The sequence below is a fragment of the Cervus canadensis genome, chromosome 21, assembly GCF_019320065.1.
Source record: "Cervus canadensis isolate Bull #8, Minnesota chromosome 21, ASM1932006v1, whole genome shotgun sequence".
In the NCBI taxonomy this organism is placed as follows: domain Eukaryota; kingdom Metazoa; phylum Chordata; class Mammalia; order Artiodactyla; family Cervidae; genus Cervus; species Cervus canadensis.
Genome location: NC_057406.1, coordinates 18182406 through 18254267, shown reverse-complemented (window position 1 = coordinate 18254267; position 71862 = coordinate 18182406). Strand labels below are relative to the sequence as shown.

General features: G+C 39.6%; 1 protein-coding gene and 1 long non-coding RNA gene across 8 annotated transcripts; both read right to left on the bottom strand.

Annotated features, from left to right (window-relative positions):
- Positions 1-12861: 12861 nt before the first annotated feature.
- Positions 12862-18006, bottom strand: LOC122423374. Its single transcript, XR_006264135.1, has 2 exons — positions 15077-18006; positions 12862-13019 (listed from the first exon to the last, which is right to left on the bottom strand). It is a non-coding gene; the product is annotated as an uncharacterized LOC122423374 (long non-coding RNA).
- A 608-nt stretch (positions 18007-18614) lies between these two features.
- Positions 18615-58017, bottom strand: RIMKLB (ribosomal modification protein rimK like family member B). 7 transcript variants are annotated; one of them, XM_043440358.1, is made up of 7 exons: positions 57896-57923; positions 57134-57216; positions 42251-42481; positions 29661-29891; positions 27184-27270; positions 25950-26153; positions 18615-22548 (listed from the first exon to the last, which is right to left on the bottom strand). In XM_043440358.1, exons 3-7 carry the CDS (start codon positions 42423-42425, stop codon positions 22085-22087), a joined length of 1161 nt encoding a protein of 386 aa, XP_043296293.1. In that variant the 5' UTR covers positions 42426-42481; positions 57134-57216; positions 57896-57923; the 3' UTR covers positions 18615-22084. The 7 variants fall into 7 exon arrangements, with proteins under 7 accessions (XP_043296293.1, XP_043296292.1, XP_043296297.1 ...); XM_043440357.1 differs by lacking the exon at positions 57896-57923 and adding an exon at positions 57434-57499; XM_043440362.1 differs by lacking the exon at positions 57134-57216 and having other exon boundaries at positions 57896-58017.
- Between the last annotated feature and the right edge of the window lie 13845 nt (positions 58018-71862).

Genomic DNA, 71862 nt, shown 5'->3' with positions numbered 1-71862 from the left:
CACTATTTTATTACTGCGGTTATATATTAATAATATGTGAGCCCCAGGGAAGAACAGGCTGTAACTTCAGGCCACTTAGAACAGTGTCTGGCTGTGGGAGGCATTTAATAAATATGAAAGAGTGAAAAAAAAAAATGAGAGCAAAAAAAGGCCTAATGAAGGTAATTTCAGCAAAAATCATACAGTAAGACCCTCCAAAAATTTGTCCTTCCATAAAAGCGACCAAAAAGGCCTGGCACAAACGGTAAGAATGTATCCAAGGAACATTTAGTTAAGAAAAAAAGCCAAACCTGGTAACAGCAATGAGACTTGCAGCATTTTATCTTAGTTCAGTTCAGTTCAGTTCAGTCACTCAGTCATGTCTGACTCTTTGTGACCCCATGAATCACAGCACGCCAGGCCTCCCTGTCCATCACCAACTCCCGGAGTTTACTCAAACTCATGTCCATCGAGTCGGTGATGCCATCCAGCCATCTTATCCTCTGTCATCCCCTTCTCCTCCTGTCCCCAATCCCTCCCAGCATCAGGGTCTGTTCCATTAAGTCAACTCTTCGCATGAGGTGGCCAAATTATTGGAGTTTCAGCTTCAGCATCAGTCCTTCCAATGAACACCCAGAACTGATCTCCTTTAGGATGGACCCCATCCCCAACTCCCCAGTTCTATGGCAGCCTTAAAAATAAAGCCTGCTTTTCTAATACTTGCGTGACTGCGTGCTAAATCGCTTCACTCTTTGCAACCCTATGGACTTTAGCCCGCCAGGCTCATCTGACCGTGGGATTCTCCAGGCAAGAATACTGGAATGGGTTGTCATGCCCTCCTCCAGGGTATCTTCCTGACCCAGGGATGGATCGGCGTCTCTGTTTCCTGCCTTGGCAGGAGGGTTCTTTACCACTAGCGCCACCTGGGGGGCGGGGAGCAGAAAAGATCTTATTCCCAAAGAAATGCCATTATTTGATCTATTTGCTGGGGTTCCCTGGAAGACCACTGGCAAGGCTCTTCATTTAACTGCACAGAAACTTGCCCAGAGCTAACCACCTTGGGGACCGAGGGAAGAGCTTTTGCTGAATGTTTTAAAATCGCAGCTGCCTCAGATGTTGCTACACACAATAGACTAACCGCAAAGCTTCAAAAGAAAAGCTGAGGAATGAGGTATGCACAGGGACTTTGAAAAAGCCTGACATTGAAAAATTCCTTGGAATTGTTTTTAAAAACCACAGAACAAATAACAAGTCTAAGAAGCACGAAAATGATAAACCCTGAGGAGGCAGGAGAATCTACTTTGCAGAGCTGCCCCGTATTATTATTTGAGATGTTTAGTTTTCAACAAAAAATTTATGAGAAATAAGAAAGTATCACACAGGGGGAAAAATCAATAGAAATGGTCACTGAGGAAGTCCAGATGTTGTACTTACTAAGTAAAAACTTTGCATTAGTTATTTTGTTTTTAATTGGAGAATAATTGCTTTACAATGCTCTGTTGGTTTCTACCCTACAACAGTGTAGATCGGCTATTAAGTAAGTATACATATGTCCCCTCCCTCATAAGCCTCCCTCCCACACTCCCAATTATTTTAAATGTGATCAAAGCACATCTAAAGAACTAAAGAAAGTATGGGAATGATGTCTCATCAAATAGAGAATATCTATAAAGAGAAAGTTTGGGGAACTTCTCTGACTGTCCAGTAGTTAAGACTCTGTGGATTCCGATGCAGGGAGCATGGGTTTGATCCCTGGTTGGAGAACTAAGATCCCATATGGTGCAACGTGCAGCCACAAAGAAAAAAAGAGAGAAGAGAGAGAAAGTTTTTAAAGGATCTAAATAGAGATTTTGATGTTGAAAAACATATATTCTGTCCTGGGAAGTGTTTTTATATGGGCTTTTTTTTTTTTTGCTAAATTGCTTCAGTAGTGTCCAGGTCTTTGCAATACTATGGACTGTAGCCCTCCAGACTCTTCTGGAGAATCCATGGGATTCTCCAGGCAAGAAAACTGGAGTGGGTTGCCACGCCCTCCTCCAGGGGGTCTTCCTGACCCAGGGATCAAACCTACATCTCTCGTGTCTCCTGCATTGGCAGGCGGGTTCTTTACCACTAGTGCAACCTGGGAAGCCCTTATGTGTAGTAGAAAAAATGTGTTATGCTACCGTTGGGTGTTGAAGTAGTCCATGTATGTCTGTTAGATGTAAAGTTGGTCAAGTCTATTTCCTTGTTGATTCTCCTTGCACTTGGTCTAACCATTATTGAAAGTGGGGTATTAAATTCTACAGTCATTATTGTTGAATTGTCTATTTCTTCCTGCAATGTTGTCCATTTTTACTTTTCAGACCTGTTTTAGGTGCATATGTTTATAATTGTTACTTCTTTTTCATAGATTGATCTTTTCTCATTACGTCTTTTTTTGGTCTCTAGAAAGGATTTTTGTCTTCAAGACTGCATTGTCTGATATCAGCATAGTTATTCTAGCTCTCTTTTGGTTACTGTTTCATAGCATAGCCTTTTCTGTTCCTTTACTTCCAATCTACTTGCACCTTTGAATAATGACAATATAATTGGATCACATTTTTCATTTTATACATCCATATGCCAATTTCAGCTTTTTGATAATTTAATCTACTTTCATTGAATGTATTAAAGGATCAGTTAGAATTTATGTCTGCCAGTTTGCCATTTGTTTATTATGTCTTCTTGTTCCTCAGTTCCCTCCATTACTGCATTCTTTTTTGTTATAGCTTTCTAGTGGCCACTTAAATGTCCTTGTTCCTTTACTATGTAATTTTATTTTTTTGGCCACAGGATCTTACTTCCCCAACCAGGGATGGAACCCAGGCCCTTGGCAGTGAAAGCTGAGATTTCTAACTCCTGGACCACCAGGGAATGCTCTACATATTTTTAAATTGTGTGTTTAGTGGTTGCTCTGTGTATAATCATTAACATCTTAATTGGTTGCAATCTGACATGGATTAATACAAATTCCATTTCAATAGTTTATAGAAACTTTTCTCTTACGTAGCTCCACTCCCTCCTTTGTCCTGCATATTGCCACCCTGCTTATTTAACTTCTATGCAGGGTACATCATGCGAAATGCCAGGCTGGACAAAGCACAAGCTGGAATCAAGATTGCCGGGAAAGATATCAATAACCTCAGATATGCAGATGACACCACCCTTATGGCAGAAAGGGAAGAAGAACTAAAGAGCCTCTTGATGAAAGTGAAAGAGGAGAGTGAAAAAGGTGGCTGAAAATTCAACATGCAGAAAACTAAGATCATGGCATCTGGTCCCATCACTTCATGGCAAATAGATGGGGAAACAGTGGAAACAGTGTCAGACTATTTTTTGGGGCTCCAAAATCACTGCAAATGGTGACTGCAGCCATAAAATTAAAAGACGCTTGCTCCTTGGAAGAAAAGTTATGACCAACCTAGATAGCATATTAAAAAGCAGAGACATTACTTTGCCAACAAAGGTCTGTCTAGTCGAAGCTACAGTTTTTCCAGTAGTCATGTATGGATGTGAGAGTTGGACTATAAAGAAAGCTGAGTGCTGAAGAAATGATGCTTTTGAACTGTGGTGTTGGAGAAGACTCTTGAGAGTCCCTTGGACTGCAAGGAGATCCAACCAGTCTATCCTAAAAGAAATCAGTCCTGAATATTCATTGGAAGGACTGATGCTGAAGCTGAAACTCCAATACCTTGGCCACCTGATAGGAAGAACTGACTCATTTGAAAAGACCCTGATGCTGGGAAAGACTGAAGGCAGGAGAAGGGGACGACGGAGGATGAGATGGTTGGATGGCATCACTGACTCGACGGACATGAGTTTGAGTAAGTTCCAGGAGTTGATGATGGACAGGGAAGCCTGGCGTGCTGCAGTCCATGGAGTCAGAGTCGGACACAACTGAGCAACTGAACTCCTACCTTTATGCTTAAATGACCTGTCCTCGAGTTTGTTGATTCTTATCTCTGCTCAAAGCTCCTTTAGTGCTTGCTTCATTTCAGCTATTATATTTTCCAAGGGCAGAGTTGCCCTTTGGCTCCTTCTATTTTATTTTTTGGCCAGGTCACAGGGTATGCTGGATCCTAATTTCCTGATGAGGATCTAACCTGTGCCCCCTGGAGTGGAAGCTCAGGGTCCCAACCACTGGACCACCAGCGAGGTAACCTGGCTCCTTTTATAATATGTACTTATTTATTAATATTCTCTATTTGATGAGATACTGTTCTCAAACCTTAGTTCCTTAGACAAAGTTTTCATTTAGTTCTTGGAACATATTTCAAAATAGCTAATTTAATGTGTCTTAATATTTTCTTTGAAACTGGAATGTATCAAATATTATAATGTAGCAACTCTGGCAATCAGATTCTCCCCTCTTCCCAGTTCACTGTTGTTGTTGGTTCCCTGACCAGCAGTTGAACCCACGACCACAGCAGTGAAAGTGCCCAGTCCTAACCACAGGACCACCAGGGAAGTCCCTTTTTCTTGTCTTTTTTTCTTCTTCAGATCTTTCTTGAACACGTGTACAGCCTAACTCATGCATATGGCCTCCTAGATTCCAGGATATATAGAAGCTTTCAAAGCCCCTATGGTTAATTCACTCTTCAGCTTGTCCTTTTAAGCTTTTTGGTTAATCTATTGTTTGCCCCAGCCATGATCAAAGTTTGCTTTTTTAAAAACATTATTTATTTTACATAGCAGCCAGGTCTTAGCTCCAGCATGCTCGGATCCCCTGCATTGGGAGCACAGTGTCTTAGCCACTGGACCACGAGGAAAATACCTGCTTTTTTTCTTTTTTAATATATTTTCATTTCACTGCAGTACAGTTGATTTTCAATGTTGTATTAGTTTCAGGGGTACAGCAAAGTGATTCAGTTATATATATACACACATATTCATGTTTTGAAGAGATTCTTTTCTCATATAGGTTATCACAGAATACTGAGTAGAGTTCCCTGTGCTATACAGTAGGTCCTGTTGGTAAGGCTTATTGGTGAGCTTTGTTAAGTGTGGTCGAATGGCTTTTAAACCATGGCAATTTTTTCCCCACTGCTGAGGCAATACACTTCCGAGTTCCCTACTTTGGGTCCCATGATATATTTGAGTTTTCCATTCTGGTTGGTGGGAATAATAAACTGTTCAAGTCCTTTTGTGATCCTGGGAGACTGTTCCTACTAATAATTTTAAGTGCTTCTTTTGTTGCCCTTGTAGGGACTTCTCTGGCCATCCAGTGGTTAAGACTTAGCATTTCCAGTGCAAGGGGCTGGGTTTGATTCCTGGTCAGGGAACTAAGATCCCACATGCCACATAGCCAAAAAAAAAAAAAAAAAACACCTAAAAATATGTTAGATCATATTACTTTTCTGCTCAAAACCGTTCAATGCTTCTCAGTTTCTCACAACATAAGACAATGTCTCTACCATTTTCTTAAGGCCTGTTAATCTAGCCATTAATTACCTTTTTCCTACCATTTCTCTGTGCTCCGTCCATACTGGCCTCATTGCTGTTCCTCAAACATTCCAGGCACACTTCCAGCTTAATAACATTTACCGTTTACTATCTGTTTCCCCTACTGTAATATAAAGCAAATGAAGATGAGGATTTCTTTCATTTTTTTTGCTGATTTAACCCAAACATCTAAAATAGTGTGTGGCACATAGTAGATCCCATAAATATTTGTGGAATGAGACTCTAAACCTAATCACAGAGCATTCAGGGTATTAGGAAGGTTACAGAACAGACACTCAGCCACAAGAGACAAAACAGAGATCTGGTTATTGAAAATGGAGTACAGTATCTGAGTCTTGCCAGTGTTTGATGCCAAGTGTTATTGTTGGACCAGAGATATTTAATGTGCTTTTACTAGAGATCAGAGTTTAACCTAGAGATTGGGCTAAGTGACGCAAACTGTGGGAAGCAGGATCTGATATTAAGCTCAGCCTAAAATGCCTCAAAAACATGACTTCAAAGTGTAAAAATGTCTAATAGAACGTCAGGAGAAGCTCAGATGTGTACTTGGAAAATATTATTCCTACTAGAAATTTTGAAGACTTGCTATATAATACCATCAGGCTCCTTTAAAAACCGAATTCATCAGGATTTTTAATGCCAATGAAGATGTGAAAGGGGGCCTTAGAAACTAACATAGAACTGTAAACTTTTCAATTAAAAAAATGTGCTAAATTACACGAAAGGTAAAATTTACCCTTTTAACCACTTTAAAGTGTCCAGTTCAGTGGCAGTAAGTACATTTACATTGCTATGCAACCATCACCACTATCCATCTCCAGACGGTTTCAATACCACCCTTCTTTTAAAAAAAAAAAAGATCAGTTTTCTCATTTATTTATTGGCCACGCCATTGAGGCATGTGGAATCTTAGTTCCCTGACCAGGGATTCAACCCGTGAACCCTGCAGTGGAAGCTCGGAGTCTTAACCACTGGACCGCCAGGGAAGTCCCAATACCACCATTCTTAAAAGGGAAAAAAAAAAAAGTGCAACAATAAATTTTTTCTAAAACTATTTATCTACCTATATAATTGTTGGCTTAAAAAGAAACTTCTTCCTTCAGTATCCTGAAGGTATTAGTTATATAAGTAAAAGCAGGAGAAAGTGTAAATGAAGCCCAGAGGCCCATCTAATTCCATGTGTTCTGTCTTTGAAGTAGAAAAGCTTACAGCTCTGTTTAAGTAGAAAAACGTGTGCTAGACTCAACCTCCTTTCATAACGCCAGATCTCATTTTTCTTTCAACTACACTTTACTAGGAAGGCTGCCTGGCAGGTCCTCCATTCTTTTATGCTGTGATAGCTGCCAATACCAGTTCTCCTGGCCTAGACAAAGGTGGAGCTCTACACGGAGGGCCACCTCGTGTGAAGCCAGCAGCAGTCTGTGTGGGCTGAGGTCTCTGTCTGCAGGAGACAGAGGAGCATGTAGTACCCATAGAAGCGCTAAAACATGATTTCTGCTTTTCAGGGTAGTAATTACCTTGGTGTTCCGATTTAAGCCAGAGTTATAAAAGGCACAAAACATTTACTGCCTGTCATCCTTTGAGTGGACCCAAATTGGCAAGTTCGATTTCTTAAAACACATCCCAGCTGCATGGAGAAGCTCATTTCTCTCTTGATTTCCAGACTTGACCTCTGTAAGTTCTCTCTTTCCCATCTCCCCACCCCCGCATCATCTTGTCCTAATGCCTCAATCTTTCTCATAAATTTGTCTCTACTGCTTCTTTTTTCAGACCTAGTCTTTGTAACACATACAGTAGATTTTATTTTTCCTTTCTGGCCACACCACAAGGCATGCAGAATTTCCCTGTTTAGAAGTCAAACCCATGCCCCCTGCAGTGGAAGTTTGGAGTCTTAACCACTGGACAACCAGGGAAGTCCTTATTAGGTTTCTTCTGCTACATAACTCACTATCACAAGTTTAGGTATTTAAAACAACTCACATTTATCATCTCACAGTTAATGGGTAGGGAGTCTGGGCACAAGTCGGCTCAGGGTGTCAGCAGACTGCCATCTCATCTGAGTCTCAGGCTCCTCTTCCAAGTCCAAGATCTTGGTAGAACTCAGTTCCTTGTGGTTGTAGGCCTGAAGGCGTTGACTCTCAGACACTCCCTGTTCCTCATCCTCTCTTCTGCCCTCCATATGGCAGTTTGTAGCAAGGCCAACAAGAGTGTCTCTGCTCCTTCAAATCCAATTTCTCCTTTCTGTTCTCTAGAGCTTCGTTTAAGCAGCCCACCTGATTAGGCTGAGCCCACCAAGGATCATCTCCCATTTGATTAATTTAAAGCCAACTGATTAGAGTCTTATAGTTACAAAGTCCCCGGACCTTTGTCATACAACATAACCTAATCACACAATGGTATGCCACCATATACACAGGTCCCATTTAAAGAAAGGGAAATACAGACTTCCCGGGTGGCCCAGTGGTTAAGAATCTGCCTACCAATGCAGGGGACATGAGTTTGATCCTGGGTCCAGGAACTAAAATTCCACTTGCCACAGGGCAACTGAGCCCTCACACCACAACTGCTAAGCCTGCACACCACAACTACTAAGCGCGCATGCAACAAAAAGATTCTGCGTGCTGCAACTAAGACTCGACACAGCCAAAAATAAATGAATGAATAAATACATGTTAAGAAAAAAATAGGGACTTCCCTTGTGGTCCAGGGGCTAAGACTCTGTGTTCCCAATGCAGGGGTCTTGGTTTGATCCCTGATCAGGCAATTAGATCCTGCATGCTGCAACTCAAGAGTTCAAATTCCGAAATGAAGACCTGATAACAAAGACTTTAGCCAAATAAATAAAGTTTCTAAAAATGAAAGGGAAATAGAGTTTACTTCCTTCATGGCTCAGACAGTAAAGAAGCTGCCTGCAATGCAGGAGACCCAGGTTTGAGCCCTGGGTTGGGAAGATCCTCTGGAGAAGGGAATGGCAACCCACTCCAGTATTCTTGCCTGGAAAATTCCATGGACGGAGGAGCCTGGTGGGCTATAGTCCATGGCGTCGCAAATAGTCAGACACGACTGAGCGACTAACACACACACATACATATCAGAGGATGGGAATCTTGGGGGCTTAATGGAAGAAATAGCTTTCTTCTCACTTCCTGAGTATCCAGAGCTATTCCAATTCATTTCCATTTTCCAGATCATCATAAAATAAACCAAAACGCTTCAAATTCCCACTATGAGAACAGTCACTAAGAATACTTTTTAAATACTTAGGCTTTGCTACTGTGTGACCATTGGAAGATCACTTAAATCTTCTAAATCTGTCTTAACCTTTCAAATATTATATTACCAGTAAAACAAGAAAATAATCTCTATATTACTATTCTCCATTGTCATTCCATTCATTGGCTCTTTTTAGAGAAGAAAACCACCCTCTTTCTCTTTTATTCTTGTGGAAAACTCATTTTATTATGTATTGTTGCTGCTGCTGCTGTCGCTTCAGTCATGTCCGACTCTGTGCGACCCCAGAGATGGCAGCCCACCAGGCTCCCCTGTTCCTGGGATTCTCCAGGCAAGAACACTGGAGTGGGTTGCCATTTCCTTCTCCAATGCATGAAAGGGAAAAGTGAAAGTGAAGTTGCTCAGTCGTGTCCGACTCTTAGCAACCCCACGGACTACAGCCCACCAGGCTCCTCTGTTCATGGGATTTTCCAGGCAAGAGTACTGGAGTGGGTTGCCATTGACTTCTCCGCTATTATGTATTAGGAGGGAACCATTGTAATGGATTTGAAGCGCTATCTCATTGCAGTCTTTTTTGCACTTCCCAAATGATTAGTGATGTCGGCATCTTTCCATATGCTTATTGGCCACTTGTCCATGTTCTTTGGAGAAATGTCCATTCAAGTCCTTTGTCCACTTTCTGAATTAGATTTTTGTTGTTGCTGTTGTTTTAGAAACTCTCAATTCTAGATACTAATCCTTTATCAGATATAGGCTTGCAAATATTTTCTCCAATTTCTACTATTGATTCAGTGTCTTTTCTTCTTTCCATCTTCCAGCTGAATTTTGGGATAGTGGAAGACAGAGATTATCACTTATAGTTCAGGGAAAAAGGGAGCAATTCTAACTGAGCCATTTAGTACTAAGTTCCAAATGCTATTAGGTTTACTTTTAAATCTAAGAAAAACCTATCATTGATCATTTTTGCAGATGGAAAAATTGGTGCAAAGATAAATTCTCCACAATAACAGAACTAGCATGTGGCAAAGCTAAATTTTAGACTGTTTTGACTTTGATAGTATTTGTCAAATGATTAGGCTAGGGTTATAGAGACTATTGGACAAATAATAGGCTTGACTGGTCTTACTTCACTTCATTGCAAATTCCTTGAACTTAGATATCTGTATAAATCTACTCTAGGTATAATGTATTTGTGTTATCCAAAGTCAGGACTGGCCCAGTGAAAACCAGCCCCAGTATATTTCAGGCTGTTTGGCAGAGATGACTTACATAAAGTGGTCTGGAATTATGCTAATCCATCTGTTTACACATAAACTGAATTTATAAAAAGCTTATTACTTGTGCTAGCAAATATATATTAATGTTCCTGACTAATGTTGGCATATGTTTTCACTCAAATTGGTTTTCCTGTAGATGGGAGTACATACTTAAAGAGATAATAAAAATTGTTTTGGAAATATTTGACTGGCAACTTTGTTTTTTTTGCTTTTAGTATGATAAAATACCCTAATTATGCCAAATATGGATTTTGAAAATATTCCGCGTGTGTGCTTAAATACTCAAGTTGATTTTATTGAACTGGTACAAATGACTTCACTATCCCTATTGGCATCTTAGTCCCTGGTTATTAACTAGATCTGGCAATTCTTTAATCCTACCACATTCCTGTTATGGGCCAGTGATCCTCCATCAGATCTAGTGTCACTCAGGCAATCCAATAACCTGGCTTGTGGACTTGAGCCATTACTTTTTAAAACTCATGTTTTTCCCCCATCCTTTGATAATCAATTCTCTTTGAACATAACCATGGAAAGCCCCAGCTACAGTTTTCCAGGGTTCAGTTCAGTTGCTCAGTCATGTCCAACACTTTGTGACCCCACAGACTGCAGCATGCCAGGCCTCCCTGTCCATCACCAACTCAAACTCATGTCCATTGAGTTGGTGATGCCATCCAACCATCTCATCCTCTGTCGTCCCCTTCTCCTCCCACCTTCAATCTTTCCCAGCATCAGGGTCTTTTCAAATGAGTCAGTTCTTCCCATCAGGTGGCCAAAGCACTGGAGTATCAACTTCAGCATCAGTCCTTCCAGTGAATATTCAGGACTGATTTCCTTTAGGATGGACTGGTTGGATCTCCTTGCAGTCCAAGGGACTCTCAAGAGTCTTCTCCAACACCACAGTTCAAAAGCATTCTTCGGTGCTCAGCTTTCTTTATAGTCCAGCTCTCACATCCATACATGACTACTGGAAAAACCATAGCCTTGACTAGACAGACTTCTGTTGGCAAAGTAATGTCTCTGCTTTTTAATATGCTGTCTAGGTTGGTTATAGCTTTTCTTCCAAGGAGTAGGTGTTTTTTAATTTCATGGCTGCAGACACCATCTGCAGTGATTTTGGAGCCCCAAAAAATAGTCTGACACTGTTTCCCCATCTATTTGCCATGAAGTGATGGGACCAGATGCCATGATCTTAGTTTTCTGAATGTTGAGTTTTAAGCCAACTTTTTCACTCTCCTCTTTCACTTTCATCAAGAGGCTCTTTAGTTCTTCTTCCCTTTCTGCCATAAGGGTGGTGTCATCTGCATATCTGAGGTTATTGATATCTTTCCCGGCAATCTTGATTCCAGCCTGTGCTTCATTTTTTACCATAAGGACACATATTCCTCCCTGAAAATATTAGCTCTTCTAGCAAGGTTGAATTTGTATTCAAATTCTTTTCAATTGGTTACCCTAAGAAAACTCTATCAAGGTTTTTCTTCCTTCAGTCTCCTTCCCTGTATCATTAGTAGAATTCTTTGGTTGCATGTAATGAAGACAGTAAAAACAAACAAACAAAAAAAAAACTTGTTTTTGGCTGTGCCAGGTCCCAGCTGCAGCATGTAGGCTTTGTTTTAGTTGGGGCAGGCAGACTCTCACTTGTAGCATGTAGGATCTAGTTCCCTGACCAGGGATGGAACCTAGGCCCTCTGTGTTAGGGTTGCGGCGTCTTAGCCACCGGATGACCAGGCAAATCCAGAGAAAAGAACATTTTTGTTATGAGCTAATGGGGGAAAAAATGAGATAAAAGGGTTTTGTGTCTTAATTTATCTGGGCTGCAATGGGTCTTCATTGTGGTATGCAGGCTCAGTAATTACCCCACGTGGGCCTAGTCTTGGCATGTGGGATCTTAAGTTTCCTGACCAGGGATCAAACCCAGGTCCCCTGCACTGGGAGTCTTATCCATTGGATCACCAGGGAAGTCCCAAGTTTGTTTGTTTTTTTTTAATATGAAATTCTTTAGCCAATGAAATATGGAAATATGGAATAATCCTGTCTGTATTGAGAAATCTCTCTCACACACATATGCGCACAGTGATCCAACCAAAAGGTCACGTGAAAGGAGCTTAAATAATAAAACTGAAAGGAAATCAAGAAAAATTCAGATTCAGCAGGTCTAGAATAAGATTTCAATAACCAAAATTTTACAGAATTCAAGGAAAGTATTTATTAAATACTCAACTATATGCTAAGAATTATACATGTATTATAGTTTAGCTAATACTTAGACATTAATCTAGTAAAGCAGGTACAATTATTTCCATTTTTCCTCTTACAAACACTCCTTTATGGCTTGCAGGTGACTTATCAAAGACCATGTAACAGTAAGTAATGAAATCAGAATTTGTATCAGATACAAAGGCCATTCTTTACTGAAAGTATGACAGCTGCCTCTGTATATATACATATGTTATCAGATCCCCTACAGTTCAAATAAACTACATCAGACATGGTCTCCAGTCACAAGATTAAAACGTAGTAAGCAGGGCTATGACAGGTGTGTGCCAGAGCCTTGTCAGAGTGACAGGGAAAAGGCTGCACTTCTTCAGAGATAAAACATGGCAACAATTATTCAGCATGGACAGATATACTGAGATGAAAGGGGTAGAAGAAATTCCACATAATACATGTTTTAGTGTCTATCCTTGTGCCAAAAGGAATAATCATATCAGAATATATTATACAGAGATCAGTCTGTCAAGAACCAAGGAGTTTCAGCTTGCAAAAAGTGAAGAAAAGAAACAAGGAATGACCCATGTAGAACAAGCCTAGAAATACGGACTCAAGTGAATTCACACAAAATGTAGTGGGCAGGGATAACTGACAGAAGAATGAATCACACCCCATGCTGTTTCATTCCCACTTCTGGTGTTTTTATTTTATAAAGAAAGCACATTGAATTAAACACTGGAGAGCTACGGCTGCCTTGTTTTGTGTTACTTCTATCCTCCATCTGAAAAAGCATTCAGTCAAGATCAATCTTCATCCATTCTGTGAGACCAAAAGAACCTAGAGGGGAAAAACACATACAACTCACTCAAACCACAGATTTAAACAGTGCCTATAAATAGGATGAGAAAAAAGAAAAAGAAGATACGAAAAGTAGCTAATGTAACAATAAAAAATAGTAAATTGTCTAGACTGCTGCCAAAAACCATAACCATATCTTTTTGTAATCACCACACTTTACCTTGGTGATCTCAACTGACAAAAGGTTTAAGGCATATCATCCTTACTTCCCAAATTTACTTGACTCTTCTTTGGGAGAAACTATTAGGAAACTATTATTTCCTGGAATTTTCTCTCTAGAATCAATAGTTCATTTATAGGTCCATTATTTTATCTATTTTTTTCAAGATGTTGCCAACATTGCAGCCAAAATTTTGTTTTTATCCCTGGAGTTTTGTGACTTATTTCAGTTAGACATCAAGTAAGCATATTTTTCTAGTGACTGATTTAAACTGTACTATAGAGATATGGGTTTCCCTGGTGGCTCAGAAGGTAAAGCGTCTGCCTGCAATTCGGGAGAACTCGGTTCAGTCCCTGGGTTGGGAAGATCCCCTGGAGGAGGAAATGGCAACACACTCCAGTACTCTTGCCTGGAAAACTCCATGGACAAATCAGCCTAATAGGCTACAGTCCATGAGATTTTGAAGAGTCGGACGTGACTGAGTGACTTCACTTTATAGAGATATGTGCAATCTTACAAAAATCAACCTAAATTTAGACACTGAATTTTATATTAATTAAAAAATACAGTTATACAAAAAATGTGTCAGTAATATTACTCCCTAACAATCCTATCATATAGACAACAGTGTTTTATTTTAGTCAGCACCAAGGGGAGAAAAAATATCACAGAGTTACTGTAACAAAATGCTTGAACAAACAAAATTAAACTTAAAAGGTTCTTCCTCTAGTGCTCCAGACTGCATTTTCAGTAAGTTATTCAATGAGCATTAAATTTTGGCTCTGATTAAGATCCAAGCTGTTCATTTTCCTTCAGCTCTAAAGCACTGATATCTCCTTATACTAACCAAAATGTGACAGAATTATTTTTAAAAATTTAGAAATTGTAATCTTATTAACTGAAGCCATGTATTCTTATGTTCCATTCTAATATATGTAAAGTTGTGTTTAGCATTAATCAATTTTTAATAGGTGAATTTTTATACCATTTTTTAAAAAAAGAAAATTCACTATGTATTTAAATGATGATATCAGTAATTTTGGCTTCATGTTACTGTAAATCCTTTATTCCAAATATACACAATCAATCTACTTAACGATCTACTTCTCCCATTGCTAGCCTAGAAATCTGTCAGAAAAAGAAATTTAGAATATTTTGTTGCAGATTGTTTTGCTTCCCAGAATAGAAACAAATGTAGGCCAGAGGGGAGATGAAGTAAAATCCACAGGGACTGAGTGAGAAAGAGAAGCACGGAGAGACAGAGGTAAGAGAAATACCAAGGCAGGAAAGTGGAAGCACAACCAGAGAAAGAGAGGGAAGGCAGAGCCAAATAAGCAAGAGAGAAGGCGGATGTGCAGAAGGGACTGATGGGCAGACAGTGATAAGGAAATGGGACTATAAAGGAAAGAGACAGCAAGAAGATCATTTTCGGCCCCAAACTTTGTCAAATTACATACTTACAAATTAGTTATCCCCCTAATGTTCCCCCTAAAAATGGGAGGCTATATTTACTACGATATAGCATAAATTTTTACCATCATTAAAGTCCCCATATGGAATATGTTAGTAACTTGATGGGGGGAAATCTTTTCACAATGAGTATCAAATCACCACGTTGTACACTTTCTTAAGATTTTATCCGTCACTTATACCTCAATAAAGTTGAGATAAAAAAAAAATCTACATGTATCAATATACTGGAAATCTCTAATTTTACATATTGCTATTTTTCTCCCCCTAATTTAAAGAATGATAGTACTCTACTTAGGACAAATTCATTCTACATCAAAAATTTATAGCCATTCATGATTACGCACCACAGTAATTTATGGAACACTGGTATCAGACTGAAAACACATTCTTGAAATTAACTTACCATTTTAAAGTCAAGATCAGCAACTGCAGTCCTGTTTCCATTTCTGCCCTGTTGCTGGACATGGTATGTCACGTTCTCTCTCTTCTATGCAGACTGCCAGTAGCCATCAATCTGAAGAATTCTTTCTTCTGCTGCCACCTACCAGTTTATTTCTCTGCTGCAGCAGAAGAGTATATAGAAAAGGTTCTCGCTTACTAGTCACATTAAATAGAAAGCTTCCTTTGTTTAACATTTCATATTTTCACATGTGCATGAAATTCCTGTTTCCCTGAAACCTCCCCACCAAAAGTTAAAACAACAAAAATCCCAATCACAGAAAATCAAAACAGGTATGATCAATGTTCATGCTAAGCTGGGGGAGGGGGAGGGGGAGAGATTCAGACACTCAGCAGTTGCCATCTCAAGGAGCCATTTCTTGTCTGTTAACACTTTTCTTCTTCACCTGTCCCTACAAATAATAAATGCATAACTTAACAATTTAACTAGGTAGTCTACAACTCCTACAAAGTTTAAGTTCAGAGACTACCAAAAGACTCGTGGAAGATGCAGCAATAAAGGAGTTTTTAAAAGTAATTCTAGAAACTAAGGGTGTTAGGTGCTTTACCTGCTTGAGTTTTCAATGTTCTGGACTGCTTATTGCCCAATGGCTCTGAATACATTAAAACACGAACACATACGCCACCTACATTTAAAATAGGGTAGCATTTGTATGCCCATATAAGCAATGGGTGTATTTTTTTTTTTTTTGCAAAAGAGTAGTAATTTCATTAGGTCCTTTTAAAAGGACTGACCACAAAAAAAAAAAAAGAAAAAAGGAACATTTTCTCATACTGTAAACATACATAGAAGAATTAGGGCAAAAAAAGGGAGACAAGAGTGACAAATATAATAACTGTTGTAGAACTGGAAATTAATACCACAAAAATGCTTTTTCTCTTTTTTAGTATCCTGAGATTCACTTGTATTAACATTCTCCTTATTAATGAGGTCTAGGTTTCACTTATTCTTTATTAGCTACTAAAGAACAATATGCAAGAATGAGCTAGTGATGATAATGAACTAGTAAAAATGGCATGTTTTTGTTCCACCCTCCCACTACCTTTACTCCCAAAGTAAAATCTTTTTTGGTCAACTTAAAAAAAATAAAGCAAACACTGACATAAGCACTAGAGAAAGGCTGGTCAACAGTGGCACTGCAGTGACATTGTTTCTGCTTTTTCATTCCTTCCCCCATCTCAAGCCCCACCCTTTGACCTCTGTATATGGGATGAGCCTGAGCAGGAGAGTTGCTGATGTCAGGACTGCGCCGTTCCCACGGATGCTCCTAGAGGCCTGCTGTGCTTCTGGGAACTGGGGCACAGGGATGGCTGTCTGACTGAAACCTAAAACAACAACAATTCACCCCACCCCTCATGTTCCCGAACCCCACAACAGCAGCCAGGATATATATGCTATGTAAGGACCATCTAATATAGTTTGAATATGGTGAAATCTGAAAGTAATTATTCTTAACATGTAAGTGATCTTCAGGGAGGGGGAAGTGGGGAAGGCAGCGGAATGGAGGTTCACAAATCCTCCACGTTCCAAGTAATCACATAGTGAATACACCCTAATGCTGGCTATTTTTATCAGCAACAGAACAAGATCCTTCCATTCAAGCCTATTTAGTATACATCATAAATTACTACAGGAGTGCAGTGGGATTCCTTGGTTAGTAAATTTCAGTTCAAGAGATAAAATATTTTAAATCTTAAGATACTACAGGAATGACTATCCCTACCTCACAGGAGTGAACTGAAGCACAAAACAAGTTAGTAACTTATTATATGCCTTTAGCAGTAGAAACCATATTACAAGCCAGGATTTCCTATTCACTAACCTAGAGGGTTATCAGACTTACAGCCTGCTTGGATAGGACATCCAAAGAGAAGTTTTGAAAAGTCCTGACTTCTGCCACTAAAATCCTACCTATCAGAAAGAGGAGTATCTCCCAAAACTCATATTAGAGCTAAAACTTTAGGAAGGACAGGAAAAAGAAGGAAAAGGGCAGGTGGACTGGGATAGACACAGGAGGGGATAGTATATTTACTAACAGGAAGGCTGTTAAAATGGCTAAGTTATATTCCTATTTCTGCCACTAACTTTTGCTTCATGGAATTAATAAATTACTTCAAGATCTTGTGCTTCAAAGTGCCCTCCAAATCTATTCAATCTATACCTTTTTGAATGTTTAAACTATTATTTTATTATGTCTGCTGACATCCACCTCTTTCTGAGAACTTGTGTTTCAGAAACACTAAAATCATTTCTTCTGAAATCATGCTGCTCCTGAATTAAATACTCTGTTATCTTGGTCTCATTACCTTTCACTTTTTTTTTTTTTACCTTTCACTTTTATAATGAAGTCAGAGAAAGAGAAGCACTACTAAGGTCAACTGAAGGCTATGGTGAGTTTTTACCATATATATAACCTAGAACCTAATTTTACCTTTTCAAAACTCTAGTTTTCCATACCTGTCAACTCCTAATTGATGTCTTTATACTGTGAGCTCACTGTGTATTCGGAACACCAACCTCTGAAAAAGCTTAAGCCAGAGTAGCACAATGGAAGAAACATACAAACCCAAAACAAAAACAAAGCCAAAAAAGTCACACTCTGAAATAATCATAGACATATATGCAAGAAACGGAAAGATCTAAATGGCTAAAGCAAATCCCCCAAGAAAGTTCTGAGTTCATCCCAACTACTTCAAACTTCACCCCCAAAGGTTTTTTCTATAACCAAATTATTTGCTAGACGAATTTACACATTGTTTTTTGAAATGAAAGTAATTACAAACCCATGGGTGCCTTCAAAGTACATAAAGAAAGGAACTTTTAAAAAGAAAGTAAGGTTAGCCTTGTGATGGAAAAAAAAAAAAGGAGAATCAAATTACCTGCCAGCAGGCTGGGGTTGTGCCTGAATCCAAACCGCTGCATTTACCATTCACTCTACAGCTGCATTATTGGGGGAAGGGGAGTTTAGAAGGGCACTGACCCCGAAAGTTCTCAATACTTCTCACTCATCATCAGGAAGGGGGAAGAAGGAAAGTTTTTTCTCTGGGTATTTTTTTGTTTGTTTGTTTTTGTTTTTTTGGCTCCTGAAAAGGCTGGCAAAGAACAGTAATAGTGCAAGCAGTTAGAATATTTCTTTAAAAACAATTTTAAAAATGCAAAACATTATGGAATTCAAAACACCACATTTTCGTTAATGTAGAAAGAATTGTCACTAGAGTTAGGCAGCCACCCCAAAACAGCATGGCAAAAGGGCAACTGGTATAAAAGAAATAAAATACCACACAAAAATCCAAAACAAAACTAAAAACATTTCAAATTAAACCTGGAAGACTAGGAGATTCCAACAGCAGATTTCTGTCCACTACTGAAACAGTCCAAAATCCAAGCTTCAAAGGCGCCTAAATGTATCTTAAATGAAATTTTGTTTTGTTTTGTTTTTTAAGGAAAAAAAAAAAGAAAGAAAGAAAGAAAGCAGTACCTGGTTATAAATCCTGCAATATATTACATTAAAAAATATCCTAGTACAACAAAAACAAACTTTAAAAGAAATTAAACAAACAAACAAACAAATAAAAACAGTAGCAGCAGAGGTTACCTGTCTGAGCACCTACATTTTCTTAGGAGGGGATCGTGTCTCACCAGCCATATAGCCCATAAACCTTCTCAAAAAGAGTGAGTGAGCCAGGAGAAAAATGTAACACAAGATTGGATTTCACAACGTCTCTAAGCGCCCCAGACCCCAAACTGGGGATTCATTTGAAGGAGGAGAATTCTTTTTCCTTGTTTTCTTCTCGTGAAAAAGAAGAGATGATCATGAAAGTCAATGACTTCTTTCAATGTCTTCAATACCTTCTCAAAAGTCTGATAAAGTGCTCGATGAAAACAAGTCTCTCAACGGATTTTTTTCCTAAATATTCCAGGATGTTTCCTTATTTGATAGCATATACAGAAATATTTCAAAGTTCAGTGGAGTTAAAGCCAGCAGAAATGACCAATCAAAAGAAAATAACTATTAAAACTTTTAAATGGAATAGTTCAAATCTGTATGTTTGTGTATATATATATAGTCCGCTTTTCATCATGGGTGACATAAAAGCAATATCAGAAAGAATTATGTTTAAATACAATTCAGAATTACAATTTTAACAATATATAATAGTTTTACAATAATTCAGATTTGCGCATGATAACAACTATACATATTTGGTTAATACACATTTTTAACTTTCATAATAGCAATAAAGATTTTAAGAAATTTACTAAACCATATGAAAATATATTTAACTTTCACTTAAATATCTGGGCTGGTTTATTTGGGTTCTTCCAGTATGGTTTGTTCATAGTCTTTACTTTTTTGAGAGAATTCAAGAGGACATTTGTGTTCTTTAACTCTAAGATGACCATCCTTGCCCTTCTCATTCTAACATATGAGCGTATGATCCAGAAGTAGGTTGGTAAGGCTATGTCTTAATAGAGTGTGAATGCACAAAAGATAGATAGTGAGCAAAAGTAACAGTGAAATAATCTCAGGTATTTTTTCTAATGTATTTGGTCAATTTGTAATTTTTTACAAGGCTACACCTACATCTTTCCTGGTGCCTTATGCCATCCAACAGAAACCTTGAGTTTTTCATCAAATAGAGAGGGTGTTCTATCTGTGTTTTAAAATTCACTGACCTATATACATGTGATACATAACTATTCAAAGTGTATGTATGTGTCATAATCTATGTGGCAACCAGATGGTCTCTATACACATATGAATGATGATTTAATTAAATGTTCTCCCTTTTCAGTTCTCTATCCCAAACAGTGTGCATCTTCCAAAGTACGGTCATTCAGTAACAGAAGTACCAAGTGAGCCAGCGGTACTTATATATGCCACAATATGTCCCATGATAACCTTGTACAAGTCAAATTCTTTTAGATGAGATTAGGATATCCTCAAGTAAACCAGAAACTCCTCTTTATACATCTTTTTCTAAGGTGAAATGAGACACTGCACAGATTAGAGGTACTATTCTATTTGTCAACAATCAACCTTTCACTCCATTTTAATATTATTTAATTCTATGGAAAAGAAAACAAATTTTATTACATTCCTTTTTTTTTAAAATGGGGGAAAAACTGTACAAGTAAGCATGATCAAACCTCCATTAGAGCTGGTTAATACTGATCTTATTGCCTTGAAGTCTCTCTAGTAAGTGTCCAAGAAATTATGTTTAAGGTCCATCTGAAGGAAAAAAAGCACTGGAGAGGCAAGAAAGGACTTGGGTAAAAAGCTTCAGAGGATTGTAGGGAGATGGAACTTGCTGCTTAAAAAAATTACGTTGAGCTCTGGAGCATCTCTACTTCTTAACACACCTTCCAAACCATTCGTTGGAATAGTTTCCCATGTTTAAAGGCTCATATTATATGCAGTTTGGGGGCTTTTATGAATTCAGAAATAAAGAAATATAAAGAGAATATTGAAGGCTTCAGAGTAGGGCTATAAGAGACTTCTAAGTCCCCAAACAAAAAATGTTCAGTCTACCCCACCCCAAAATCTATGTGTAATAGGAAAAAATGCACAGCAAGAAGCAGAGGGAAAGCATGTAGCCTTGAATAAATCATACACTGGACAGTCTAGAATCAAAGAAAAAAAGCAAACACACATATACACAAAAGCCTAAAAAGCATCTATTCTCCTCATATCTTCAGGTGAGTACCTCTACCCAGCAGAGTACAGTTATGAAAACAACTCGACTGTTTTTTTTTTTAAAGTAAAGAACTGTGTTTCCTATCATGCTCCATTTTCTAGTATCTATCCTTTTTGATTGGTTGGTGTAAACAAAAAGCAAACACATAAACATGCATGCGTGTGTAAGCACATGCACACACACACACACACATACACACAACTCCCTCTTAAAATGTGAAAAATGCAAATAAATAATGATGGAATCACTTCCATTTTATACTCAGGAACTTATAGGCCCTTGATTTGCCCCCCAAAATATTTTTCCTTGTCCTTATTCTTTAAATGCCCAACCACCAAAAGAAAAAAGGAAAAAATAAAAGGCTTAAATGCACATGTTTCAAGTCAGTGTCTTGTTAACAAAAAAGGTAGCATTTTCTTCACTTTGGCCATTGTTAAAGATGCAGGCATAGATCAGGGAATGTTAAGACTAGCATGTATTAAAAAAAAATGCAACATTAACAGAGCATATGTCTTTCAAAAAAGGCTAAAACACTAACAAATACAAGTCAATGCACATATTTTTAACTAGTGCAATTTTATCTACAATGGAGTAAATGTTATTTTGTGTGCCAGACATTGCAATACTGTTCATTTCCCTTTTATCATGCAAACATGCCAATTTTGTCATTAAAGGAAATTTTTATTGGGTCACACTCACGTTGCCCTCCCACCCATTTCAGGGTTGAAAAAAGTCGCTAAGAGAGTCCCTTAGGATTTCGTAAATATGAAGATAAAGCTACTAGTTAATAGTGTATAGGCTGAATTTTCAGATTTTTAAAAAATGAAAAATTATAATTTAGGTGAATGTTTACCTCATCCATTAAAACACAATATGAAATTACACTCCTGTGAAATTTGTACCAACTGTACAAAAACAAAAGGGACCATGAGAAAAATTATGATCTTCATGGCCTGAGAGCCTAAACATTGCTGAGTAACTTAAAAGAGTCTGACATTTTTCTCTCTCACCTCTTCTGCCTCTCTATCTGTAGCATTTGTAAATAAAAGTAACATCTTAATAGCAGAGATCATGTCTATCTCCCATTTCTTCCCTCCTAACTACTCCTACTCAATTTTCTCATCTTCCTGAGCATTTTTCATGAACAGCATTGCAAGTTGGTTTAAAAAAGAAAGAAAAAAGAAAGAAAAAAAGGAAAGAAGAAAAAGAAAGTTTTACAAGGGTTTTGTTGGTTAATTATTTACCGGTGGAATCACTCCACCAGGAGTTTGATTTCATTGGCTAGCAGTTGGTTCATGTTGAATAGGCCCCCTGGGAGCTTGGTGAGCAGCTCTCGCTCGGTGGTTTCAGGGTCGCTGTCAACAGAGCTGGAACTTGCGCTCATGTTGTCGACAGCAGTGTTGGCTGGGGGACCCAGCTCCGGCTCACTAGTCTCACTGGCCGTGGACACCACGGAGAGCAGGGACATACGCCGGGTGAGCCGGCCAGAGGGCAGAAGGGAGGCGGCATAGTCCGCAATGATACCAGCTACATCTAGATTACAAGCCTTATCAAAGGCGATGAAACCTACATTTGCATTGGCCTCGCAGACACAGAAGGAGCCGTCATCTTTCATCAACAGGTCAATGCCGCACACATCCATTCCTAGGATATTAGACACCTGGATAGCTAGCTGCTTCCCTTGTTCACTCAATGAGCACATCATTCCAACACCACCTGGCAAAAGAGAAAAAAAGTTACCAAATGATAAATTTTTGTAGTAAAACTAAAGCAGACCTTAAAAGTAAGCCCACTAAGGTTAACCATCTCTTCAAAATCTTCTAAATCAATAGCAAAAACATAAGTGCTATGCTAATGTAAAATTGGGACTCTGAAGTCTAAGACTCCTTCATTAGGGAATCCCCTTCCAAGCCAGTCTCAACAAATTGATGACTGAGTACTTTTTCAATATGTTATGTTTTCTGAAGACAATGAACTTTGACTAAAGCCTATCTTACTTGCAATAACATGGAACTTTTGCAAAAATACAGTTAAACTATTTAATATTGTTGCCGGTTTCTATCAGTTCCAAATTTTGATTTGTAAAAATAATAGAGATGTGTAACAGAGACAGAGAATAGAATCTAGAAACATGGTTCTCTTGCTCGACAGCCCCTATCCTATGTGTCATCCCTAAGCTGAAAGGATCCTGGGGCTTAAGGCAGTTGGCTGAGTGTAGGGGAAGTCTTTGCTGGTACCTGAGAAAAAAGAATTAGAACTAGATTTTCTAATGTGGTGACCAGCTTCAGGAAGCTTTAGATAAGGACCAGAAAGCAAAAGAACTCTGACAAAACTTTGGCTTTAAGAGCTCAACAGAAGGAAAGTTGACCTAACGACTTTGTGAGTATTGCCTAACCCCGAAAAGACCAAAAGGTAAATGTACACATGAGTAGGATTCAGGTACCCCTCCCCACCTGCCCACAACTACCACCACCACCACTACCACCAGCGAGGCTGGAAGAGTAAGGGAGAGAAGCCCAGGAAATAGGAGGGCTTCGTGTAACTCAGTAAGGGAATGACACACTAGCCAACGAATTAAAGACTGCTTCTCGGCATCCACAGTACTGATGGATCTTTAATGCTCTGAAACCATTTGCAATGCTCCAAATAACCAGAGCAGAGCTCTGATGTGACGGGATAGTAACAAGAACAAAAACAAGCCATCTACAACTGGATGAAAGAAAGAAAAGCATTAAGTTCAAGTTTAGCACAAAAAAACTCTCTGAACTAAAACAAAAATGACTACCCAACTTAAAAACTTCCGTAGCAGAAATGAAGGAGAGTTGCTTTTGTGAGTATAACTTATAACTTGGAAAATCTAGCTTAAGAAATATTTTGAAGCACATACAAAAACACTGAGGTGAAGCCACAAACATAAAAAATTTGGTAACTGAATTAGAAAAACTCCTCCACAAGAAGGAAAGAAGACTTTTCCTGAGGCTTAAAAAAAAGTAGGTCTGATAAAAACAGCTTACTAAAATCCAGGTTGGACGGACTGAGAAGACACACACATCTAAAAATATCCTGACAAAATTATTGAGCTTTTCAAGTAAAACCACCAAAAATAAGAGAACAAAACAAAATAAACAAACTTATATATATTACCTACCCCCCACTTCACCCCCGCTGCCCAATCAGAGTAGATTTGGACATTCAATTGCAAAAGTGTAAACTATAAAGTGGGCTTTCCCAAGTGGCGCTAGTGGTAAAGAATCCACCTGCTAATGCAGGAGACACGAGAGACTCAGGTTTGATCCCTTGGTCGGGAAGATCACCCACAGTAGGAAATGGTACCCTACTCCAGTATTCTCTGGAAAATTCCATGAACAGAGAAGTCTGGCAAGCTACAGTCCATGGGTCCATGAACAGTCGGACATGATTGAGTATGCACACACAAACTACAAACCAGTAGAACTGAAGCAAGATTTTTGCAATTTCAGAATCCTATATATCATTATATATCATATATCATTCTCTCTTTAAAAAAAAAAGCAGGCTCTGAGGTATCTATCACTCACATACATCATCCAGGGAAAATAATCTAGAAAAGATATTAACAGCAGATGACTAAGACTAGAAAACTCAAGATATGGGAAGGAGCAGCTGGGGAATAAACAGTGACGAGTGACAATTCTTGCAACACGGGGATGTGTGTGTGCGTGCCCAGTTGCTTCAGTCATGTCCAACTCTTTGGGACCCCATGGACTGTAGCCCACCAGGCTCCTCCATTCACGGGATTCTCCAGGCAAGAAACACTGGAGTAGGTTGCCATGCCCTCTGCCAGGTGATCTTCCCGACCCAGGGATCGAACCTGTGTCTTCTACATCTCCTGCAGTGCAAGTGGATTCTTTATTACAGAGCCACTGGGGAAGCCCCAATATGGGTATAATTAACTGTAAATAGATAAAGACAGCCTGGGAATGGATAAAGTAAGCACTATATAAAGATTCTTGAAACAGAAGAGATACTCTAAAAGAAATTCTAATTCATACCTGAACTAAAACTATTTAATGGTTTCACCAGAACAATGAAATATTAAGCCCAGGAAAGCAGAAATTTTTGTCTGTTTTGTACAATGTTATATACAAAATACTGTTAAAACAGTACTTGATGCTCAAAAATATTTGTTCAGTGAATAAATGAATCAAGAGGAGGGGAGCAGGAAGGAAAGTAAGACTGTTCTAATCCTCTCACTGGGGGACAGAGGGAATAAGAGGTGGTGCCACTTTCAGAGTAGAGATTTTAAGGAGTCTGGATATGAAGTCTTACACTAGTGAAGGGATCAAGGACGACTCCAAGGATTTAGTCTAAACTAGAAAGATACAGCTGCCAATAAACAATAAGGAGAAAACAGTGTGTGGGACATACTGGAAGTAGTTAGATAGGGAGTTCAGTTTTGGACAGGTTGAGACTAAAATCTTAACAGTTATCTGTATGGTGCTATTGACAAGCAGTGACATATGTGTGCCCAAGTTCAAGAAGAATGCCTAAACTGGAGAGAGCAATTTGAAAAAAAATTGAAAACAGTAACATATAAATGGCATTTAAAGCCACAAGCTAGGTAAGATTACTAGGTAAGAAAGTAAAATAAACAGAGAAGAGGAAAACACCCAGACTATGCACTGAGGCACTTCAACATAAAAGATCTCAGAAAATATACATTTAAACAAATGAAAATCAGCAATATTATCTGGACCAACAAGTTAAATAGGTTAGGTCACAGCTTAAATGAACCTCAATTATACAGAAAATAATACTGGGCTGGCTAAAAAGTTCGTTTGGGTTTTTCTGTAAGACCAACCCAAATGAACTTTTTGGCCAATTCAATATAAAACCAAAGAGGAAATCTGGTAGACTTTTCATACATTCGTGAATTGGGTTACAAATTGAGCCTGGGTGAAAGCAAATTTATACATACATAAATTATGTTTGTGGTAAGTCTATAAATCATATTTACATGTGAAAGATACATTTTTCAACTTATTAAGTAAAAAGATCTGAGTTATATACAAATACTCTTTGAATAAGCTTACATAACACTCCTTTATATCCTAGAAAACCTCCTGCATTGCTTTTACCTAGTGAGCAGTTGCTCTGCATCCTCCCATCTGTAGAACAGCGTAACATGGTGCCAACCACACGGCCTCCCACAACAATGACACGTACATCCCTTCCGTGAGACTCTTTAACATACTTCTGGAACAGGTATGGAGCTTCATGGCGAATAAGATGACTTAGATCAGCCAAATGGTGCTTATCTCGAGCCAAGAAAACCGCTTTGCCTGTGACCAAAAAAAGAGTAAGAAATGAGTATGTCATCAGACTATGAGCAGTTGATATCTGCTACCTATACCTTCTTGTGTCCCAATCTACTTTCTCAGAATCAGTTGCCTATGGTCACTCTCTCATTCCCCAATCTCTTAACAGAATTTATTCTGGTATATATGGTGAGGCTGGGTTCTTATGAATTGTATTCCTTCAGGTTAGCCAATAATACTAGCCTCACTTATCAGTAAAACATTTTTCTGAGTTAAAACATATTTTTTTAAAACATGTTTTATATATTATGCAATATTAAGATACTATATTTGCATTTAGTAAGATAGCAGTAATTACTTTTGTGCCAATAGAAGTGTCTGTTTTTAAAATACAGTTATAAATACTCTGACAGTCTTCTCATTAAGAGGAAGGGGAATCTATGTCCCATTGCTTGAATCTAGGAGGGGATGTAACTGCTTCAACCAACAGAATACAGAATAAGGAGTTCTATCTGACTTCTGAGGCTAGGTTGTAAAAGGTCACACAGATTCTTTGTTCACTGGAGCAGTCACTGTAGGAGCCCCGAGACTTCTTAGCTGACTGGAGAAATCAGGTAGAAATAGTGCATTGAAGCCCCAGCTGAACCCTCATCCAGTTATCTGTCAAGGCACTATAGCTTGGAAGTAAGTACTTGGATTTATGAATCATTTTACGCCTTAAAAAAATCATTACTTAATCCAGAGTTAAGATATTTTATATACTGTTTTCAAACAACATAAATTGGGATGGGGATGATGGTGTTAGTGATCTAGAATCCTTGAACTAAAAGGAAGATAGATCATTAATTTGAGACTCAGTCTAAATTAAGTATGCATCTTAAAATGTCCAAGATAACCACTTAATGAACAGAAATAGCTTCCAGCAGAACTCAATAACTCACAAAAGCCTTCCACAAGTCTGAGGTACCATGCACCTAGCAATTTCCCTACAATTCTTTAGAAGTTCTGAAGAATAGTTTCAATATTATGTATAATACGAACAACTCATACACACCTCTATGACCCCGTGTATTCTTCACTACCATTGGGAACTCCAGTACTTCTGCTTCATCAATCATTTTAGCAAAATTTTCATGACCACCTGGTTTGAGCAAAAAATAAAATTTAAGAATAGCAGCAGAGGTGTTTTATGATAAATTTTATCTAAAGTCAGCAAGACAAGGAAGGTAGAAGGTAAGAACTTATGGCTCAATTTTGTCTTCAGTTAACTATCAGTTTAAAACAACTACTCCTTTTTAAATGGATAAAAACTATTGAACTATAAATATTCTAATATCCAAATCAAAGAACTTAAAACAAAGTTTCCTAGTTCCATTAACATTTTTCATTTTTTATAATTTATTTATTTATTTTTAGTTGCACTCCATTTTCATTGCTGTGTGTGGGCTTTCTCTAGTTGTAGCAAACGAGGGGGCACTCTTCATTGTAGGACTTCTCATTGTTGTAGGTTCTCTTGTTGCAGAGCACAGGCTCTAGGCACATAGGCTTCAGCAGCTGTCACACAGGCTTAGTTACTCTGCAGCATGTGGAATCTTCCCAGACCAAGAGCTGAACCTGTCCCCTGCACTGGCAGGCAGATTCTCATCCACTGTATCACCAGGGAAGTTCTATTTTTCATATCTTCATCCTTTATTCTTCCACCACACAAGTAATAGAAGCCCTAAGATCAACTTGAAAAAATGCTAACACGCATGCGTGTGTGTGCTCTCGCTCTTATCAAATACACAAATTAATTTTTCTTTTCTCTATAATAAAGCAGAGTTCACTGTATCATGAGCTATTCAGTACCCACAGGTTATGTCTTGTTCTTTCTATTTATACTGCCTAGAAATAAATGATGAAGAGCAAAAATGGATTGTAGTTGCAAAAAATCAGCATGGATGACAGAATAATCAGACTAGGAAAAAGTTCATTAAACAACTGCAATATCATAAATTTGTAGCTTAAGAGAAATTATGATTAGCCACTCTCCACATTTTAAGCTGGATTTGGTTAATATACTTTGCTCCTTTCCATTCTCTTAAAATCAGTATGGTAGACTGATGAGGTAAGCCATAACATTTCAAAACCGTTAGGAAGAAAGAACTATTCATATTGTCTTTTCTTGTGCAATTGCTAAAAAGAGCAATGGTATCCACATTTGCCATACAAACTGGCGGAATTCCCTTCTTTAAAATATTAAAATAACAAGAGGACAGTAATTTCTTTTTAAAGCCTCTCCAACTTTCCAAGCATTCGGCTGGACATTTTAATGAAAAACTACAGTGATTTATAGTAAGCCTGATTCTTTAAAGCTAGAAGAACTAGAAAGTCAGGAATATATTAACACAACAATGTTTTAACAGTGCTACTTCAAGTGTGGTCCAGAACCCCTGCCTCTGTGACTTCTTTGCTATTGATATGTGTTCAGAAAAATATGAGTAAACACAAGAAAATAATTTGGCATTGTTCTGATATTTTTACTGTACTTTATGCATACTGTAAATTGGCTTAGAGCACTATAGTATTGAAAGCCACAGTAAATTCTTTTTGTAAAAAATAAAAAAACGGTCCTCTCCCACAGATGACTTCAGAAGCAATGGTTTAAAGCATATCTAGTGTCATTTTCTTTAAAAAATATGAAAATATTTATGAAGCATTAACATGAAAATGGTAATGAAGAGAATCAGAAACTATAGTGATTATCAGATTCTTTTACCTCAGGGGTTGTCAAATTAAACACAGATTTGGCTCATAGCCTTTTTGTAATAAAGTTTTACTACAAAACAGCCACATTTACTATTTAAGCTTCGTCTACTGCAGCTTTCAGGCTTCCCTGATGGCTCAGTCATAAAAGAACCCGCCTGCCAATGTAAGAGATACGGGTTCGATCCCTGGGTCAAAAGATCCCCTGGAGAAGGAAATGGCAACCCACTCCAGTATTCTTGCCTGGGAAATCCCATGGACAGGAGGGGCCTAGCAGGCTACAGTCCATGGGGGTCACAAAAAAGTCAGACACGACTTAGCAACCGAACATAAAACAGCAGCAGCAGCTTTCACAATACAATAGCTTTACTGAGGGTCACAAAAGAGAACATATGGCCTGGAAAGCCAAAAATATTTAGTATTTGACCCTTTACAGAAAGAGTTTGATAAGTCCATTCTATCTATACCAAAGAAGTGAAGTGAAGTGAAGTCACTCACTCAGTCATGTCCGACTTTGCGACCCCACAGACTGTAGCCTACCGGGCCTCTCCATTCACGGAATTTTCCAGGCAAGAGTACTGGAGTGGGTTGCCATTTCCTTCTCCATACCAAAGATAAGTCTCATAATTCTCCTGCCTAGTTTGTTAAAACTTAAAGTCACTTCTATAAGTAGTTCTTTCACATTCACAAATTTCCTTGTATCACATAACCCTATCAGTTTAGCAGGGCTTTCGATACTATCAGTGCTCTAAAACTGAGGCTATAAAGTCTTATGAGTAAACTCACCATAAGAAAAAGTATCTGGCAGAGGAACACCATGACCTGCCAACTCTTGAAACGTCCAGAACTTATTAACACAGTTCAGGATGGCTTGAGGTCGGTTCATCAGCCTGCATCCCATCTTCTCCAGGTGGCGCAGAACAGTGATGTCACTGTCACTCTGCACCCAAGGGGTTGGTACTCTCACTACCACCACCTGCGGGTAGGCAGTGATTAGTTCTCCATTGATACGCAGACCTGAAATACACAGGAATGAAACCAAAACCATCAAAGGAGAACATACAATGAAACAGAGAAATAGATACATACCAAAGCTCAGGTCTCAAAATGAAATGTACTATTCTGCTAACATTTTTACTGAGACAGAGCCACATTCCTCCCTCAATGATTTTCTTTTGTAAGAAAAAAAATTTAACGAGAAGAATTTATGTACTGGGTAAATAAATTCTGGTACATGCCAATACAATGAAATATTATGTATTCATTAAAAAGACTGTCATAAATCTCTATGTTTGAAGACAGAAACATGTCTAGATTTGCTTTCAAAAAGCAAATAACTTTGTGTTTACATATGCTTTTAGTACAAAAAAAGAATTTTTAAAAGAGCGGTTTCTTCAGTTTTATCCAATACCATTCTGTTTTTAAAAAGGTCCCAAATAAAGGAACAAGGTACTCGAGTTGCTTCTTAAAACGTATATCCATTAAAATATATATACTTATTAAAACATTCAAATATAAAAATATAACACATTTATCCCATCCAAAATCCCAGGTTATTATTAGTATTTCCCCTAATGTTAACTAAGTAAAGAAAAATATGTAGGTAATTTTGTTTGGATCGTTTTGTGGCACTTTCTTTCATCATGTAAAATTATAACAGACATCTAAGCCAATGTAAGCATAGCTTTACTGGGCTCAATGGAATTATACTTGAGGAGACACCATATGATCAACCCCTTATTCATGGATATCCATTCAATAAATATTAATTACTATGTGTCAGGTTCTTTTCTAAAAGTTGGGAAGATTGGTAAATAAGGTATATAAGCTTCCTGTCTAATCACCATGCTACACATTACATACCCAAGACTTTTATAGAGAGCGTGTGTGTGTGTACACCATATTTTCTTTATACACTCATCTGATTTGTCAATGGACATTAAGTTTGTTTCCGTGTCTAACTATTACAAATAATGATGCTATGAGCATGGGGGTAACATACAAATCTTCAAGATAGTGATTTTGTTTAAGTAATATTCAGAAGTGAAACTGTTGGATCCACAATTCTGAGTCAAAGAGACTATAAGTGTTCTGATTAAGGGAACTGAGCTTGATATTGCCTGTTGATACATCCCTATCTTTTAATCCTTTCCTGTATGGCAAGGGCTAGACGCACTTCCCAGACCACCTTATCAGCAGGATTCCAATTTGGAGAATTCACCAGTGAAAGATAATTACACACAATTTTAGAGGTCAAAGTAAAAAAAAAAATGTCAAAGTAGAAGTCATTATTCTCTGGGGGCAGCTATGGGTAGCGCTGTGGTCATCAGCAGATGTGAGGTTTTTGGCCAATGGCTCCAGGCGTTCTCCTCACAATCATGCTCAGAGATCAGTAGCAACAGATTTCTGCAATCCTGCATTTTCTCATTTCTTTGGCTTTTGTGCTGACTTGCTTCAACAGGCAAGATCTAAACAGCATTTTCCTTGAAATCAGAGAAAAGCCTAGTGACCAAATGAATGGAAAAAAGGTGAAAAGGGAATTCGGTTTAGGGCAGAAGATGCTGACTCTGGATCATAGATGATCTTGGTGATAACATAAGGACATCAAAGTAGAACTATTCTGTAATAGTCGAAGTATGGATAGGAATTACACACATATGTATACAGAATTCATTTCTGGTAGTGTGGGGTGTGAGTGTGCACGTATAGGAATCTTAATACTTCAGAAATGGGGACATATAGGCTGAAAAACGAAAAAGAAAAAATGGAAATTCCTCGGACCAAGACCTGATGAATCTCAGATAAGGGTCACAAGAAGGAAGCAAAAACTTGAAGAAAAATCAGTCAAAAAACTCAGAAAATCTAGTTTTAAGTATTATTATGAAAAATAAGAAAAGTCGGTGCTACCAGAAGAAAATAATCAAATTTGTTACATGAAAGGTAAAAAGAAGAGTGAGCAGAAAAAAAAGATACTTTAATTGTCAAGAGAAAATTCATCTGTTATGACATAATCTTCTCATTTCCCTAAACTGTAGTTTTTGCTACTTTAAAGAAAGGGGATTAAAGAAGGTAATGGAAGTATTTCACTCTAAGTCTCCTGCCAAAAAGAAACTGGGAATACGGGAGTACTTTACCCAAAGCACAGTCAGATATGCATAGTACACTATGATGGGTATTACTGAGGATGAAAAGAAATTCAATGCCTCCTGTGACAAAAACAGACACTTTATTACTCCAGGCAAGCAGAAGGTGATCTGAGGCTACCCAGAAAAACAGAGGCAGGTACAGATGAATGTGAACCCCCCAAAAAGGCAAAGTACTACTGATCTCTTGGGTACTTTTAGTAAATACAACTTATCTTTGATGTAGAGCTTACGAAACTGAAATACGGGGCAAATGACTCTTTTCCTTAGATCTGTTATTTATGATACACAGGCACAATTGCACTCTACTTATTGTGGCCACAGCTATTCATTCCAAATGAATGTTCCACTAGTCAGTTCTGCTTTCAATTCCGCTTCTTTTCTGCTTATCATTTTAAATGGTAACTTACGAAGCTATTCATCTAACTTTGCTTTGTACTGGAATAGAGATTTCAATATAAATATTTTAGATGTAAGTTTTGAATTAAGTGTATGATTAAACATCAAAAGTCAGTAAGGAGTTGACCTTAGAATAGCATTGGGGCTAGGAAAAATTTGTGTTCCTGTATTTTTTTGTATAAAGTGTACTATGTGTTAAAAGGCTGCTGTTTTGTCAAGGCAAAGTGAGAAGGTGCTAAGGGCTGACTATTCTCCTAGTGGAAAGATTCCTTTGGGATATTAATAATCTCCTTGCCAGTAATTAAGTGGGAAATCTCACTATACCCCTGCTTTTTGAGTCTAGTTTGGCTACATGATTAAGTACTAGGTGTTTTTATCCTCAGGGAATAAGAAACAGACAACTGATAGGCTCCCTGCTGACTGGCATTTCTTTTCCTTCCATCCATCCTTTAGAGTTCAAGAGCATTCATCAGGATTTCAGGAATCTTTTAAAGCTGACATAACTTTAAGTATTTTAACTGGAAATAAAGGTACTATTTGTACATGATTTAAAAGTCACATAATCTCTATGCCAAAAATCAAGGAAGCACTCAAAGACAGATGAATTATGACGATACTAGACAGACTGAAAGGGCTTCCATGAATGGAAGGGGTACTCGAAAACAAATTTTGGACCAGAAATTTAACATATCCTTTCTCAGGCTGTGAGCTCTACCTGGAAAAAGCAAGTAGGCAGGATAACAGAGTCATAACTTCTGAGCACTCCCTGCCGCTGCTGCTGCTGCTAAGTCGCTTCAGTCGTGTCCAACTCTGTGTAACCCCATAGACAGCAGCCCACTAGGCTCCCCCGTCTCTGGGATTCTCCAGGCAAGAGTACTGGAGTGGGGTGCCATTTCCTTTCTCCAATGCATGAAAGTGAAAAGTGAAAGTGAAGTTGCTCAGTTGTGTCCGACTCTTAGCGACCCCATGGACTGCAGCCTACCAGGCTCCTTCATCCATGGGATTTTCCAGGCAAGAGTACTGGAGTGGGGTGCCATTGCCTTCTCCTTGAGCATTCCCTACACCCTGCTAAATTCACATTCAGTTGTTTAGGTCAGTAACCCAGAATATTAATCCATTACTTAACTGACAAAGCTATTAAATTCACCACATGTAAAATCTTTAAAAAAAAAAAAAAAAGACCACATAATTCTGAACACTTTAAAATACTCAACTCATTGTAAATCTACTTTTCAATATTTTAAATAAGACATTAAAAAAAAAGACTGCAGCAAGAGGGCTTTGGTCACATTGGACTGCTGCCCACCATAAATGCAGGTCTGTCTTCACATCAGAAAGGTCTCCTTAAACTTAAGGGAAAAAAAAAAAAAAATCACTGGCTTATTTGCCCCACAGGTCCCAAAAATGTAGGAGGAAAGTAACTGCCCAAATTTTGAGGAGAATAGGGCAATTAGTAATGGAAATTTGTAGTGCCAAGAGTCAAACAATTCTCAAGAGTTAAACAAAATACTTTAAAGTCTTTATTAAGGCTGGGTTAGAACTCACACATCTAGAAAGTATCAAGTATCAAAAAACCAGGCATAATGTAAGAATCCATTCTTTTGAGAATATATATATTGCCTTTCCTATCTGCTCACCTGCTTCCCATCAAAATAAATTTTATGTTTCCTATCAAGCCACCCCTCTTTGATATCCTCAGCAATCCTTTTCCCCCTCAAATTTGTTTCTAAGACTTATCTCACTATTAATCCCAGATAGCAAAAACAAATGTTCTTCAAAGATGTCCTCTTTGGGGAATGACTAGGAATCAATAACACTTCTTTCCCAGGTCCCTCATCAGTGGTCCAGAAAGAAACTACTTTAACACTGTGCCACATTATCACTGAGCACTGCTGTGCAGCAGCTGACAGTCATGTGTCTGAAAACAAGGGAGAGGGAGAGAGAGAAAAGGAGAAAGAGATGAGGAAAGTAGAAAGCAAACAAACAAGCATTCAGATTATGACTGTCTATTTTAAAGACATCTTTTATTGAAGGTAGTGACTGGCTAGTTTCTGCTCGAAGTGCCTTTAAAAACTATAGAATCTGGAGTGAAAATAACCAACTCTATCCCCAAAAGGAGGTAAGATGTAACAAATATAGAAAAATGTAATGCTGCTAAATAATTCTAATTAAACTCCTTAAATTTTATAAATGCTGGTATTTGAGCTCAGCATGTTACAGTACATTCTCTTTACCTTTTCTATAGCTTACACTGGTAGAATGAGGTAGGCTGATAGCACATGTGTTAACTGTTATTAGTAATATATCTTAGGAACTTGATTTTTTATCCCCTTTTGTATTCAGCTCCCAGGCAAACATGGTTTACTTAATACTTGATGCATAAGGTCTCAGTATTAGAAGCAAAAAGATATATTTTTCTCATTTAGCATGAAAAGTTTTATGAAGTTTTTTCCCTTACTGTTATCCAAGTATGAAATACTATCTCTAATCTAATTATACATTTTCTTCCCCCATAAGATAGTAATCTATTCTGAAATAGTTAAAAATATATACAGAGAGAAAAGAAAAGTGGGGAAGTATATCATTTTAGTCACTATTAATGAAGCCAGTCAAAAATTTACTGCAGTTTTCCAGCAACAGACTAGTGTAGACAAGGGGAGAGGGGAAGCAAAGTATCTTTGTGGTGTCCTTTAAATGTCAAGTCTCACTTTCCACTTTGAAAAACAGTAAACTTTTTTAACAACTCCAGGTTAAAGACAAATACATAAGTCTGTTCCAACGTACTTTGGCAAAGTAGAGCAGGTGACATAACTACATTATATCTAGAACTTTTTGATGTAAAATTCAAAATATAAATATGTATTTATATAACTGTAAATAAAATTTAAAACTATAGAATAATAAATAACAAAGAAGGAAACAGTATTAAACTCACCAAATACAGAAAACTCTGAAGAAACCAACAGGGGAAGTAAATTAAGGTTCTTCTCTCATTATCAAAGGTAGATAATGAAAGGATAGCAAAGGCAAACACAGAAAGTGAACAGATCTACTGCAACAACGACCCCATATCTGATTCAAATCCAAGCTCTACTGTTTCTCCACTGTGTAACCCCAGGCTGGTTACTGAACTTCTCTGTGTTGCAGGTTCTTTAAAATAAGAATAGTTAACTAATTCCTTTATAAAGTTGTGATGAGAATTAACTTTGTTAACATTAGTTCGCAAGTGCCTGGCATATAATAAGCACTTAATAATTTTTAATCACCTCTGCCATCCATCTTCCTCTTTTGCACAAGGGAGACTGAGAGTCAGAATAACCAGAAATTTCCATTAGAGTAGGAAATACTACCTTGTTCAAAGCTATATCCCCAGCACTATCTGGAATATAGTAGATACTCAATTATTATTATATTGAAATTTGAACTTGTCTCACCACAGGAGTGGGACACACAACTTGGCATGTGGAATCTTAGTTCTCCAAACAGGGATCAAACTTTTGCCCCATGCATTGGAGTTTTAACCAATGAACCACCAGGGAATTTCCTCTCACCATTTTTTAAGAAACAGAGCATGTGTTTTACGTAATGTCTGAAGACATACCGCCTAAAACAAGATGTAAATAACTCAAACACCAAAGGTAAATCAAATCATATTAACACCTAAGAAAAAGGAAGAGCAGAAATTAATGAACTAAAAGCAAACTCCCTGGTCGGGAAGCTAAGGTCCCGCATGTGGTGATGTTCAGCCAAGTAACTGTGCTTCCATAATGCAGTGGTTATCACATTCTCCTCACACTGGAAACGTCCTCAATTTGAAGCCAGGCAGAAACAGGCCTTCTTTTGGGGCTTCCCTGGTGGCTCAGACAGTAAAGAATCTGCCTGCAATGCAGGAGTCCTGGGTTTGATCCCTGGGGTTGGGAAGATCCCAGAAAGGGAATGGCTACCAACTTCAACTCCTGCCTGGAGAATTCAAGGGACGGAGGAGACTGGTGGGCTACAGTTTATGCAGTTACAAAGAGTCAGACACGACTAAGTAACTAACACTAACTAAAAATCTAAAGAAAAGAACAGCCAAGATAAAAGTTGGTTCCCAGAAAACCAACGTGTTTGTAAAAAGAAATATAATTTTTAAACTGAAATAAAGTTTTCTGCAGCAGTATCTAACAGACTGCAAAGGTTTATCTTCAACAGACATCAGTTCCGTTCAGTCATTCAGTTGTGTCCAACTCTTTGCAACCCCATGACCTGCAGCACACCAGGCTTCCCTGTCCATCATCAACTCCTGGAGTTTACTCCAACTCCTGTCCATTAAGTAGGTGATGCCATCTAACCATCTCATCCTCTGTCGCCCCTTCTCCTCCCGCCTCCAATCTTTCCCAGCATCAGGTCTTTTCAAATAAGTCAGTTCTTCCCATCACGTATTGGAGTTTCAGCTTCCGCATCAGCCCTTCCAGTGAATATTCAGGACTGATTTCCTTAGGATTGACTGGTTTGTTCTCCTTGCAGTCCAAGGGACTCTCAAGAGTCTTCTCCAATACCACAGTTCAAAGGCACCATTCTTCAATGCTCAGCTTTCTTTATAGTCCAACTCTCACAACCATACATGACTACTGGAAAAACCACAGCTTTAACTAGATGGACCTTTGCTTGCAAAGTAATGTCTCTGCTTTTTAATGTGCTGTCTAGGTTGATTGTAACTTTTCTTCCAAGGAACAAGCGTCTTTTAATTTCATGGCTACAGTCACCACCTGCAGTGATTTTGGAGCCCAAAAAGATAAAGTCTATCACTGATTCCATTGTTTCCCCATCTATTTGCCATGAAGTGACGGGACCAGATACCATGATCTTAGTTTTCTGAATGTTGAATTTTCGGCCAACTTTTTCACTCTCCTCTTTCACTTTCATCAAGAGGCATGGTTCCAAGTGAATAAAAGTAATTACTTAATCTCCAGTTTCACCACTGTGTGCCTTGGATTATTAGAATCCCATTCTGGAAAGGTAGTCTTAATTGATTTCTGCCCTATCTATGCCAAGTAACCAAGTCTCTAAAGGTCTGTTGTTGGCAACATGCTCTCTGGAATTAATTTTCGTATTGGGGAAGCTTATTTTATTTGTAAGCAATTAAAATATCTCTAGTTAACTTGTGCAGGAAAAATAATAATGGATGTAGAATGCTGTAAAAACCAGGGTCAAAAAAACACCAGGGCAATTCTGGGAATCCAGGAAGCAAGAAACAACCTATAAACTCAACAAGGTGCCATACCAAAAATCACTAAATTCCAAAATTTCTCGTCTATCGTTGAGTCAAACAAACTTTCATCAGGTCAAACATTTCAACTTTTTATTGAGGAAAATTCTAAATAGAAAATAAAAATATTATAATAAATCCAAAGTACCTGCTTTCAAAAATTATCAATACATGCCCAAACTTGTCAGAGTAGTCTTGCTCATCCCTGTCCTCTTAATCCTTTTCTTTTCCCTAAAGGTAATCATCGTTGTTCTTGTTGTCTAATCTCTAAGTCACGTACAACTCTTTGTGATTCCATTAACTACAGCCCACCAGACTCCCCTCTCCACAGGATTTTCCAGGCAAGAGTACTGGGGTGGGTTGCCATTTCCTTCTCCAGGGGGTCTTCCCGACCCAGGGATCAAACTCACATATCCTGCACTGGCAGGCGAATTCTTTACCACTGAGCCACCTGGGAAGCCCATACTTAGAAAATTATCGTTTATCCTTTTATTAATTATTTCTTAAACCAGCAAAAGTTAACACTCACATATCCTTAGACAGTGGTACCACACTGTAATGCCCTTTTCTTAACAATAATTTCACCTAATAATGCTGTGTTTCATCAAGTAGATTTTCAGCATGTATTTTAAAATAAAGACTCTTGGGCACACACAATTTTCTTAACTGCAACACGAAAGGCACTAATCAAAAAAGGAAAAATATAAACTGTGCTTAATTCAACACTTACTAACCAGAAGATGTCATTAACAGAGAGAAAAAGGCAAGCCACAGATAAAAGATAATCACGGTACACATAATCCCATAAGAGACTTGTTCCCAAAATGTAAAACAACAAAACAAAAAGATACACCACAATAAAAAATGAGTATAGAGAGGATTCTGGGAAGATGAAGGAGTAGGAAGCATCAGAACTCTGTCTCGCCATCTAGACACCCCCTGGTCAATGTGCTGAAGGACCACAACTTTCAGAAAAAGACTGGGATCATAAATGCAGTTAATTTTGATCAATTTCAGAACAGCAGCAACTACTCATCGCCCACTCTCTAGCCATACTGTGCACTTGGTTCTGGAGCAGCTGACACACCCTGCAGGAGTCAGGGTGGGTGTAACGACCTGCCCTCAAAATACCTGGGATCTCTGCTGTGATGGCTGGATGCAGCTTCTGATCACAGAGGTGCAGACAACGAGGCCATAGTACTTTTTGTTGTACCACTCCCTCCACTGGGCTTCCCAGGTAGTGCCCGTGGTAAAGAACTCAACTGTCAATGCAGGAGACATAAAAGACTTGGGTTTGATCTCTGGGTCTAAAAGATTCCCTAGAGGAGGGCATGGCAACTCACTCCAGTATTCTTGCCTGGAGAATTCCATGGACAGAGGAGCCAGGCGGGCTACAGCCCATGGGGTCACAAAGAGTCGGACATGACTGAGTAACTGAGCATGACAATGACATTAAAAGAAACTATGGGGGGTGCGGAGATAAATTGGGAGCAGATAGACTTATATGTAAAATAACTGACTCACTTTGCTGGATACCTGAAACTAACACAACACTGTAAATCAACTATACCTCAATACAAAAAAAATTTTTAAAGGGGGAAAACTACCTTAAAGATACTCAAAGAATGAAAAAAGTCAAGGAAACAATGTGTGAACAAAATGTTAATCTCAGCAGACAGAACACATAAAAGGAAACCAATAAATAATTCTGGAGCTGAAGAGAACAATAATAGAAATGAAAATTCATGTAAAGGAATTAAAAGTGGATTTGAGCAGACAGAACAATCAGTAAACTTATGTATTGTTGGAGTCCCAGGAAGACTTGGGGGAGGATAATATTTGAAGAAGGAGCAGCTGAAACTTCCCAAATTTGATGAGAGATGTGAATATAAACATTCAAGAAGCTCAACAATCTCCACCTTTTGACAGACACATGGCGAGATACACTATAATCAATTTTTCAAAAGACAAAGAGAGAATTTTTAAATGCAAGAGAGAAGCAAATCACCACATTCTATGGGTCCTCAATAAAATCACTGGTAGATTTCTCATCAGAAACTTTGGAGGTCAGAAGATAAGAAGTTAATATATTCAAACTGCTAAAAGAAAAAACTGCCAACTAAGACTCCTATATCCAGCAAAACTCTAATTCAAAAAAGAGGCATTCACAGAAAAGCAAATAATGAATGGGATTATGAGCTGCAAGGTGAAAAGACAGGACATTTGTCAGTTAACTCAAAGTAGTATGCAAAAATAAATCTCTCAATAAAGGTATATAAAAAGTTAGAAGAGGGATTTTATTATTATTTCTCCACTTAATTCCTCATCTGTTTCCTCATCTATAAAATGATATTACCTTCTTACAAGATGGTAAGAGATTTAAATAATTAAAAAATACACAAAATGTGAAAAAAAACCAACCAGGAATTCCTGGATTCATAAGATGTACATCAATGAAAAGTCTTTAATATAAAATAAGATTCAATGGTACAGGGAAACAAGAGTTTCTCAAGGTTTTATCATGTTAAGATGATAAAGGTAGTATCTGTGAATGAGAGAGGGCTGGAGAGGAAAGACTGTGAAAAAGAGATACAGGGCTGTTGTGTCATGAAAATGTTGGGCCCTAAGACCCTGATCCAGGACAGTGAGAAGTAGAAGTTAGAATAGCTGTGGCTTGGAAGGAAAAAGCAACAATATTGTGTGGTATAAATGGCTCTTAAGAATGGATAAAAAGGCCAAAAGGCAATGTTACAGAGACAGAAAAACTGAAATAAGATTGTTTTAGGGGGAAAACATGGGTTCAGTTTTGACAGACTGACATGGAAACAGTTGAGAACAAAGTAAAAATGTCCATTAGGCACCTAGGAAAAAATCAAAGACAATGGTTTTCAACCTATGAAACTTCTGAAAAATAGCGATTTTCTACCTCCCAAATCTTTCTGTAATGTGCCTATTTGACAGAAGCTAGGTCACATGAGCAACACAGGGGACTCTTGGAAATGCAGCCTTTAGTATTTCAACCTTTAAAACACAGAAACATACACCAGAAGCCTGTGGAAGTTGTGTTTAGTGAGCTAAGATACCACACTGTCCTTGAGATCTCTTCTCATTCAGACTTCAAGAACATGCTTTTAACACAAAGAGTTTTTATTTTCAACAACAGTTGTATGGACCTTATAATTATAAAGTTGTAAAAGCATGGAACAGGTACTAGATAAAAGATTTCAAGGGAAATTTATCTGTTATAGGTATAGGAGGGTGCAGTAACATCCAATTCCTTTCATAATAATTTTACATTTATTTGTGTGATCAACTGATTAATGTTAATGTCTAATTTTACACACCGTACCAATTAACTAGCAAAAAGTGGGTACTCAATTTTAATGAAAGAATGACACACACTCTACCCCAGATTTTTCTGAATCCGTGTAAGGTGTTAGAACTGGGGACATGTATTTAAAAAAAAAAAAAAAACTGGACTGAAAACAACATGGTATGCATCTTTCTTATAAAGGTAGTAACTACTTATTAATTCAAGTGAAGTAATTTAGAAATATTTCTAATGCAGTTATTGGTAAAGAAACAATAACTGCTGAAAGGTAATGAGAATGCAATAAAAAATGTTGAGAGGACTGAAACAAAGAATGATTGTTTGCTACAAGATTCTACTTACTTAAACCCAAGATATCACGGTATAAATCAGGCAAGATTCTGGATCTATTATTAACTAGCTCATGAACGAAGTTAACCTACAATAGCAGACCTGTACTTTGCCTTACTATTGTGCAAGCTCAGTTGCTCAAATCAAGCCCGACTCTTTGTGGCCCTATGGACTGTAACTCGCCAGGCAAGAATACTGGAGTTGGGTGCCATTTCCTCTCTAGAGAATCTTCCCAACCCAGGGATTGAAACCACTTCTCTTGCATCTCCTGGATTGACAAGTAGATTCTTTATCACTAGCACCACCAATAACTACCTCTCCCTAACAGAGGTGACCAATTTAGCTGTAACAAATCCTAACTTTTCCAAAGGAAAGGTGTCCTGAAGGATTCCTGAAAGACAGTCCTAAAGAATTTCTAACACATTTCCAAAATATCTTCCCCTAGTAATCCAAAAACAATATGAACTATTAGAAATATTTTTAAAAAACTCATCAGTTAAGACACTTTTATCCATTAAAAATACTATTAATATTTTACACTATAAAGTATTTGCTAAAGAAAAAAGAAGAATCACACATGAATTTTGATTAATTTACTAGAAGGACCCCTGACTGGAGTATAAATTCCTTTAGAGGCATCTTAAAAACAAGGCTTTTTAAAAACTAGAAGACAATAATAATGGCAAAAAAGTAGTAGGTTATCTTTAACGTCCCTCACAACTATTTAATAAATAATACAGTGAAGGGTTTAATAAATACTGGTGTTTTCCATTTCTTCTGTAAGATATACTAGATTTTTAGACTATATGATACTTAGTAATGACAAAGCCTATTACCTAGATCCTTTGACCTAATTATTCCTAAAACAAAAAGAATCACCAAATTCTAGGTAAAAATCCAAACTGTTACTTAACTATAGACTTACCCAGGCTTCCTTGTTCAACTGTTAGCACCAACTCATCCATCACCACAGCCCTAAAGTCCAGTTCCTCCTCACAACATTTGGCCTTTAACGCTCGTAAGATCTCTTTTTGGGGATAGTCTTCCCTGATTCGACGATCTGTCAAGAACCACAACTTGGCAGCCACAGAACTACACATCTTGATCTGCTGTTCTTCCTTTCCTGGGATTACTTCGTCCTGAATATAGACTCCTCCTAGATGGAAAAAAAAAATACACATACAAAGTAAATCAAGAAATCTTATTTGTTTTTGCTTTCACACACACAAATAAACACTACAATTATATACTAACCATAAAAAAAATAGGAAAAACTACATCCCTGTATCTTTTCCATCACTACAAACTGGAACAAATAATGTACATTTGTGCAATTACTGTTCAACTGCTTTCCTTATTCCATACATGTATAATTTGCTAGGCTTCCCAGTAAGTGCCAGTAGCAAAGAACCCGGCTGCCAATGCAGGAGACCTAAGAGACTAGGATTCTATCCCTGGGTTGGGATAGTCCCTCAGAAGAGGAAATGGCAACCCACTCCAGTATTCTTGCCTGGAGAATCCCATGGACAGAGGATCTTGGTGGGCTCCAGTCCCCAGGGTCACAAAGAGCTGGACACAACTAAGCACACACAGCTCATGTATAATTTATTATAAACATCTTTACAGGTATGTTTAAAAATGAGAAGGTAGTACCTATATTAACTAGATGAGCATCACTACTGATGTCAATCACCATTTAATCAAAATAAAAATTTGAAAATGTGGTGGAAAATTTTTAAATAACCAAAATAAATGCCAAAGCTCTTCAGTAAAATTTATTTTTCAGTCAAGAGACAGCATGCTTTTACTCAACGTTTTTATTCTACCTTTAAATAGAATTTTTATTAAACAAGCATAGCTTGTTTACTAGAATACCTCCAAAAAAGACAGTGCTAATTCTCAAGAGTTTATATCACGAGTAAGAGAACTGTAAATCATTTTCATGAAAAGTAGCAAAAAGTTACAAGTTTTACTAACAAGCATTAATAGGTGATTTTAACAAATAAAAGATTTCTAGTATTACGCCATATGACACGGCAAAACTAATGCAAAAGGAAAGAATAAGGGAAGCAACGGCCCTACAGATGGACTGCTTTATAGCAGCTGGAACTGGTTTCCTGTGCACCACTCGTGTGCTTTTGCACAGTCTAAACCAGAAGGGCCTGCTCCACAGATGCACACAGTAAGAGCAGAATATCATGGGACAGAGGCACTACCACACACATACACACACAAAACACTCACACCACCCACTCTGTCAAGACCTTGACCCGTCCTGCCTACCACATTCACCCACCTGACCCAGGACCCACCGTCTCAAAGGCATCAGCCACTGGATACCAGGAAATAAGCACAGAAAGGGGTTTAGAGCTCAATTTACACAACAGGAATATGGAATGTGGCCTTCCAGACCAGTGGAAAAGGTCTCACTCAGAAGAAAAAGCTCCACAAGTCACACCAGAGAGATGTCCAGTTTCCACTGAGAGAGAAACTATTAATATAAAAATGCCCTCAAAGTGTTTACAATGGGTAGCTTTTGAAACACCCACTCACTGACCTCCAATACTCAATACCTCTGTGCCTCCACTCACGCTGAAGTCTTGACCACTGTCTGTTTTATTACTGATTTCACTGCATGAAACTGCCCTGCATTACTAGTTCAGTTGTGGCCCCAGTAGAAATCAGGATGGGGCTATAGTAGCCACTGGTAAGTGGGAAGCAGTTACGGTAAATCAGCTTTCAGGAAAATACCGAGGCCACAACAGTAATACACATGATGATTCCAATGATTCTATAATCACACAATAAAAGGCATCCCAAGACTGCAGTCTCGCATAGTCTTGCAGACTCCTAAGAGATGATGCTTGTGAGGATACCAATCTTGTCTGGCCTCATGGCCATAGCTCTGATAGCCTCATGTAGTGAAGTTTGGGTGTTTCTATGCTGGTACATGACCAACAACTACGTGCTCAGATTAGGCTCCCTATCTCTTTTCATTTTCTTTTTAATGAAGAGGCTCTAAATCCTCTTGCACCCAGGGTTCTAAGAAAGAAAACGATGTTACCTCTCTGTCTGGGTGAGGTGAAGCAAAGATTGCCACAAATGCACCCCAGCTTTTCAAGGAGGGTTGCCTGAACCCCCTAATGCAGAACTGGAAGAATGCTATTACCCTGCAGAAGAAGGTAGAGACTACGTTGATGATGTCAATGGCTATGGTTCCTCAAAGCCCACCTAAGTGGCAGACAACATGGGGGTTGTCACCCTGTGCTGCACTGACATATCCTCATGTACAACACTTAAAAATCTTCAGAATATTGTTATGCCCTGGTTTTCTTGTAGTTTTGCAGAGGTATGTGGCAACACTGTGTTCCAACTCAGTCTTCCTGTACACCAAGTCAATGGCATCACCAGGTTATAAAAGGCAAAGTGTGTTTAACCATCCACCTTACTGTTCCATTGGTGTTGGTATCTTCAAATGACACCTGTCTAGATTTTTATCTACTACAATCTTACTCATCTCCAGAGACCACTTATTGCCAGAGACTGAAAGGGTACAACGTCTTCTTTGCTCAATGGTCCACTCCAGTTTTCATAGGAGGGTAAGTGGCTTGGTGCTCAGGGATGCTGCTACAGTGGCTGTTTGTCTTTTTCAGGCTGTTCCATTGGGATCCACATCTAACCATGTGACAATGTAACGCAGGAAACAGGCAAGTGAAGACGCCAACCACAAAGGCACAGGCTCTGTGTCCCCAACTGTCCCCATCCATATAGCCCCTCCTGGCCTGAGAGGCCACCAATGCACTCCTATGCGCCACAGACCAATAGATTGGTGTCTCCTCCCCTATTATTTTAAAACATCTACTTTTCTTTTTCCCAACCTCTTAACATGAAGGAAAACGATAAAAAGTCAAAAGCATAACCATAAATCTACACAGCCTAGGAGCCCAAAGTATGCCAATAAAAGGACTACCTTGAAGTTCAAATCATATTCACTATTTTAAAAGACAGGAGGGAATTCCCTGGAGGTCCAGTGGTTAAGACTCTGCTTCCACTGCAGGGGGCACAAGGTGAATCCCTTGTTGGGTAACTAAGAACTTGCAAGCTGTGCCACACAGCAATCAATCAATCAATGACAAGAAAGGGTCCCTTGTAAAATAAAATGGTTTCCCCCTTTTCCCCTGACATTTAACTGAGTAAGTCTGGCTACCCAATAATATATCTGTATGAGAAGAATTTATTCTCCAAGAGTGTAAGATAAATACAGCATTTGCAAATGTCCACATAGGAGCTTATTTTTCTTCTTGGAATGTAAAATCAGATCTACTAACTATCATCCTCTTCATCTAAAAGTACCAAGGAAAATGATATATAAATATCAGATACTAAGTGAATGCTAAAATAGCATTTTTGAAATAGAGGAAATTTATAAAATTTAATTTTATATTAGAGATAGTTTTTCTGTGAAAATTATGGATAAGCACACCAATTTATCTTTATCTGTTATCTTCCAATAATCCAGGCAAGGCTAATTAAATGAGAATCCTAAGATGCTTCTTCATTTATTTTTCTTGAGAGGCCTCTTCCCAATGGTAATTATTCTGCTAAGGAAAAAGCAAAATCACAGTCCAGCATCTGATAATATTAAGGACATCTCTTACTACTAGAAAAAATCTTTATTCCAGATAAGATACATCAAATGAACTCAGAATAAGAAGACAGAAAAGGAAAAAATGTTGGGAAAAATATATATACACTTACATCAAAACTAGGATTTACTCCATTTGGCAATTACTACAGATATGCTTTCAATGACATCATTCTGTCCTGGATGTGAAATACAGGAGCTGGATCCGGTTTATACAGACAAATAACAAATGTGTGAACAGTCAGTCTTTGCCTATTATCTTCTCTAACTCTTTTCTCCTGACAGCCCTCCTCCTGTACATAATCCCCAGGGCTTCATTCTGAAATCTTTCTTTCCATTCTCTAGAAAACTCATTCTTAGCCCAGCTTCAACTACTACCACTGACCTACTAAATATATTTTTCCAACCAGGAGTTCAACTGAATTTCAGATCCTGTTTTAATGTGCCTAATGGGCATCCCTAACTCAGTGCCTCCCACTACTGCCTCAGTTAAGCAAGCAAAGAACTATAATACATATTTATTGAATATGGATTGAATTTCAATAAAATTCCAATTTTACTGAATTGGATTTGCACAGTTCAAGCCACGCTGTTCAAGAATCAACTCTGTGTGTGTGTGTGTGTGTGTGAGAGACATGATATATATTATAAACAGATGATCTAATAGAATCACAATGTTTAAAGATGTTAATGACATGCCTTATCAAACTCCAAACTGAATAATGAATTATTTTAAAACTGAAAGTTAAATGAACATTACTTCAAATTAAACCTTGGATATTACTAGTCAAAGTACCATATTACTATGGTTTTCCCAGTAGTCATGTATGGATGTGAGAGTTGGACTATAAAGAAAGCTGAGCACTGAAGAATTGATGCTTTTGAACTGTGGTGTTGGAGAAGATCCTTGGGAGTCCCTTGGACTGCAAGGAGATCCAACCAGTCCATCCTAAAGGAAATCAGCCCTGAATATTCATTGGAAGGACTGATCCTGAAGCCGAAATTCCAATACTTGGGACACCTGATGGGAAGAACTGACTCATTTCAAAAGACCCTGACGCTGGGAAAGATTGAAGGCAGGGGCGTGGGGGGGGTGGGGGGGGGGAGACGACAGAGGATGAAATGGTTGGATGACATCACTGATTCGATGGACATGAGTTTGAGCAAGCTCCAAAGTTGGTGATGGACATGGAAGCCTGGAGTGCTACAGTCCATGGGGTCGCAAAGAGTCAGACACAACTGAGCAATTAAACTGAACTGATTACAGTAACCATTTACAGATTAAGAAATGTACGTTAATACAATTAAAAAATGCACCTATTTTTTTTTATTAAGTGATACTAAATAGCATAGCCTGAATTTCCAAAGATGTTCCTTCAGTCCCAACAACGTCCCTCCAAATCATACTACCCACCTATATTGACTTCAATTAAAACTTTTAACACCTACTTTATTATGCTTAAGGTTTTTAACCAAGGATCTGATTATCAATGCTTTTCTCTCAATAAATTCTAATGCTTCCCTCCTCCCCCCCAAACCCAAGAAAACACAATTTGGAATATATATGAAATTTATCCTTTTTCCTTTCCTTGTCTTATCCAAAGGTCTCTATAAGAGGTGGGACTGTATTACTGTTACAAATAAGAGTGGGAATAAGAGGCAGAGGGACAAAAGCATTAAGAAGGATGAGAGAAAGGAAGAAACACTTTAGTATGTATATGTGGTGGTGGAGGGTGCGATTTATTAAAGGTACAGAAAATAAAGAACTAAAGAGCCCCTCGATGACAGTAAATGAGGAGAGTGAAAAAGCTGGCTTAAAACACAACATTCAAAAAACTAAGATCATGGCATCCAGTCCCATAATTTCATGGCAAACAGAAGGGGATAAAATGGAAAAAGTGACAGACTTTCTTTTCCTGTGTTCCAAAATCACTGTGTATGGTGACTACAGACTTAAATCGAAGAAAGTAGAGAAAACCACTAGACCATTCAGGTATGACCTAAATCAAATCCCGTATGATTATACAGTGGAAATGAGGAATAGACTCAAGGGATTAGATCTGATAGAGTGCCTGAAGAACTATGGACGGAGGTTTGTGACACTGTACAGGAGGCAGTAATCAAGACCGCCCCCAAGAAAAAGAAATGCAAAAAGGCAATATCGCTGTCTGAGGAGGCCTTACAAATAGCTGTGAAAAGAAGAGAAGCAAAAGAGCAAAGGAGAAAAGGAAAGCTATACCCATGTGAATGCAGAGTTCCAAAGAATAGCAAGGACAGATAAGAAAGCCTTCCCCAATGATCAGTGCAAAGAACAGAGGAAAACAATAGAATAGAAAAGACTAGAGATCTCTTCAAGAAAATTAGACAAGGAAACATTTCATGGATAGATGGGCACAATAAAGGACAGAAATGGTATGGGCCTAACAGAAGCAGAAGATATTAAGAAGAGGTGAATACACAGAAGAACTATACAAAAAAGATCTTCATGATGCAGATAATCACAATGGTATCATTCACCTAGAGCCAGACATCCTGGAATGCGAAGTCAAGTGGGCCTTAGGAAGCATCACTACAAACAAAGCTAGTGGAGGTGATGGAATTCCAGTTGAGCTATTTCAAATCCTAAAAGATGATGCTGTGAAAGTGCCCACTGAAATGTTGTGAAGTAATTAGCCTCCAACTAATAAATAAAAAATAAATAAATAAAATTAAAAAAAAAAAAAAAAAGAAAGTGCTGCACCCAATATGCCAGCAAATTTGGAAAACTCAGCAGTGGCCACAGGACTGGAAAAGGTCAGTTTTCATTCCAATCCCAAAGAAAGGCAACGCCAAAGAATGTTCAAACTACCACACAATTGCACTCATCTCACACGCTAGCAAAGTATGCTCAAAATTCTCCAAGCCAGGCTTCAACAATACGTGATCTTCCAGATGTTCAAGCTGGACTTAGAAAAGGCAGAGGAACCAGAGATCAAATTGCCAACATCCACTGGATCATTAAAAAAGCAAGAGAGTTCCAGAAAAACATCTATTTCTGCTTTATTGACTATGCCAAAGCCTTTGACTGTGTGGATCACAACAAACTGTGGAAAATTCTCAAAGAGCTGGGAATACCAGACCACCTGACCTGCCTCTTGAGAAATCTGCATGCAGGTCAGGAAGCAACAGTTATAACTGGACATGGAACAACAGACTGGTTCCAAATAGGAAAAGGAATACGTCAAGGCTATATACTGTCACCCTGCTTATTTAACTTATATGCAGAGTACATCATGAGAAACGCTGGGCTGGAGGAAGCACAAGCTGGAATCAAGACTGCCGGGAGAAATATCAATAACCTCAGATATGCAGATGACACCACCCTTATGGCAGAATGTGAAGAACTAAAGAGCCTCTTGATGAAAGTGAAAGAGGAGAGTGAAAAAGGTGGCTGAAAATTCAACATGCAGAAAACCAAGATCATGGCATCTGGTCCCATCACTTCATGGCAAATAGATGGGGAAACAGTGGAAACAGTGACAGACTTTATTTTGGGGGGCTCCAAAATCACTGCAGATGGTGACTGCAGCCATGAAATTAAAAGACGCTTGGTCCTTGGAAGAAAAGTTATGGCCAACCTAGAGAGCATATTAAAAAGCAGAGACATTACTTTGCCAACAAAGGTCTGTCTAGTCAAAGCTATGGTTTTTCCAATAGTCATGTATAGATGTGAGACTTGGACTATAAAGAAAGCTGAGCACTGAAGAATTGATGCTTTTGAACTGTGGTGTCGGAGAAGACTCTCGAGAGAGTCCCTTGGACTTCAAGGAGATCTAACCAGTCCATCCTAAAGGAAATGAGTCCTGAATATTCATTGGAAGGACTGATGCTGAAGCTGAAACTCCAATATTTTATTATCCTGATGCATAGAGCCAACTCATTGGAAAAGACCCTGATGATGGGAAGGCTTGAAGGCAAAAGGAGAAGAGGGAGATTGAGGATGAGATGGTCAGATAGCATCACCAACTCAACGTACCTGAATTTCAGCAAACTCTGCAGTCTATGGGGTCTGAAAGAGTCGGACATGACTCAAGAAACTGAACAACCACCACAAAAGAAAATGAATGATAAAATGAAAACCTCAGAAGAGTCTCAATCAATCAATTAGTAGTGTTAGACCTGGGGGCTTCCCTCGTGGTCCAATGGCTAAGACTCTGTGCTCCTCATGCAGGGGGCACAGATTCAACCCCTGGTCAAGGAACTAAATCCCAAATGCCATAATTAAAGATGCCATCTTTCACAACTAAGACCCAGGGCAGCCAAACCAATGAATAAATACAGTTTTCTGAAGTGTTATACACCTGTTATCCCATTACCCACTAAACGACTGTCCCTTTGAAACTTGCAGAGGTACTTCCTCTAAAATCTCATCCTTTAGCTAAGATGCCACTTTAACAATAATATCACTGTTTGGACACCATTTTCATCAGCACATTAACTTGATGGTAGACTGAAATGCTTTGAAAGTAGGAGCAGGAGGTTAGGTATTAATCAAAGATTACAGTGATAGAAAAGAAATGTATGACAGTCCCCTCATTATTCTTGAAAGACTATACCTCAAAAAACAGCAAATAGCTAATTTTCCAAATTTTATATGACACATTCATTCACGCTCTCCATATGACACCCTTTTTTAAAAAACGTGTACACATGATTTGGGGGGTGAAAAAATGAGAGGATAGCCATTTTTCTGTACAGACTCAATAGGGACCCTCCATCAAAAGACATAAGAAAAACAGTAAAACACTGAGTGTCTACACAGAAACAGAAAACAATGAAGGTAAAGAAAGGCAACACTTTGGAACATATAAACAAGCACCTATAAATTCCCCCTTTTATACAAAGAAACATAAGCAAAGACAAAAAGCAAAACAATGCATACAAGTGGGTTTAAAAACATTCTCCATTTATAGTTCACAAAACATTCCCCCCACCTTTTTATTAAGATTGTTGTTGTGGAATATTTTTATTGAAAATTTGAAAATTTGCTACAATATTGGACTTTATTTGAAAATTTGCTACAATATTGCTTCTGTTTTATGTTTCAGTCTTTTGGTGGAGAGATATGTGGTAGCTTAGCTTCTCCACCAGGGATGGAACATACACCCCCTACACTGGAAGGGGAAGTCTTAACCACTGGACTGCCAGGGAAGTCCCTATATTTTGTTATTTAATCTGCACACAACTATGTGAATGTCATTTGGTCCACATATAATTATGTGAGAAACACAGGCATAACATATCCCATCTTAAAGGGATGACCTGCCCAAGATATCACAATAGTAGATCCAAGACTGGGATTCAGGTTTTTCAATTTCTCTGAACTACTTTGATACTTAAAGATACTGAAGGGAATTTAAATAAAGAAAATAAATTCACTTTTGAGTGCTTACATGTACCAAATACGATGTTAGACAGTTTATTTGTATCTTCTCATTTAATCCTCACAATCTTCCCCATGACACATTATTATCATCATTTGGCAGGTGAAGCTAAACTAGCAGAGAGGTCACTTGTCTAAATTAGAAAGAGGAAGAGCCCAGAGTCACTTCAAATTCCACATACTGGATAGCAGAGACTGCCACTTGCTTCCCAATATCCACTATCTTCTTACCCCTCAGCAATAATGTATCTGATATCTAGCTGAGCAAAGTGTCATAGGACTAAGAACCTTTATTTGTATTCCCTAGGTTTTCTCGCAACTAAATGTGATCAAAGAGCACTGAGTCAAAGTACTGCACTCCAACTTTCAGGAAGCATACTCAAAGGATGTACTCTTCCTTGGTCCTTGCTCCAGTTGTTATGTATCTCTAACATCCATTTGGAGTAAGTCAATTCTAAGAAAAGCACAGCTACATGTTAGAAGAACTTGACTGCACAGTGCCATAGCCTTAAACTGTTTACTATCTCTTTTTCATGAGGAAGAAATAAATTTAACTTATGTCAATGATATCTGGGGATTCATTTATAGTCAAAAAAGATAAACTACTAAATATACAAAACAGTCAATTGCATAATACATTTAATTAATGAGTATCTACTATGCACTTTATCTGAAGACACTGAAAATCATGGTAAGAAATGAAGTCTCAGCCATCAGAGAACTAAAAATGACCTGATGTTAAAATGTCATGAACAAGAAAGTGTTCAGTATGACTAAGCACTAGGAAAATGCAAACAAAAACATGAAACTACCCCACACACAGGATGATTACTATCAAAAAGAAAAAAGAACAATAACAACAGAAAATAACAAGTGTTGGGGAGGATGTGGAGAAACTGGAAGCCTTGCAAACTGTTGGTGGGAATGTTAAATAGTGCAGCTGCTATGGAAAACAGTATGGCAGTTCCTCAAAAAATTAAAAATAGAATCAACATACAATCCAGGAATTCCACTTTTAGGTATATACCCAGAAGAACTGAAAGCTGAGTCTTAAAGAGGTATTTGTACACACATGCAGCATTATTCACAACAGCTCAAGGGCAGATGCAAGCCACCTTTATGCCAGATGAATAAATAAAAATGCACTATACATACAATGTCTTTGAAAGACATCAGATTCTGTTACATGCTTAATATGAATGAATCTTATGCTCCAGTACTAGAGTACTCAAACTCACAGAGACAGAAAGCATAATGATGGCTGTTAATGGCTGGGGCCCTGAGACTGGGGAGTTAAATGTTTATGGGTACAGGTTGTCGACAATGCAGGACAAAGAAAAGAGTTCTGGAGATGGCTATGGTGGTGGCTGCACAATATATGTGTACTTAATACCACTAAACTCTTAAGATGGCAAAATTTAGGTGTATACTATACCGTAAAAAGAAAACAGGAAAAAGGAAGAAAAAATTGTCAGGAACAAATTAACATGCAAATGTTCACACATTCCCAACTAAAGGGCCTGAAATGCTACCTTTAAATAATCTGTAGGTTAGTTACTAAAATCCTTAAAATGCTTTGTGGTATAAAGAAAACCTATGTTTTCTCTGGAATCCAAATAACATTTCTAATGATTTCACTTAACAGAGAAATGTTACATCAGAGTATCTCTGGAACGTGGCACAAAATTTCAAAAATGTTCCTGAGATGCAATGCACAGTACAGCTCAAAGTTCATCACATTTAACATGTTAAATGTTGGGGCTTCTTTCCAAATTTTCTTTCTCGACACTATGCTGAAAAAAACAATTGGGAAGCTGTTAATATATTCAATAAGGCTTTACGGATACAGTTAATTACATCACATGTCAAAGGAATAAGCTAACAACTGAGAACTCCAAAACATCAGGGAAGAATTCCAATGCTGCTATAATTGGGCAAATGCATATGTATTTTCAAGATGCAGTTTTCTGATAAAGTATCAAAAGACTGAAATGATGCCAAATACAGAAGAGCAGAGCAGTAAGAACAGGTCTGATCTTATATAGCCAATCCATGCTCTATCTTTTTATTTCTAATAACATGAAGGTAAGAGCTAGTATTATAAGTGGTTAAGAAAGACAAGAGAGAAAGGAGGACTGTTAAGCTGAACAGAGCAAAAACATTTAAGGGGCAGTTTTTGTTTGTTTTTACCACATTTTGTGGTGTGCTGTCACTTTTGAAAGAAAGGTAGTAAAAAAAAATTGGCATAACAATATTCACACAAATTTGTTCTGCTAACTCATCAATTCACAGATAGAGTAGACTCCTCAAGACACTGAAGAGAGAAGTCACTGACAGGGCAAAGAACAGAGAACAATGAAGTTAAACCATACACTTTATGAGGACAGAATCCCCATCTATTTTATTCTCTACTAATATCCCCAATGGGAAGCACAGAACCTCAGAAAGGACAGGGTTAAGAGTTAGGGAGTTACTTTAAAGGAATTTGTTATACTGAAGTATAACTGGAGATTAAAAAAACATAGCTATTTTCAATATTAAACACCAACACCAAGCAAACTGCCACATAATATCTCAATGTAACTGTTAGAAATTTAAGTTTTAGTTTCTCATAAAAAACAAACAACCCAAACCTACTGCTACTTCCCATCCTTGTTATACAACTGATATTGAAATAATTACTTTTGTTAACAATTAAGTAGGGGCTAGGGTTAGGGTCAGTAAGGAGAGGAAAAAAGATATAAGCAGATGGGTTCCATGCACACCAGACTCTAAGGGAGTAGAGCTGGCTAGCTCTGTGGCTTTTGTCCTCCAAGCCAATTTTGAAAGGGAAAAAACACTGGAAAAGAAAACACTGAAAACAACACCATGGCATCAGTTACCACGAAGCCAGAAAATCAGTCCTTTTCTGCAAGCTGAACACTTACACAGATATGTACGGCACATAAATCTAAAGTATATAATAAACATATTTTTGAAGGTATTATTTCTTAATGACCCTAAAAATATGACAAGCAGGAAAATTCCCAAGCACTGAAAGACAATTTACCCAACCTCTGCACCTAATCTCCCCTATTCAACCTCTCTTGAAACAACTGCACATGCCAGTACAGCTAACATTGAATACTACTACTTTTTTCATTGTCCTTATCATAATCTACTCCCTCAATTAAATAACACTTCTAAAGGTTCTTTTCTCAAATGCTTATGACAATACACTTGCAGAGAGCACTCTTCAAAAACTAACCAGCCATAAAGTCTCTACAAATCTATATCACTTAAGTACTCCCCCACCAAGAAAACAGCTATCAGCAAACAACATACAATAAAACTCAATTTTCTCTCTCTTCGTGGGTTGTTCACAGGTACAGATGTTCTTTCTCCACCCATTTTCTGTATTTAGCTTTCTATCTGCTCCCCAGAGGAAAATGTTATGTCCCAAAGTGTGGAACAATTCATTCTGCTCTGTCCCATTCCCCTGATCTGGCCCAGTGTTCAGTCCTTCAGATCAGACGGAGAAGAGACAACTTGAGATCAGTCTAGTGACTTATCCAGTAGCAAATTCCAGGTGACTACAAATAGGGGAAAGTAAAAATTGGGAGATAATTTGAAAGATATGTTTCATCTTGTGTCCCAACAAAGTAATGCACTAAGCTTGGTTGGTGTTCAGAGGAAAAAACGAACCTTCACTTTAGAACTTTCTTTACAATATGGCTAGGAAGTGTTAGAATATTTATAAAATACTGCTGGTAATTTCCCTCTGGTGAGCAAAAGAGGACAAAATGAGAAGGGAAAGGGGGGGGATAATTTCTTGTTGTTACTCTCTCCTCCATCCCTAGGTGTCATATTCAAGATGAAACAGGAGAAATGATTAACTTATCCAACCAGGAACTGGGCTTCCCAGGTTAGATCCCTGGGTCAGAAAGATCCCATGGAGTGGGAATACTCCAGTATTCTTGACCGAAGAATCCCATGGACAGAGGGCTGCAGCCCATGAGGTCGCAGCAAGGAGCTGAACACAGCTGAGCACGCATGGATATCATAACCAGAAACTAAGATCAGTGGAATTTTAGCTGGTAGCCACAAGTCTTGAAGTTTGATATTTAACAGCTCCTTACCCCCTGCAGGGAGAAAGGCAGGATGAGAAAACTGGCTCTTGACTAAGTAGAGGACTCTCAATGTGATTGAACATAAGACAGAATTTGCTGTTCCCCTTCTTGGCTCTCAGAAGCACAGACTGCCCACCTTCCCCAACAAGCAGACTCCAGCACCTGGGGGCAAGGATAAGAGAAGATAAGAGAAAACAAGGGAAACAGAGCCAGAAAAACATCAGCCATGTTGCCAAACTAACAACTAAATCTATGACAGGTGAAGAAGGAAACTAATAGCTAACCAAGACAGAATAGAAAAAACAAAAGATCACGTCAAAACAGAATAGGCCCCCTCCCCTTTGACACACCAACCAAATAATATCCAGTAACCAATATAAAAGAAATTTTAACTGTCACTACCTTACAACTATATGAGAGCCTTTCATTCTGAAAGTTAGAAAATAAATGGTGACTCTCCATGACTGAAATTTCAGAGGCTGTTTTTAATCCAAATGAATATTGAAAAGTGTTTGGACAATCAACTGTTTTTTTCAACGACCTTGAAACTATCCGATGTTATCAAAGTGAGGTTTAAAATAAACACTATTTACATTTTAATGGTTAGTTAAAACTTAAGTCTGTTCATAAACAGCCCATAATCAACCTATCAAGCCCACAAAAAGAAAATCCTCCATATTACGCTGCCCAGTTTCCATACAGATTTCAAATCTAACCCAACTCCACAAAGATGTGGGAACAAGTCTGGTAATTAATGGGAAAACAGCACAATGAAAGAATTTACAAGGAGGTTACATGGAGCACGGTTAGTATAAAAATCCCACTCCCAGAAGAGAATTAACGCCCCATCTATATTCACACACATACGGGGGATAAAACAAATCTGCTACCAGAGATGAGGACAAATTAGTAAGGCAAATCTGAAGTTATTAGCGTCTTAACTATTTTGTATTGGGGGGGGGGGTGGTTAAAAGATTTGCATTATGGTCAAATGCCTTAAAACAAATCATGGCAAGGAATTATTAAATGTCACCCGATTCTTATCCAGAGGACTGTCAAAAGGAAAACGAGGAATGGCTGTCACTTTCTAAAACGTAAGGAGGAAACCGTGAAATCAGAACAGAATTAACTGCAGGACCATCACCACCCCCGCCTCGGTCTCACACCACAGGAATCCGTCTGATGGCACCAGGGGCGGCAGCGATTACCGAACTCCCGGGAACAGGTTAGCGCCACGCGTGTGCGGCTCGGCCGCGCCTTCCCGGGTCACCACACCCCCTCGCCGAGGGGGGACCGCACTGCTCCGCGTCCGAAGCCGCCGCCACCTCCCTCCCTCCAGCTTCCCGCACCGGCATCCTCAACCCCTCTCGGCGCGCACGCCCCGCCCGGGGTCCGCCTCGCGCCCGCCGCCGCCGGCTCTGAGGCGACCACCGGCTTCCACAAAACCCGGCCTCCGGCGGCTCCCCGGCCCGGGCCGGCTCCTCCGGAGCACGTTCGGCCCCAACTCGGCCGCGGTGGGCGGGGAGCGGGGGGGGGGGAGGTGAGGCGGAGGGCGGGGGGGTGAGGCGGAGGGCGGGAGCGCCTCCACCTCTCGCCACGACCCCCGGGGAAGGACGCGAGGGTCCAGCTCACCTGGCTCGGACGGCTCCTCCCTCGCTCTTGGCCGGCGGCGCCGGGCTGGGGGCCTCTGAGGGCAGCGCGGGCGGCCAGGCGGGCTGGAAGTCCGAGAAGGGGAGGAGGGGGAGGGGGAGGGGGTCGGGATGCCGGGAGCCGCCTCCTTTCTCCGCTGCCGCCGCCGCCGCGACTCCAGCAGCCAGGCCCGGCGCCCTCGCCCACTCACCCCCCGCCCCCTTGCTCACAGCCGCGCGGTTGGTGTGGCTCTCCCTCACCCACACCCCGGCACACACTCAACCCCCCCACACACACACTCACCCCCGGCCGCTCCTTACTCCCTCACACTCTCTTCACACTCCCTCACTCGCCTGGCGTGCGCGCGCGCGCGCGCGACCCCGCTCTCACACAGCGCGCGCGACGCCGGCGGGGGCCGCCCCGCGCTCCCTGAGACCGAAGCGCCGCGCACCGCCCGCCCGCGTGCCGAGGACCCGCGCGCAACACCCGGCCCCGCCCTCCAGGCGCTGCTGCGGCGCGGCCGCGGGCCGGGGGGGCGGCGGCCGGCGAGCGAGGGGCTGAGCCAGCTAGCCAGCCTGTCGAACCCGGCCGAGGGGATCTGACACCTGCGTCGGGACCCGCCCCTCAGGCGCCCTGTCCCCATTCGCAGCCCTTGCGGCCTCTGGGGTCGAGGCGAGGCGGTGGGCGCGCGCACCCGGAGGGCTATGGGAGCGCGAGGGCGCTTCGAGGACGCGCCTTCCCCACCCGCCCCCAAACCGTCCTCACTGAGAAAGGGAAACCGGTGGAGGGGCGAGGTCTGTTCCCAACTCGAAACCGCGTGGTGAATCCCTTCCGTTGTACACACCCTCCCCGCCCTCACAACCCCTCCTCGGGGTCCACTTAGTCCACCCCTGACGCGAGCCCCCTGAGTCCCCGGACGCGGTGGGCGGTGTCCGTGTCCGCCCCTCGGCGCCTCCCGCCCGGCCCCGCCCACCGCCCGCGCTCCCCTGCGGACCCCGGTCCCCGCGAGTCCTTTCAAACGGTGGTCTTCCCTCCGGAGGCAGGAGGGAAAGATCTGGGGACAAAGATCGTAAATACCTCTGAGGTCCTTCTCCGTGATCAGAGTAAGGACAATGTATAGTGTGAGGCCAATTTTTAACGACATCGTATGTTCTCAGGGCTTTTGGCAGGTTTTAAGATGCAGGCGGGGCCGCGTGGCACAGCCAGCTTTACCACTTAGAAACCAGTGTAAACCTTGGGCAAATGAAGTTATCTAACTTTCTCTGAGCCTTTGTTCTGAACAGCGTATGTTCCAAGGTTGCTGTGAGAATGAAATGTGATAATACACTTGCATTTTGTAAATACTCAAGCTCTGCGTAAAAAGGAACGTTCACTTCAGTATGTTTCTTCACAATATGGCTGAGAAGGAACAGATTTTTAAAAAGATGATGCTGATATTTTCACGCTGGTGAGGAACGTCCAAAAACGCCTCTGCAAAGGAGCGTAAGAATATGAATCTGTCGAAAACAGCCCAAATGTAGACTGAAAGGTAAATGGGGAAGGAAGATGTGTATAGGTAGGAAGGAATACTATTCAGCCATTAAAAAGAATGGAATAGTGCGGTTTGTAGAAAGGTGGATGACCCTAGAAAGTATCCATACTGAATGAAGTTAAACCAGACAAAGACCAATACCATATGATATCACTTATATGTGGAATCTAAAATATGACACAAATGAAGTAACTTATATACAAAAGAGAAACACAGCCTGAGAACAGTCTTCAGAGAGTGGAATTGGGGGAGAGATGGCTTGGAAGTTTGGGATTAGCAGTTAACAAACTCTGTTATGGTGAATGGATACACAAGGTCCTACCATATAGCACAAGGAACTATATTCAATATCTTGTGATAAATCATACTTTATTTGGAAGATGGTCATTCCAAATAACCTTACTTATTTCTTACCCCCAGATATCCCCAGCTGTGCTACAGTTGTGTCCTAACAAATCAGCCTTCTTGCAGATCACAATAGCTTCTCAGTCCCCTCAGCCAAGAAATTCTTTTCAGCATTCCTTTCCCAATCTTTACAGTCTGCTTTTTTATTTATTTACCACAGTGTCCCCTGACTGAGAAATGTAGCATGATTTAGGGTGTTCTGCTGTGGTTACTACATGTTATGACACTGAGAGTAACCTAGGATAGTGAACAATTTTCATCAAAGATACACATAGAGGGGCAAAAGTGCTTTAAGACCTGTTGCTTTCTAGCCGCTAAGTTGTATGATACTCTTTTGCAACCCCATGGACTGTAGCCCACCAGTCTTCTCTGTCCATGGGCTTTCGCAGGCAGAAATACTGGAGTGGGTTGCCATTTCCTTCTCCAGGGTATCTTCCTGACTCAGGGATCGAACCTGCATCTCCTGCATTAGCAGGTGGATTCTTTACCACTGAGCCAACAGGGAAGTACTTGTGATCTACTACCTTCAAGAGAAAGGAGGGAAAGGTCTACAGAACTAAAATGTTACTATATAGTCCACTCTGATACTATCTCCTGGAACATAAAGTACTTCTCTTCAATCTGAAGAGGAAAAGAGAATTATTTTGCAATCAAAGCTTGATCACAGAGATATGACCACAGTGAGTCCAAGATACATAGGGAAACTGGCACAGAGAAAAGGTTGCAGACATGCCCAGCAGAGGATCCCAATTCACAGTGCCATGAACATCCAGGAAAACCAGGTTGTATAGGTGAAAGTCTGGATACGGAGTATTACACTAGTAACTAGCTGCTTATCTTTTAAAAAAAAATGCTATCAATCATTCAATACACTATCATCATGTGCCAGACACATCCTAGGAAATTCAGAAAACACAGCAACTTTGTTTTCACTTAACTTAGTCAGGGAAACAAAAAAACAAACCCGGGAGTATGTTTTTAAAAAACAAAACCAGTGAGAGATTTCCCTGGTGGTCCAGTGGCTAAGACTCTGCCTTCCAATGCAGGGGGCCCAGGTTCCTTCCCTGGTCGGGGGAACTAGATCCCACATGCCTAAGACCTGGTGCAGCCAAATTAAATACATAACTTAAAAAAAAGAAAACACAAAGCTAGTGGCATGTCACTGTATTTTTAGCATTTCCATAGTGGGAAAGTAAGGTTCAGTTTCTTAGGTTCAATCATAGGTTCGCAGTAGTTATAGGTTTCATAGGTTGATGGTAGTTATGTCTGGACAGGTAAGGACTCACATCTCTTTTCGGGAACAATGTAGTTTATCTTGATTTAATCATGCACCATTCATTTTTAACCTATAAATTAATATTCTTCAGAAGAGGGTCAGTTGAATCCTTTGAGAAGACATATTATTAGTAACCTCACGTCTCTGGAGTCAGATAAATCTGATTTATCTGATTTGAAATCCTAGCTTTATTTACTGGTGTCATGGGATTGTCACCTCAGTTTTCTCATCAACAAAATGAAGATTATTTCATTGAACTTTAAGGACTCATGAAAGTGAAAGTGGCTCAGTCATGTCCAATTCTTTGCAACCCCATAGACTGTATGGAATTCTCCAGGCCAGAATACTGGAGTGGGTAGCTATTCCCTTCTCCAGGGGATCTTCCCAATTCAGAGACTGAACCCAGGTCTCCTGCGTTGCAGGCGGATTCTTTACCAGTTGAGCCACCAGGGAAACTCAAGGATTCATGAGGTAACATAAATATAATGCACTATATAGTAACTGCACATTAGCTATTTTTATACATGGTTGATACCAAAATAGTCAAATACCAAAGAGAAGTTATACAATGTTCAGACATGTGGTGATAGTACAAATATACATATTTACTGATGTCCCTTTGATTGTGAAACCAACTTTACCCTGAATAATACGTGAGACAAAGTTAAAGTACATCCTTTGCATAAAGCAAAACATTTCCAGATTTTTGTTCCTAGACATAATAGAACCACTGGGGAGCTTACATCAGAATATCTGGGGTTGGAATCCAGATACCAATATTTGCTAACACTCTTCTGGGAATTCTAATGTGCACCCAAGCTAAAGACCAAGGTTTAGACAACAGAGATGCTGGAATTATCTGTATGACTTTATTAAAATGCTCTTGGTGGACAATGGGAAAACAGTACTGGGGGAGGCACATAAAACAGAAGATTTGATGAAACAAAATCTCTCAACAAAGTTGCCCAGGTTCTCTCTGATTCCACTCCAGTTGCATTGCTATATAGTTACATCAGTCAGAAAAGCATAACTCATCTACCACGGAGATTGCAGGTCAAGCAAAAATCTTTAAGTACCACCCCATAGCTACCATCTGGTGCAAATCTTTTCCTCCTGGGGTTAAAGACAAAGAAACCAGCTGGGATTTGATCAATACGAAAGGCTGAAAGTAGTAAAGAGAAAAACTATAAACAGGAAGGAATCCAGGATTGCTGTCAGTACCTAAAATAGTGTCTAATGTGATTTTTGTGGGTGGAGAAAAGGTAGTGAGTCTTCTATCAGAATGTACACAAACAAATAAGGAACAGCAGCAGCAGCTGCCGTCAGTCTAGCTCTCCCCAGGCTTCCTCTCCCAGAGTCAGCCGGCTAGAACCAGCCTGGCAACAACAGTCTTCACAGTTAGAAATCACTAAACCCTGATCTAGCCTTTCTCCACCCACGTCCCTCCTCCTTTCCCTCCACTCCATTTCTGCACAGTAAGCTGAGCGCCTCTAACTATGCTAAGAAAATACCAATGCCAACACAAAGGAGGATGGGGTGGGAAGAGGCAGGAAAGACGGTACATTGGCTGAATCACAGAAGGAAAAAGTGTAAAAGGAAAAAGACTTAGAAAGAGCACGATGTAGATTTTTTTTTTTTGTCTCCTTCCTTTAGTTGTATCTGCCCACTATCTCTTTTACTATACTACACAAGAGTACTCCAGAATGTTTAATGCAGATTCCTTAGCCTTCACCTTTGACTTTCTGAATTTGCCAGAATATCTGCATTTTTTTTGAGCCAAACACAAAGCTTATAGAATCAGCCAATAGCCTGCAAGCTTAACCATGTAATTCTTAGACACATCAAAGTTTGAGAATAGTGTCTTAAAGAAACAAGCCATCTGTAAAATATTCTTAATTTAAAGCACTCAGCATTTATAAACTCAATGGAAGCCTCAAGCAACCTTGTAATCTTGAGTAAATATTGTTAGTCTCTTCTAACAGAAAAGAAAATGGCAACCTTGTAATGTTAGTGAATATTGTAGTCTCTTCTAACAGAAGAGAAAATGGTGGCAATTTCCCAGTCTCCGGATTCTCTGTCCACTGGAGTTTATTAAAAGTATCTCAATCTAGGCTTCCCTGGTGGCTCAGTGTGTAAAGAGTCTGGCTGCCAATGCAAGAGACATGGGTTCAGTTTCTGAGCGGAGAAGATCCCACATGCCACAGAGCAACTAAGCCCACGAGCCACAACTATTGAGCCTGTGCTTTAGAGCCCGGGAACCAGAACCTCTGAAGCCTGTGAACCTTAAGAGCCTGTGCTCCACAACAAGAGAAGCCACCGCAATGAGAAGCCTGCATACTGCAACTGGAGCGTAGTCCCCGCTCTGCAACTAGAGAAAAGCCCAAACAGCAATAAAGACCCAGTACAGCCAAAAATAAAGGATAAAAATAAAATTGTATTAGTAGTATCTCAATCTAGGAAGAATGGAAGAAGAGAGAATGGACTAAGCAAATGTGGAAAGATAACAGCATGTTCTCTTTAAAGAAATAATACGGGGGGGGGGGGGAATAATAGGGGGAAAAAGAAATAGGGGAGAACCCTCCACTTAGCTCAGAGAGTCACCTGATTGAATTTGTTGACATTTCAACCATAGAAATGATATCAAACCGCACATCAGCTGTTGGATCTGCCATGAATGTCACCAGTAGCACCTTGAATGATGACCAAATATTTACAGATTGAATGGATAAAAGAATGAATGAGTTCTGGGATCATCCTAATGACCTGGCACCACCTTGATTGCCCTGGTCCTGTTGCTGTATTTTTCACATTTAAAAAGTTAGACTAGGGCTTCCCTGGTGGCTCAGTGGTAAAGAATCTGCCTGCCAATGCAGGAGAAGTGGGTTTGATCCCTATCTCAGAAGATCCCACGGAGCATGGGGCAACTAAGCCTGTGTTCTAGAGCCTGGGAGTCACAGCTGCTGAAGCCCTAGAGCACTCAGAAACAAAAGAAGCCACCAAATGAGAAGCCCACGCACTGCAACTAGAGAGCAGCACCCACTCTCTGCAATTAGAGAAAAGCCTGAACAGCAACCAAGACCTGGTACACCCAATAAGTAAATAAATAAAATTATAAAAAGTTAGACTGGGGAGCTCCATTCATTAGTCTGAGTTCATGTAATTATCTTCGATCCAAAGAAACAGAACAATATCTATTTCTTCATTTTGTTTTTAAATCATTCATGCTCTCTTGGATTTCAAACCCGTAGTGATCATTAAGCTAGATTTGTTTAATCTTCCTTACTTTTCTCTTAGGTTAAATAGAAAATTCCACCTGACTCCCCCAAACTGTTTCCTTGATTTTTCATCTCAGTGTATCTCAATTTGGGATTCACCCTGGCAGCATGAGGAAACACTGAAAAGAAAGAAAGAAAAAAGGAAAAAGAAATTTTATGTTGAGTGACACAGTGAAATTACTAAGCAAATCTCTAATATGAAAGTTCCAAACTTTTCTGATAGTTTTCCAAAAGTTTTCTGGACAATTAGGACAGACAAGCTAGGCCAAGATTGTTGTTCCTTAATTGGTCAGTCATGTCCAACTCTTTACGACCCCATGGACTGTAGCCCTCCAGGCTCCTCTGTCCGTGGGGTTTCCTAGACAAGAATACTGGAGTGGGTTGCCATTTCCTTCTCCAGATCCGGTTGCCTCATAATAAACCTATTATGTCTTAGAACATGTTAACTCTGCTAATAACCCTACTGGTTCTGAGTATCTTCTGTTTTTCTTGTCTGTTCAGTCACTAAGTCACGTCTGACTCTTTTGTAACCCCATGGACTATGGTCTGCCAGGTTCCTCTGTCCATGGGATTCTCCAGGTAAGAATACTGGAGTGGGTTGCCATTTCCTTCTCTAGGGAATCTTCCTGACCGAGGGATCAAACCTGTGTCTCTTGCATTGGTGGTGGATTCTTTACCACTGAACCATCTGAGGAACAGAGAGGTTGAATAACTTGTTCAAACTCACACAGCTATTACTAGCTAGCAAGTGGCAAAGCCATGATTTGAATTCAAGCATCGAAGTACATACTCTGAACCAACTTCTTATAAACCCTCAATCACTGCACGCTTGATTTTGTCAGCAGTTTCCTCCTACTGCTTAGTATGTAAAGTAGTATTAGGATAGCAATGCCTGATATTTTGACTTATGTCTCTAACATAACATACAATTGATAAATAACGGTGTGTGGGGGTATTAGAATTTGTCACAAAGGTTCTACGAATCCATCAATCAAACATGAATCAAAAGATTCAACCAAAAAACTATTACTGTTACTCTCTGAATATGTATAGATTTTACTGTGATCAACAAAGTACCAATTCATTTGTCATAGATGGATTTGCTAAAGTCACAGAAGCTTTTTTATCATTAAGCTTCTTCTCAAACTTCAGTTGCTAAACATAAAACTGTTTTGTGGGAAACTGTGAAATGCTTTCAGGTTCAAAAGGGACCCATTAATAGGTTGGGGCAAAAAAGGATTTAGCAAAAACTCAGGGTTTACTAGACAAACCAGGGTTCATGCCTGACAGAGAGGGCAGAAAGTAGGTCAGTGTCCCTGGCAGTCAGAGCTGGTAGAGAGTAATGTCACCCGAGCAATGGGGTGGGGAGGTGGGGAGGAGTAGGGGAAATGGAATTTAAGGTGGAGAAGTGGAGAGACCCTTTGAGGTGGGGAACTGTGGGGGCGGGAGGGGAGGAATTTACAGAGGCGGGCTTAAGCCTGCCTTTCACTGGCTAATGGCAGAAACAGCTGAATCTCTGCTTTCTCCTCCTTTTTCCCGGGGCTGCTTTCTCCCAGGCCTTATTTCTTACCTCAGATCAACATCAGACCCCCTCTGCTGGAGACAAAGACACCAGAGAAGGGAATGAGGAAAAAGACAAGCCTGAAAAGGAATAATTTCCATAAAGGAGAGAGTGGTGAGGAGAGAAGTGAAGTGAATTTTAATCAAATCCAGGGAAACATGATGAGAAAGAAGGAGGAGCAAGGCGGATGAAAAGGGAGAAGATGGCTGAATAAAATAAAAGACATATTAATGAATGGAGGACAAGTAGTACCGGAAATACAGTTATAATAATCTCTAATGTTTTAAAAATGAAGCAAGCAAAGAGGTGACAAAAACATCATAATGACTGCAGTTTGAAACCATCCAAAATGTGTAGTGGTTTTGCAACAAAGCAAAACTGATAGGGTTCCAATTAAGACTTCCCTCCCCAACCCACCTCCAAGTTCAAAGTTATGCTATTTATCCATGGAGATCTAGTTCTCATGACTAAGCTGAATACCTCACTCCAGGTGTAGGTAGTCCCTGTCAAATTGTTAATAATCATAGTAATAACAATAACTACTTCTGCTGGAATGTAGAGACTGTATTTCAACACCCCTGTTTTTGAAATATCATGGACTTCATGAACTATTTCAATCACTAAACAATTTTAAAGAATTAAAATGCAACAAATTGCTGCTCAAAACTGAATGTCCTTGGTTTGAGCCTATTCAGGGATCCCCCGCCCCAGAAAAACCCCAAAACTGGACATCTTTGCATTACAGCCAATAGCTCTCTGGTCTAATAACAGCACCAAAAAAAAAAAAACAACCCCTATCTCTCATTTAAGAACTGGTAACGTTCCTTTCTGGATAACTGTTAAGTTTTAAACTATCCCCTGGTGTAACCAAAATATATGTGTAATGTATCTGCCAAGATGAATTGTGTCTAGAAAGAAATAAGGGAGAAAAACCAGGAAATAATCTCATCAAGGTACCAGAGGAACTAAGGATATATATAGTGTATATATATACTATATACTGACTATATATATGTGTGTATATTATATATATATATAGTGCCTACATCTGGAAAAATGTTGCTTTTCTTTCTCTCTTCTTTACAAATTTCTTCCAAGTAAGAAATTTTTCGTGTTTATATTCTGTTTTTCATTTTCCTTTCTCCAATTTTTTTTTTCTTTCTCTTGTTGCAACAGCTTCCCTATTTCCACCTCAGGTTGCCCCCATATTTCCTTCTGACTTTGTTGCATCTTGGCTTAATCAGCCAGACTTCCACTCCACTCTGAGAGCTGGAATCTGAAACAGCGCATTTGGCAAAAAGTCAGTCACACATACCACACAACCACAAACAAGCACTCTGACTGCAAAATCCTTTCAACGGTACATTCCTGTTTCTTGCAGTCAGCAGTTCACATAGACCCGCGATCTGAAATAAGCAACGCATACATTCACATGCATTCTGCATGCACATGGCCTCCGCAGTCAGCTCACAAAGACACAGTATCCGCAGAAAGGTCTTGCAGGCAGCATACACAGGCAGCGCATTCCCCGCCCCCTTTCATGGCTCTTCCTGACTGGCTCTTTCTCCCAGCCACCTCCGCCCCTCCCGCTGCCTGGCAATGACTCCCCTCCTTTTCCGGCAGTTAAGTAACTGCGGTACCATCCATCACTCCCCCAACAGATCCTCGGGCGAAGCGATTGTTTCTTGCAGCTCTCTTTTCCCCAGACTGGGAACTTGCTCTTGCAAAAGGACTGTCAGGACAGAACCTTCTGGAACACAATACTGTGGCCTGGTCCCTAGTGTCCTAACTTGTTTGCAGAGATTTTAATTTTTCCGAGGGAGGCTTGGGGAGAAGGAAAAAGGAGAAAGGAAACAGACGGGAAGGAAGGAGAGAAAGCCGCGGGAGACATTTCCATGAAGACAACTTGAACAAAAGCAGAGAAACAGAGTTAGACGGGGACAGCAGAGGAGAGACAAAACGGAAGTGTGAAAATAAACTGAGAGACTAAGAAAAAAGAAGTATAAAGGTTTATTGAGATTTTTGTTACCCACTAAGTAACTGAGGTGATTCTAGAAGTAGGTCAGAAGATACAGTAGGTGAATCAGAGATAAAACAATCTCCTGATGAGATTGTATCATTTGAAATTTCGGAAAAAGACAAAACAGACAACAGTCACCAATATCTGCCTCAAGGAACACAAACTACTCATTTGAAAGATGCTTGGAAAGAAAGTACATTTGAATTTCAGTTAAACTAACAGATGACCTATCCCAAATAGTGCAATTTTTGAGATATACTAAAATTGTTAATGCAGGTCAAATTTATTTAACCATCCTGCATTTCTTCTGGCAGTCACATCCCCAGAGGATTCTGACTCAGGCTCTCAAGTTTGAGAAATACTGGTATGAAGTCTGAAGTCCTCGCTTTTAGTGAGAACACCTGGAGGTGTTCTTATCTCCATTTGCAGTTTCTAATCCCCACACCAGTCACACCGAACTGAAAGAAGAAGCTCGAGAGTTTTCATTGTGGTGTACATTGGATTATTTTGATGCGCTAAGCCTTGATAACCACTCTTCCTCACAGTTCTTTCATGGAGCCCTCCCTAAATCTGCATGTGTTAATTAAATTAGGAAGCCATTAGAATGAATAGCCACCAAGTAGAATATAAGTAAGGTCTTACGGAAAAACCCCGAACATTTTGACCAACATATTACATCCCACCAATAATCTTCTTGCTTCTCCCTTTTCCCTATAAAAATCTCCCCAACTCCCACTGAAGCTGCTCAATTAGAATTGATTTTTGTTCATGTATACTTGTAAAATACTCAGATTTTAAAAATCTGAGTCATGGCACATGACTGTAGCTTGCGTTGGTGTCTTTGTTTTTGGGCTTCCCTGGTGGCTCAGACTGTAAAGACTCCACTTATAATGCAGGAGACAGAGGTCTGATCTTTGGGTTGGGAAGATCCCCTGGAGAAGGGAATGACGACCCACTCCATTACTGTTGCCTGGAGAATTCCATGGACAGAGGAGCCTGGAGGGCTACAATCCATGGGGTCCCAAAAAGTTGGACACAACTGAGCAACTAACATTTTCACATACTCTTAATATGCCTCAGTTGGTTTTTTAGCTTTCTGTTGTCACCAGAGGGTACAGAAGGAGCTCCTGAGTGGCCTCCTAGAGAAATGAGGAACCATGTAGACGTACCCACTTAGCCCAGGCTTCTCTGGAGGACGTGACTGAAACCCTCTTGGATCCTTGGGTTATGAGCTGTCAGACTTTACCTGAGCATTTCATCTTTCCAGATTGGGTCCAGAAACCAGCCAAACCAGCCAAACCAGCCAAAGTCAAACTAGGTACAACTCAAAACCACACTGGATTGGGGATGGGATTGGATCTGACCTAAACGGAAATGGGTCCAGTGTGAGCCTGCAGGTGAATAAATTTTAAGACTGAACAAGTATATTAATCTCACCAAAGATAATCTTGAATTGCAGTGGCCAGAGTGGGGGAACTTTTAACTTAGATCCAGTCAAGAGATGTCCTAGACAACAAGGATTCCCAGCCTCTCTCAAGAGTAGAAGGAAAATTATTTATCCTCCTCTACAGTTTCTCTGCTTCCCAGGTGGCTCAGTGGTAAAGAGTTCACCTGCCAATGCAGGAAATGCGGGAGATGCAGGATCAATCTCTGGGTAGGGAAGATTCCCCTGGAGGAGGAAATGGCAACCCAATCCAGTATTCTTGCCTGAATAATCCCATGGACAGAAGAGCCTGGTGGGCTACAGTCCTTGGTGTCGCAAAAGAATCAGACACGACTTAGCAACTAAACAAGTTTCTCTGCCTGCCTGGGGCACTCAGCTTTTCGGTTCTTAGGGACATATGCAGGCAGCTCAGCCCCAAAATATAGCTGGACAGAAATGTGGGCTATTTGTGGCTAGGGTCCTACTGAGTGTTCCTGGCTTTCTTTGGGTTATTTTTGGAAGTGGCTCCAGATCTAGGAAGGTATTATCTTTTGCATCCTCTTTGGAGACACCTCTGGGATCCCTGGGATTGTTCCAAACCACCAGGAAAGTTTACTGTTTGTCCCAGCTGAAACCTGACAAAATATTTGAGGGAGGGGAGGAGGCCTGTGGTCAAAAGTTGGCCTAATTGGAAGTAGATATTAAAAGTCTTTTTTTTTTTTTTTAAGGCATTTTCTCCTAAGCTAAAATGAAACTATGTACCCAAAGGGAAAGAAAAACATGCTGAGGTCATTGTGGAAGCATTTACGAAAACATTCCAGAGACCCACAGCTCTAAATCTAGAACACAGGAATCTAGATTTCCATCTTAATTCATGTATTTGGGTGGGTGGATCAGCCTCTTGATTTCATTCAGCCTTATTCTTTGAGGATTAAAAACAACCATACTTGCCCTTCTAAGTGAAGTCCTTATAAGAACAGAAATTCGGCTCTGGAAGGAATTCAAAGCCCAGAGTAAACTCAGGTCAACTGTGGAGTCAGTCAAACCCCTTGGGAAAAACAGGCCTGCTAACCTGTTTACAGGATTCTTGGCAGCCTTTCCAGGTAAAGAAGGAAGGTCACTTCCTGCCAGGCCCTTAAATCTGGCAATTATCCCTAAATCTATAACTCAGCTCATAGTTGCACAACAAAAGTCCTGACGCTTTCTTGCTAGGATGGTCTTGGAAAATAGAATTGCTTGATGTTACTTATCAGCTTAACAAAGAGGAAACTGTGCCACGGCAGAATGCCTCCTGTCACACCTGGATCAACACCACTACACACTGGTATTGTGCTAAATACAGGAGATTAATAAATAAGCCACTTGCCTTTGGTGGGTTGATGACCCTTCAGGTACATTCCCTGATTTATTTGATAACAACTGGTTTGGTTCATATGATTAAGGAATATACCTCTCGCTCTTGGTATTATTCTCCTTAGAGTCTGTGAAAACTGACTCATTTGAAAAGACTCTGATCCTGGGAAAGATTGAAGGTGGGAGGAGAAGGGGATGACAAAGCATGAGATGGTTGGATGGCATCACCGACTCAATGGACATGAGTTTGAGCAAACTCCGGGAGATGGTGAAGGACAGGGAAGCCTGGCGTGCTGCAGTCAGTGGGGTTGGGTCAGAAAGAGTCGGACACGACTGAGCGACTGAACTGAACTGAGTAATAACCATGGTTGGTTTCTTGGTGCACTGTGTTCTCCCACAAGTCTTAAATGCACATTCATAGCCATTAGCTGCGTGTCAAATGGTCGCACTGCGCTTGCAAAACAGAAACAAGATGAATAACCAAAAAAAATTTTTTTTTTCCTTTTTGGCCGCGCCATGCAGCTAGTGGGATCTTAGTTCCCCCAACCAGGGATTGAACCCCAGTCCTTGGCAGTGAGAGCACAGAGTCCTAACCACTGGACTGCCAGGGAACTCCCCCAAAACAAATTCTTCTGTGAACCTGCCATCGTAATCAGTATCACAATGAGACAAAAGCAACTTAATTCTGATGGTGACTGAGGAGTTCTGCTAATACCAAATTTTTGGTGAATCTCCCATGTACAAGAGGATGGTCAGAAGAGAGAAATCATTAAGTTAATTAAGCAGGGAGCCATTAGACTGTGGAGGCTCTAATTCCAAGGTGGCTATATATAAGCAAACCAAAATCTAAGCCTGTAAATGCCTCAAGGTTACAAAATTGAAACCTAAGGGTTGTTGCTGTTCAATGGCTAAGTAGTGTCAGACTCTTTGCAACCCCATGGACTGCTGCAGCACACCAGACTTCCCTGTCCTTCACCTTCTCCCGGAATTTGTTCAGGCTTACGTCTATTGAGTCACTAATGCCATCCAACCATCTTATCCTCCTCTATTGCCCCTTCTCCTCCTGCCCTCAATCTCTCCCAGCATCAAGGTCTGTTCCAATGAGTCAGCTCTTCCCATCAGGTGGCCAAAGTTTTGGAACTTCAGCTTCAGCATCAGTCCTTCCAATCAATATTCAAGGTTGATTTTCTTTAGGATTGACTGGTCTGATCTCCTTGCTGTCCAAGGGCATCAGTTCTTCAGCACTCAGCCTTCTTTATGGTCCAACTCTCACATCTGTACAGGACTACTGGAAAGACCATAGCTTTGACTCTACAGACCTTTGTTGGCAAAGTGACGTCTCTGCTTTTTAATACACTGTCTAGGTTTGTCATAGCTTTTCTTCCAAGGAGTAAGCCAACCACAAACAGCCATATAGGCCTTAAGTTATAGCCAAGCAATAATTCTCTTGCTTTGCTTCTGCCTTTTTTCTACAAAAGTCTCAATCCAAGACACTAGTTTTTCCTACATACCCAATGTGTGGGTCTGGCTCTCTCTGACACTTCCCAATTTCCAAACACTAGCTGAGTATCCTACAATTCAGTTAGATTGTAAAATTACGTAACCGAAGTTACTGCTGGATCGCTCAAGTTCAGGGCTTGGCGCCACAAGACTGCTTCCACTTCTGCTGCCAGTTACAAGTCCTGCCTCCTGTACTTCTGAACACCTAGCTGTAAATCAGTGTTCTCATAATCTTTTCCTCAAGTTCAATAATTTTGTTAAATGACTCACTGAAGAAAGTACATTACTTATTCAGTATTACCCATTCATTGTAAAGGCTAGAAACAGGAGCAGCCAAAGGGACGGGGCGTTTTGGGCAAGGTATGAGGAATACGCAGAGTTCCTGTGC

Coding starts and splice junctions, on each gene's coding strand:
- RIMKLB (XM_043440362.1), bottom strand. CDS start 42,425: ATGTGTAGTTCTGTGGCTGCCAAGTTGTGGTTCTTGACAGATCGTCGA. Junction 27,271..29,660: donor GCCAGATACTTTTTCTTATG/GTGAGTTTACTC, acceptor TGCTCAAACCAG/GTGGTCATGAAAATTTTGCT. Junction 22,549..25,949: donor GCAGAGCAACTGCTCACTAG/GTAAAAGCAATG, acceptor CTCTTTTGCCAG/GTGGTGTTGGAATGATGTGC.